The sequence below is a fragment of the Malus domestica genome, chromosome 10, assembly GCF_042453785.1.
Source record: "Malus domestica chromosome 10, GDT2T_hap1".
NCBI lineage: Eukaryota > Viridiplantae > Streptophyta > Magnoliopsida > Rosales > Rosaceae > Malus > Malus domestica.
This window is the reverse complement of record NC_091670.1, coordinates 27,708,123-27,773,316: the sequence shown is the minus strand read 5'-3', so window position 1 is coordinate 27,773,316 and position 65,194 is coordinate 27,708,123. Positions and strand designations below refer to the sequence as shown.

The 65,194-nt window shown below is 36.9% G+C and overlaps 6 protein-coding genes across 19 annotated transcripts; 5 read left to right on the top strand and 1 right to left on the bottom strand.

The window, feature by feature from the left end:
- Nucleotides 1-14,576: 14,576 nt before the first annotated feature.
- LOC103445410 (uncharacterized) lies at nt 14,577-20,337 on the top strand. 6 transcript variants are annotated; one of them, XM_070807264.1, is made up of 17 exons: nt 14,577-14,712; nt 14,891-14,992; nt 15,178-15,276; nt 15,371-15,530; nt 15,692-15,830; nt 15,987-16,080; nt 16,455-16,592; nt 16,853-16,953; nt 17,467-17,580; nt 17,673-17,899; nt 18,017-18,075; nt 18,153-18,338; nt 18,440-18,563; nt 18,660-18,718; nt 19,397-19,542; nt 19,631-19,801; nt 19,883-20,337. In XM_070807264.1, the coding sequence occupies exons 1-17, from the start codon at nt 14,652-14,654 to the stop codon at nt 20,186-20,188; spliced, it is 2,286 nt and encodes a 761-aa protein (XP_070663365.1). In that variant the 5' UTR covers nt 14,577-14,651; the 3' UTR covers nt 20,189-20,337. The 6 variants fall into 6 exon arrangements, with proteins under 6 accessions (XP_070663365.1, XP_028965743.2, XP_008382640.3 ...); XM_029109910.2 differs by having other exon boundaries at nt 17,649-17,899; XM_008384418.4 differs by having other exon boundaries at nt 14,891-15,011; nt 15,188-15,276.
- A 1,155-nt stretch (nt 20,338-21,492) lies between these two features.
- On the top strand, nt 21,493-24,102 carry LOC103445409 (probable serine/threonine-protein kinase PBL26). 2 transcript variants are annotated; one of them, XM_070807310.1, is made up of 5 exons: nt 21,493-21,644; nt 21,854-22,112; nt 22,350-22,754; nt 22,869-23,260; nt 23,515-24,102. In XM_070807310.1, exons 2-5 carry the CDS (start codon nt 21,968-21,970, stop codon nt 23,899-23,901), a joined length of 1,329 nt encoding a protein of 442 aa, XP_070663411.1. In that variant the 5' UTR covers nt 21,493-21,644; nt 21,854-21,967; the 3' UTR covers nt 23,902-24,102. The 2 variants fall into 2 exon arrangements, with proteins under 2 accessions (XP_070663411.1, XP_008382639.3); XM_008384417.3 differs by having other exon boundaries at nt 21,493-22,112.
- Nucleotides 24,103-29,974: 5,872 nt separating this feature from the next.
- LOC114824501 (uncharacterized transporter C405.03c-like) lies at nt 29,975-32,310 on the top strand. 5 transcript variants are annotated; one of them, XR_011572192.1, is made up of 5 exons: nt 29,975-30,077; nt 30,358-31,048; nt 31,149-31,572; nt 31,771-32,197; nt 32,255-32,310. XR_011572192.1 is itself a non-coding variant. In XM_008384415.4 (4 exons), exons 2-4 carry the CDS (start codon nt 30,512-30,514, stop codon nt 32,085-32,087), a joined length of 1,278 nt encoding a protein of 425 aa, XP_008382637.1. In that variant the 5' UTR covers nt 29,975-30,077; nt 30,358-30,511; the 3' UTR covers nt 32,088-32,310. The 5 variants fall into 5 exon arrangements, 3 of the variants coding, with proteins under 3 accessions (XP_008382637.1, XP_028965741.1, XP_028965740.1); XR_011572193.1 differs by having other exon boundaries at nt 30,017-30,077; nt 30,469-31,048; XM_008384415.4 differs by having other exon boundaries at nt 31,771-32,310.
- Nucleotides 32,311-32,600: 290 nt separating this feature from the next.
- Nucleotides 32,601-35,030, bottom strand: LOC103412173 (uncharacterized). 2 transcript variants are annotated; one of them, XM_008350768.4, is made up of 5 exons: nt 34,903-35,030; nt 34,131-34,218; nt 33,926-34,023; nt 33,506-33,822; nt 32,601-33,290 (listed from the first exon to the last, which is right to left on the bottom strand). In XM_008350768.4, exons 2-5 carry the CDS (start codon nt 34,137-34,139, stop codon nt 32,899-32,901), a joined length of 816 nt encoding a protein of 271 aa, XP_008348990.3. In that variant the 5' UTR covers nt 34,140-34,218; nt 34,903-35,030; the 3' UTR covers nt 32,601-32,898. The 2 variants fall into 2 exon arrangements, with proteins under 2 accessions (XP_008348990.3, XP_070661960.1); XM_070805859.1 differs by lacking the exon at nt 34,903-35,030 and adding an exon at nt 34,753-34,896.
- An 18,770-nt stretch (nt 35,031-53,800) lies between these two features.
- LOC103445406 (transcriptional corepressor LEUNIG_HOMOLOG-like) lies at nt 53,801-60,041 on the top strand. Of its 3 annotated transcripts, none has more exons than XM_070805748.1 (19): nt 53,801-53,934; nt 54,041-54,125; nt 54,449-54,539; nt 54,700-54,797; nt 55,054-55,163; nt 55,273-55,559; nt 55,661-55,736; nt 55,866-55,977; nt 56,080-56,129; nt 56,218-56,484; nt 57,020-57,091; nt 57,345-57,560; nt 57,809-57,950; nt 58,036-58,145; nt 58,504-58,653; nt 58,857-59,012; nt 59,109-59,225; nt 59,348-59,545; nt 59,683-60,041. In XM_070805748.1, the coding sequence occupies exons 3-19, from the start codon at nt 54,508-54,510 to the stop codon at nt 59,824-59,826; spliced, it is 2,337 nt and encodes a 778-aa protein (XP_070661849.1). In that variant the 5' UTR covers nt 53,801-53,934; nt 54,041-54,125; nt 54,449-54,507; the 3' UTR covers nt 59,827-60,041. The 3 variants fall into 3 exon arrangements, with proteins under 3 accessions (XP_070661849.1, XP_028965738.2, XP_028965739.2); XM_029109905.2 differs by having other exon boundaries at nt 53,818-53,929; XM_029109906.2 differs by having other exon boundaries at nt 53,818-53,929; nt 55,040-55,163.
- Nucleotides 60,042-60,490: 449 nt separating this feature from the next.
- LOC103445407 (E3 ubiquitin-protein ligase PRT1-like) lies at nt 60,491-64,219 on the top strand. The gene is made up of 7 exons (XM_008384414.4): nt 60,491-60,822; nt 60,938-60,966; nt 61,089-61,268; nt 61,626-61,967; nt 62,064-62,267; nt 62,872-62,966; nt 63,539-64,219. Exons 1-7 carry the CDS (start codon nt 60,728-60,730, stop codon nt 63,926-63,928), a joined length of 1,335 nt encoding a protein of 444 aa, XP_008382636.3. The 5' UTR covers nt 60,491-60,727; the 3' UTR covers nt 63,929-64,219.
- The last annotated feature ends 975 nt before the right edge of the window (nt 64,220-65,194 follow it).

Sequence of the window (65,194 nt, the reverse complement as noted above, 5' to 3'; positions counted from 1 at the left end):
ATTGAATGGAGAGCCTACACCACTTACTGAGGCTACTCCTACGGCGTCCCAGGTGCCTTTATCATCGACGCCATCAATGTCGGTTCAGCCGCTCAATGCACGGCAGCCTCATCAGTGCCGCTACAAGCCGAAGCCTTCTGATCACACTTCCTTGGCATCCAAGCTTGAGGGTGGGGCCTCCCAGCCAAGTAGTTTTTTCTAATTGTCACTACGTTGTATATTTTTTTTCATTTGAAAACTATTATTTTTATGATTGTGAAAATTTGCTGGATTGTGAAACGGGTGCCTCCTCTTCCAGATTGACCACAGGAGACGTCAATGCCCTGAAGGAGAAAGTGACAACCCTAAAAGGTCAGCTTACGGCCCAGGGCGAGCAGATGAGAGCCCAGGGTAAGCAAATAAGTATTATTGTACGGGCCTTACAGATGTCCGACCTCCAAATCCGGATGCCAACACCTGATCTTGCTCCACCTTTGACCTCCCAGCCACTTTGACAAGCCGATACCCAGTAGCCTAATATATTAAACTTAGAAGACTACTTGTTGTAGTTTTTTTTCTTTTTTTGTTCGAACATCTTGTATGTACATTTTCATATATTTTATAATTAAATACTTTTTTTATTAATTATTGTTTAGAATTTAATTACAATATTTATTAAAAATTAAACAAAAATTATTTTTGCCAAAAAAAAAACCAAGAGTTTGCGCGACGAAGAAGTAACATGCATCGCGCAAAAACACTTTGCGCGACATAGGGACCTACGTCGTGCAAAGAAGTGCGACAAAGGACCTACGTTGCGCAAAGTGTTTTTTGTACTAGTGCAGTGTGTTAATCAACCTCCATTGTAGGTACAACCGATTTTAGTCTATGGCCTCATCCCTCAAATCTTTGCCTACGCCTGCAATTTCCGCATAGAGATCCTCCAAGCCCAGAGCACAGTGTTCCCTAATGCGTACGTCTCAACGGTGCACTTGTGGTTCACATTGTGTTAAGTTGGGTGGTAGTTTACAAATGATGCTGAGTGTTTCTTGGTGAATTGTACAATTTTTGTACATTCTTTTCTTTGGGTACATTCTCTTTCAAGGTGCAAACACACACACAGAGGTTTTAGCATTGATTAGGGCAATATTTATGCGTGTATATTATTTTCCTTCAGTACATTCTTTGTATTTTTTTAATAGTTTGTTGAGCCAAATTTAGTGGGTACATTCTTTTACTTGTGTTTTAAATGTACCCATGAGTTTTTTCTCTTATCCCTTTTTATTTGGGTATGTACATTGTTGTGTTCATGCAGGAGTACATTTTTGTTGTTGTCAAGTTCATGGGTACATGCAATATTAATTTACTTTGGGTACATTATTTCGCTTGACACTACTCAGTAAAATTTGCAAAACTTTGTGCACAATTGTTTGTTGTGTACATTGTTATTAGTCTCATAATCCTTGAGATTTTTACCATTTATAATCCAATAATTATGGGATTTTAAATTGCATAAATGGTGAGATTTGTTAAATACAATTTTAAGTTAAAAGAAAAAATAACTGACATAAAATATATCAATGCTAATATGCTGATGTGTGCAAAGTCAAAGGACTTTGATCCAAATATAAAAATCAATAAGGTTTCAGTTAAAAAATATTGGTGACTCAGGACCGCATCCAAAGTATCTATATTTTTATTCTTACATCTATTTTTCTGGAACTTTACTCTAAATGTCATCTGGTCACAAATGAAGAAACTATTGGTTAGGGATACGAAACTTCCTTTGATGCCTGTGGTGTGGACCTAGTATGTATGTAGAGAGAGCTAGGTGGTTTTACGTATTGTATGATAGTTTCGTTTGATGTTTGTTTTTTCATTGGAAAAATAGTCCCAATTGTTCACCAAGACGTCATTTATTTCAGGTAGCTTTGTACCAATGGTTGTATCAAAATCTTGAGGCAGTTGCATCAATGTATGAGGATCGATTTGATTTATGGACGTTTCAGAGCCAACTCATTAAGGAATCAGACGATAGCTAGACCGGGAATTATAGTTGGTGGAAGTGGCTTACCCGGAAAAGAACTGACACTGCATCATCAACATTATTACATCAGGTTGTGATATGTCAATTCTCTATGCATGTAAAGCGAACAAAAGAATTAAGGGCCCTTACAGGGTGGTATGCTCTTTCCCCTTGCCTCACATTTTTTTTCTCATCTTTTGCATTTACCTGCTCTAATCCTGAAATAAATGAATATGGATGAGTTTTTGTCTGTTGCAGGAGGTATTACTTCAGCCTATTCCTCGAGTTATTTGACATCAGCATGCCGTTGATTAGAGCAGTTGTTGATAACGTCAGCAAGGGTTACTTGTTTTTTCTAAAATGCTTGATTGGAAGGTCATTAGGACTCGTCTATACCGGAATTAGACAGTCTCTACGATGGAAGTGATACACCGGTATTCCCTTCCATTGTTCATTGCAATTTGCCCTTTTTGATAGGGAAGAGTTGGTTAGAAGAAATTGAAGAATGTAAATCAAATCTCTCAGATTCAAAAATTCATTTATAGTTGGGCCATTTGAGGCATTCCTTGTACCCCATTGGTTAACAATCTGAGAATTACAATGAATTTAAATTTTGGCATAAGTTTTGGCGTCTCTCATTCAATCTATCTTTCTAGTATCGAGCGGCGGAATGACTATCATACTGAAGAAGTACTCTTTCGGGTTTGTCTCACCGTATTCCATATATGTCATAAAATATTATGTCTAAGTTCTAATACTGGATTTCGAAATTTTTTGCACTGTGTGTTTGTTTGTTTGCTACCCCACTCGTAAGGGTGGGACTCCCCTACTAACCCGAGGGGCTTAGGGCGTGCTTAATGAAGAAAAAGGTGGGAAACAAGAATTTGAGAAAATGACTGGCATATAATGATTTTACTTTGCAGAAGATCACAAAAGCAAAAGTTTATTTCAACAGAAGATAATCCTTCATCCTTGTGTCGTGTTAGACCCTACCATCTTACATCCTAATCCTTCTTTATGCTAAGAAACTTCTTCTTAGACGCTAATCAATTCATTGTGTCCACTCCTTTATATAAAGCATGGTTTCCCACTTTTAGACTTTACCTTTTAACTTACCAAATTATGAAGAGCAAACATTATTGGGCAAATTAGATACTTGCACCAAAATTATGCATAAGTTTAACAACTCAATCATTCAAAGCCATGCAATTGTTGGCTTTGAGTTATACAACGCTCAATTGCAAACAGATGCGTGACAGTATCTCATTTTTTTATGTGTGTGAGTCACACTGAGACACCATCGACATACGAACGAGCCACTGATATAGCATTTTCCTTATTGGATTGAGGTCTAAGAAAAGAAATTTTTGTGCAGCGCACTGCCCGACCAAGACTTTCTCTCCTCTTAAAAGTATACATAACCTGGCCACATTCATTGAGAAGCCCTGGCGGACATGACGGGCAGAGAAATGGAAGAACATAACAAAAGAGGAGAAAAAGTTATGATTAAAGGGTTGAGGAAGCATCACTATCAAAACAAAACGGTAAGAATTTATTTTGTACAACACTATATTTATACAAAGTTAATAAAAGATTCGTGTTAACTCACAAAATGAGTTAGACATAATAAATTAGTTTTAAATTCGTCATTCATTGAAATCAAAGCTAAGAACTCCTACTTGCAGTTAAAAATAAACATCATTAGATCATAATAACACCTTATGTTTTTGCTGAAAATTTGAAGTTAAAAACTCTCACTTACATTTACAAATGAATATCTCTTAATCATACAACGGAGCAAACACCTTTTCTTAGCCATGATTAGACAATTATAAAGAAAATCGTTTGGTTATTATTTGTGTGTAATTCTGTGGACCACACTGCTTTTGGCCACTTTTTTCTAACCTTTAATGCGTGGTTGTCTGGTGAAAACAACCTTACACTAGGCTAATCAGACTAATTGGAACTATAGTTTACTGTACCTATTTGACGTTGATTACGAATCTTGATGCGCAAGTGATCTAATCAAGAAGAAGAAAACTCGAAGAAATATATTTCCAGTTCTACCGACACGCTGACGATCTGTGATCATTGATCAATGTTGATAATTTTATTATGCGTTTACAAACTACTTGATTTTAACAAATATGCGCATGAGTAAATTTTGAGAATTAAGTCGTTACAACGTAAAGAGAGGAGCAAGATTCACTCTCCCAACTTTAATATCTAAATTTTTTGCTTCATATGACTGTAGATTACCAGGGCCATCTTTCATTTTGGAGGCCTGTGGTAAAATTTATAAAAATGCCCATCTTTCAAATAGTTTTTAAAAAGAGTAGGACAGTGTATTTATGCTATAAAGCAATGACTTAAATCAAACAAACTTTAGGACTCAATAATTATAAGTTTGCAAGTACCATTAAATAATGTAAAAAAGAGTATAAGCATAACCTTCATTAAATAATCACAAGAAGATCAATCTTAAACAACCAAACAAGAAAAAAAATTCAAAAACTCAAACTTTAAAGTTGCACTTGAATATATAGCCTTATTATATAATAAAACTGAAGAAAAAAAAAATCTTTTTAGGAAGTTTCATTGGCACACTAAATATCTTATTGTGCACTCTAAATTTTTATATTTAGAAGGAAAGATATTTACACTTATAACGAATACACAATGAGATTTAAAATGCTAATACAAGTATTATTTTAATATATATAACATTATTACATATGAATATTAAATGACAAAAATCTTTAGCGCCTTTCAAATTTGAGGCTACGTGCGATTATACATTTCCCTCCATCAAAAGCTGCCTCTGTAAATTACAAATAACACAGCTACTTTTTCATTTTCGTATTTTAATTCGTTGTTTACTTGAAGAATTATTTCACCACTAGAATTAAACATTATTCAAAGGGAAAGATGGATAACCTTTCATCTTTTTGAATAAAATAGATAAGATTACCCATCAAAAGACAAAACATATAATCTTATTATGAGATATTGAAGTTAATTATTTGCATGGAGACGAGCAATGCAACCCATACAAGTAAAACGGCCACCCATATCATACTTTCTTCTTCTCCTTCCTTCCATATTTGACCAATCTTTCTGCTTATAAAAACCTGAGCAGATTTGACTATAATTGTTTGACTGTGATGATCCAAAAGTTAAAGGCATCAAATTATCTATATATAAGGTTGGCAGGAAACTGAATCAAAAGGAAACAATAAGCCATTCAGTGCAGAAAATTACAAAGTAGCTACATGTCAGTGGCACACATAATGTATTTATTTATACAATTAAAGGTGATAATAATGGGGTAGCCCCATACCTAGAATTACATGTGCAGGAACTGTTTGGGAGGCATAAAGTGTAAATGAATAGCTTCTGCATGCCTTCAAATTAAAGATGAATTGACCAAACACTATTTGGTTATTGAGTAGCAAGGTTAATGTTTATGTATATATAAAAGAAAGTTAAAGTGCTAATTAGTTAGTAATTTAATATGGTGCTAACTACTCGTTAAATTTACTACATATTATTTCTCATAATTTGCAATCATCTTTAAGGTTGTGATATGATTAAAAGCGTCCCAACAAAAATTCATAAGAATTGGAAGCCCTTCAGTTAATTATCTAACCATGACCTAATAAATATATGATCACAATGTTGCCAAAAAACAATGAAATGTTTACAATAATAATTACTGAAAATATGACCTTAGCCCCTGAAATTTAATTTTCTCCACATAAAACCCGTCATAAGTTTTTTACTCAAATAAAACCCATTAACTAGATTCCACATCAGCAAATTCATTAATTATATATGACTTTACACATTTAAAAAATTTTGATGCCCAAAATACCCCTATTTGAATGTTTGATGTACACAATTAGTTCCATATAGATTGTAAGGGAGAATTAATGATTTTACAAAAATAATAAATAATAAATTGATTGCCTAATATATAATAACAACAAAACATGCTTAATATATGTAATAATACATGCTTAGTTAAGTCAACAAATTATATTTTAAATATAAATGTAGGCAAATTATTTCACACACATATATATAACAAAATAAAAATAAAAATAAAAATGCTTGGTATACGTAAAAATTCATGCAAAATAATTTACATACAAAAAATGTTATTTGATTCAGTGCACCTACTATTCAAATTTTAAAATGTTAGATTGCTTAAAAAAAGCAAAATAATTTCCCCACTATATGTAAAAAACATGCAAAATAATTTACCTACATAATAAAGCAAACCAAATGTATGCAAAATAATGTACCTACATAAAAAAATATTATTATTTTATTCAATACTATTTTACTTATTATTTTGTACATATAATAATAAAATGTGCCCAATATATATGATGATACATACAAAATAATATACCTACAAAATATATGTTATTTGCTCATCATAAATTTACATATGGGTTGATTAATTAGTATAATATGTTTGATCATATATGTAGTATTGTACATACATACGTATATATATATAGAGCTTGTGGTAGTACTAGATGCATTTGAACGTATATATGTGTGTGTGTGTGTGTGTGTGTGTGTGTTAGGGGTAATAATATGCAATAAATTATTTGTTCATTGTAATTAAGGTGAGTAATAATATTTATTGATTTATTTTGAATGTTGTGGTACAAGTTGTAAATATTTTGTATTAATAGGTCAATTACTTTCATACATGGCAATCACTTTTAAATTTGGGTTTTATTTGAACGTTTATAATTAGGTGGGTTTTTATATAGGAAATAAGAGTTACATGGGTCTATATCTAAAGAACCCTAATAATTAAAGAGCTAAACAATTTTTCATTTGAGTAAATTTTTACAACAATAATCTATGAATTATGACCTATAAACTGAACAGTTCGGATCATTAATTAGATTACTTTGTACAGCGAGCCAAAACAAGTAGTTAGTATCATTTTAAGTTACTCTTTTCTAACTTGTTAAAGCAATTCCACCCCTAAAGACTTTGCGCCAGCACCCAACTCATTTATCCACTCAAGTGAACAGTAATAGACCAAAGCATCTCCACCCCTAACAAAAAATAGCCCAGCCAATTTTATTAAAATATAATTATATAAAATAATAAAAAATAATTCTTTATTTTTAATTTCTGAGTTTAATTTTTTTTGGGGGGGGGGGAACGTGGACCGTTGATCTGTGATCGAATGGTCCAGTTTAAAAGTGAAATTCAATTTTTTTTACCGTTGGAAATCCAATGGTCTAGAATAACTAGCAGGTTGGAAATCCAACGGCAGAAATTGGACCACGTCGCCCACCCGGGGGAGATGTTAGTGCGCCTGCGCCGTTGGGCCCCGCCTCTAATTTTGTTGTCTGCTACTTGCGCCCATGTACGCGTGTAGGACACGAGCCAAGTACAACAACACAAATGGCCCAATCCCAAGGTCTGTCAAAAATGGGCTGGTCTGGAGACCAGCTTGGGTTGGGTGCCAGGCAAACACATGGGATGGAATGGATTGGCTGAGTCTCAGCCTATTTTTTCCACTGGGTGCTATCCTCTTTTTGCTCCGGTGGAACTGCTCTTAAGGCTCGAAGATTCACAAAAAGTGGCACTGATCAAATTCTTTGGCAGATAATAAGCAACTCGTACACCATTAATGGGTTCAAGGTTTAGCTAAACTTCTAAAGTCTTCAGCTCCAAACGCAGCCCTAGGGCTTGAAAAAATTATTACAAAACACACAAAATTTCCGACCATTAATATTCTCAATTTTCACACATTTTTTTCTTTATTAAAAGAAAAGAACACACACTTATATAGCGTCTTCTACTTGCCTTGATTTCCATGTTTGAAAATGTATTAGTGATTGATTCAGTTGAATTATTGGAAATCTGAACCAAATTGGGTACATCAATTATTCATGTTGGTTCATTGCATATATATGTTCGTTGCATATGAACTAATTCATATATACTAAACACACTCAACCGATAACATGTCAGCTTCCATACAACCAGTCAAGTCAAGTGGCCCAAACTGATCAAACGCCATGCATGCACGGTCGGTAGGGTTTCTGTTCTGACATTAGACACGACCCATATTGCTAATCTGATTGAATAGATGACCTTACAACTGGTTTTATAGACATTGGGGTACAGCTATTCATGTAAAGTTGGAACAATTAAGTTAGATAGATATATGCTGTGTGTGCTCTAATAAAAGGTGATCTCAAGCCAACAAGTCTCTTCGCTTTGTGAGGATTGAAAGGATGAACGTCTATCGTACGCAACTTTATTTTTGCTTTGCAAAATCCACGACTCGAACCCATGACCTTTTATGCTTTGATATAAACCCTAATTCCCTATAATAGTGACGTTAAAATGACGCCATATAAATTTTCACCTACAATTAGTTGATTGGGAAATACTGGGATATATCCAACATGTTAATTTTTTGCATATTTCGTGATATGTGATTCATTACGTGTCATGTGGTGTTTGAGAAAGAAATGATGAAGATATATCTTGTTTTACATGAGTTTGGCACCAATTTACCATTGAATTGTTTGACATTAATTTATCCACACTGCATTTGCATGTCAATAGTAACATATGTAAGTGGGACAAGAATTATGATCATATAGGAAGCAATTAAAATATGCTTTCTAAAGTTATTCCTTACACAAAGGAGTGGTTATCTTGGACATTCACTTCCCACCTAAATATTGGAATTTAATTATTTGACTATTAAGTAGCGGCGAGGAAATAAAGGAGGAAAATAAAGTATCAGATACATAAAGTTTGTAAGTATTCAAATCATGCAGACAATACAAATACATATTCTAACGGGTTAACTATAATTTGCTTCAGCATGTGATTTGTTTAGGTCACATCTATACAATGCATCAATTTGGATGTGACTGATGCTATATATTTCCATGCGATTGTCTCAGTCTTCCTGTGGATATATCCCTAATTAAACGGTAGAATCTGCGTTAATTGTTAATCTTTGTAACTCGTGCAATTTTTTCTGCCAGAAAAGGAAGAAAATGATTGTGATTATGCATATTCATAATTCCTTGGGTCGACTTCTTGATAATATTATTATGATTAACGACTTTTTATGATGAAGGACTTTCTTAATATTACCAAGAAAAAGCAACAATGTTTACTCAAAAAAGAAAACACGCACTAATTATTTTTCCATTGACAAAACCTGTTAAGGGCAACCAATGCACAAAACGATATTAGCTAGATTAGGGTTAAGAGCTTACCTCAATTTGTTGACATTTCGAGCAAATAATAGTAGTGTGTGATACTGGTTTTGGTTTGCTGCTAGCCCTAGATTTACTATCATACCTAGCTCAAAGAAAATATATATTTGTATATGCAGGCTGTATTGTCTTTGTCTCTTTGAGATTCTGAAATCAATTTTTGCAGATTTATGGCTGTTAACTTACATCACCCGAATTCTAAAACAAATTTTTGAAAGGTCCACTCAATTGACTTCTGCCTTTTGGTCCCAGATGTCATGGAACCATATACACACGAACACAGCACATGGCCTCTACGCACATTTTTTGAATGATGTTTATTCTTCAATATTTTTTCAAATTTATTTACATATTTTTGCAGACGTAGACTATTTGTCCCCTGTGACATTAGCATGATATTAACCAGAAGTGTTTTCTTCGTGAATGTGTTACCTTATTCTTACCAAAATGAAGGAATTATTTATGTTATCAGTTTTGCTTTTCTTTGCTTAAGAAATAGGAACAAGCTGAAACTTGACCTTGTATTGATAAGGTGGGTGAGGAGTTTGTATCGACAGTATTCAATCAGTCTTTGTTGATGCCGCATTATGTTTAGAAAAGTAGCTTTTGTCATTTTCATCAGATAGTTTTCTTTACCCTTTTGATTCCCGTTTCAATTATACAAGCGATATATTAGGTGAGAAAACAGAACACAATAACTCAAGAAGCAAAAGTTACTCTTTTCTAGTACTAATACATATGTTTATGAAGAAAGTTACATGACTCGGCAGTTTAACAACCTACATGCATATAAGTCGTTGAAAATTAAGAAGAAGATCTCTTATTGATTGTGTTTTAATTCAGTCACAAACACCAAATACATATATTTGCTATGAATCACATATATATTTGGGATAACTACTCCATCATTGCCGGAGACATGTGATAGTTATAGTCAAACAAATCAACCCATGATTCACTCAATCAATCCCACAAATCTCTCCAGCTTCCCAAACAACAATGTACTGATATACATATATACATATTGATTTATATATATGTATGTACCCATATATGGAATTTCCAACATAACCTTAACGTACCATCCCTCTCTTGAACGTGTTACCGAGGTCGTGGGGACCCATGCATCACCCATCATGGGAGACATCACATACAATGTGTCCTTGGCCTCTTTCAGTAATCACTATCATAATATTATATAAAATAATCCATATATATATATATTATATATATATATATATATTATGTATGTATATATTATACACACACACACAGAAATATATGACTCATGACTCACGACTTATGAGAGAAGCAGCACTATTTTCATATGATAGAGAATACGATGCTTTGCTTTCCATGTGCTTTTTCCTATTTTGTTTCCAGACCAGACCAAAAAAATTTCTATACAAACCCACCCTCAGCTCAAAAAGGCTTTGCTCACTCTCTTAACATTCAAATTCAAATATATAAAAAAGTACGATATTCATTATTATTATTATGAAACGAGACAACATGTAAGTGAGAGGATATGATGTATTATCAATAGTATTAATTAAGAAAAAATATGTACAATAATACATTCAAATGTGTGTTTTTAATTCTCTTAACATAGTTATAAACTCACGTGATTAATTTGATTTTCAAATTGATATATCATCTATTCTTGGCAATTTAATATCCATTAGTTAACTTTCGTGAATTTGTTTACCAATTTTTGGAGGCTATGAATTTATATAGGGCAAATCAAGAATATTAGAGTGTACATATTACGCAAGAATGGAAGGGAAAGTGAATAAATTCTCTCCATGAAAAGAAAAAAAACGCAAAGAACAAAATCAGTATATTTTTCTTTTCTTAGGGTTCGCCAAGTCAAAGAAAGATTTTTTGAGGAACCGGCCAAACAAGAAAAAGCCACCACCTCCCTCTCTCCTTTCTCTGTGGTCATTGCCTTTTTCCTTTCCTCTTTAATATTTCATTTATTTGTGCATTTGAGTACCAAAATTGTCCTCGTTTCATTACATTTTACAAGGGCGTTTTGGTTAATTCATCACCCCGTTTCAGTACCATAATTTCATATTTACTTGGCTCTATTTTTTAATTTAATATCACAGCTTTATCTTCCACTTATATTATAACATTCTCATATATACAAATGTGTATCGAATTTCAAAACCTACTTTATATTGTTCACTTTTGCTGAAGCTTCTCTTCTCCTCTTTCTCCCTTGTCCCTCTCCCCTCTCTTTCTCTCTTTCTGATCATCATCACTTTCCCTCTGTCTCTCTCTCTCTAGATCTCTCTCTCTCTTCCCTTATTCTTAGCTAGCCTTGGTGCTGGTCTATGGATATTGAACCCTTGTGGGCTATTGGGGGGTGGTTTCTTCTTCCAAATTGCATGGCAGCTGCACCTAAAACATCACCATCACCGTCGTCATCACCATCCATCTCTGAATTCCCCACCAAAGTAAACCCTAATTTGCTTCTCTTTCTTGCCCTAGTTTTTTTCATTTTTCTTCTTCTTGTCAGTCCATCATCAATGGCCTCCTCCTCCTCCACATCACCAATCACAAGCAAAAGGCTTCTCTCCGAGCCCTCATCAAAGTCTACCACAAATTTCCACCCAAAAAACACCCAAAACCCAACAACTACGTCGTCGTCTTCAAATCCGAGTGCCAGAAGAGATTTTGGAGCTGAAGCTCATGAAGTTCCCAGCGGACCAAACCCTATATCAAACTAGCTGCAGAGATGGTGAAGGTAGAGAGAAGAAAAGGATCGTAACGGCAACAGTTATTATGGTTTGTCATCTTTGTGGTTATTGTTTTAAAACTGCTTTGGCCCGCAGTGATGAATGAGGTTTGTTACCTTTAAATTGTTGTTATCGTCATCCGTATTAATTAGCATTACCTTTTCTTTTATTATTTTCCTCCTTTTTTTGCTTTTGTATTGGGGTTAGAAATGTATAGCAAGAGTACACTTTGGTTATAATTAATATTTCATATTATGTAATTTCCATCTATTTGTTTCATATGTAGATGATAATGGTATGATTTTGGGTGGTGGTATAGATTATAAATGGGATTGTTCCTTTTGCTCTGATTAATTATAATAAAATTATGAAATGCTTTAATGTTGATGGTGAAATTCGGTTTTAGTTTTTTTTTTTTTTTTTTTGGATCAAAATTCGGTTTTGGTTTGTTCATATATATTGTCAATAGATTTATGAAAACTCTAATTTACTTTTAGTCGAATTGGTAATAATGATTCCCAACTCTGTAAATTATTTTGATAAAACAGCTATCGTTTTACTTTTATTAAATTAAAAAAAGAAAAAGAACTCTGTAAACTTTTTGATAAGTTTACATGGTACCCCTTCAAATTGAAGAAAGAAATGCATACACTTTATATATTTTGGAAAAAGAAGGAAGAAGAAAATCAGATGTATCATTTGGGTTTATTGCATGGAATGGTAGTGATTCTTTAAAGCTGAAAAAAAGGGGGTAGATAATACGCTGAGAAATCTGAGATGAAAAGGGAGGGAAGCAGTGGTGTCAGATCTCTCTGTGACAAATGCAGTAGTGGAAGCGCTGGAGGTAGGGGAGGACCTTTTGTTTTGCCTGCTGAGAAATTTAAATTATTTGATCGACTTTTTGGAATTTGGCTTTTGTCTTCTCAAACACAAAATTCGAGAAAGCTGATTCCAACTAAGCAACCAAAACTAAAGTCATGATTTTGATAAATGATCACAGTATCATTGCCTGTTGCTGAATAAGCTGCTCCCAATCATAGGCTTTATCATTCTGCGTTTGAAAATTGATTTTCTAAAAATATAATTAATTTCAGAATTTTCTTGTATGCTCAGGTATATCGGCGGAAGAGCATACAAAAATATTCACAAAATCTCTCAAGTTAGAGAGATTTTTTTAGTGTGATTGGCATATACTATGTGTCATTATACAAATGATGAGATATGTATGTTAAAAAGTTAATAACTTAAAAAATAAAATTTCACACCACTTACATAAAAACATGTGGTGTATCACCCCGTGTTTCCGTCACAATAAAAAATTTCTCCTTAAGTTGAATGAGAGAGAGGTCTTATTGGATGGGAACTGATTATTTTAAATTTTAATGATATTACGTTGTTTTCAAATTCACATTACGGTGTAGAGGTTATATTATCATTGTGTATCACCAAAAAATGTAACGTTAAATCTGTCAATTTAATTAAAAAAAAAGAAGGTCATTGTTAGTATTGTCATCAAATTAACAACTTGCAAGCCCAAAAAAGGTGGCGCCATTTTATCTTATAAGGCCTCAATGTACGTGTTAAGAATGATACCATACATTATATATTGTAATTGTTTTTGCCAATTTTCCAATTTAGAAATTTCAACAAAATATGTACATTAAACTAAAACTGACACAAAAATCATCAAAGACAGAGTGCCATATGAACTTTAAAACGAAGTCTTGAGCTATTTCTTTTTCCAAATTAATGTTTGTTTTGTAGTTTATACTTTGGAAAGCCAACTACAGAACTTTTTTACTTTAATCTCAGTCAAAGACACAAAAAAAGAGATCTGTCACAGTTAAAAAATTGCATGCTTATGGTTTCATGATTAAAGGGTAGGAAGTGGGAAACACCTTCAAATTTATTACAAAATGTACATCCTCAAGTTGAACCATTTCAATCTTTGAAATCACACGTTTATTTATCTTTCAATATTTCAATTAAAAGTTCTTGAGGAGACAACAAGGGATAGATTCTTAAGTCTCATTGGTACGAGGATGGGAAGATTGTCACATTGGGAGGGTTAAGAAACATCGCCAGTAGTTTTAAGGTAGAACCTCATATTTCTTCATGGCGCCAAAATAAGTTTGTATACATGTTAAACCTAACGAGCACATGTGGTTTTCGCCACCTAGTTAATATTGTCTATATGTTAAGCTTAATAGTTCGTCATACGTGATAGGACATATGAAGATTGAAGATGTGAAAATTGTCTCACGTCAGAAAGTTAAGAAACTTTATCAGAGTTATAAAGAGTTGGACTATTCTTCTATCTCTCGCATTACACGACAAATTACAGATTCACTGATTCACATATGAAAGAAAAAGACACATTGAAGAAACAAAAGTAGAAAAAGTTTACCCTACATTATGAACTTTTTTTTCATCTGATTAAAATATTTGGGCCAAATGGGAATTTTTTGGGTCTGGTCCTAAAGGCCCAATCCAATGCCTAAAACCCTCAAAAGGGCTAAACCCTAAGCCCAAAAGATTAAAACCCCGCCGTCGGCCGTTGACGTCAAACCAAAACCCCAAAGCCAAGGGCCAGAGAAACCACATGCTTCCGTTAGAAAAATGGCTCTCAGATATCGGCGTTTCAGAGAAATCTCACGAATATTGCCGCGAATTCACTCCGGTAAGCTTCACCCTCCATAGATATAAACTGAACTCAAAGTTTCTATAATCTCAAATGTATAATTCAATTTTGGCATGAAAGAAATCACTTTAACCTGCAATTTGTTGAAATTAGGAAGTAGAAGTCCCGTATTGTTAATTTGAGTTTAAAGTTTGAATCTTTGATGTGTTGGGTGCAGGTGATCATCTTCTACAATGTAGATTGGTTACCAAGTTATCGGCTTTGTCCATAATTCCACAGTCATACGCTCTGGAAAGAATTGATAAGGGGATTTCACAATGTGGGTTTCGTGCTCAGCGGTAATTGTACCGATAATTTTAAGTAAAATTTCACCTGTAGTTTTGTGATATAATCATACTGTTTGCTCAGTGTTCAATTGTTGCTTGGCTCGAAATTTTAGTTTGTAAGTTTCGCTTCGTTTTTTTTTTTTTTTTGGGTAATCGAGCTTTGCCTTCTGATTGACAGTCTCTTTCAGGCTATCAACCACGTCAAAAGTATCACACGAGCGTACCGGTGAACTTGATCTTTTGTCCTTCATTAAATCCACATTAAATGTGCTCGAAGGTACTCAATTGCTTCTTTGTAAAGAAATGCTTTTGCAAATGTCAGTTTCTTAATCTTTTTTATGTTCTTATTTAGTTTTTTTATTAATGTACAGGTCCTTGCCATTGTTGGTTGAATAGGACCAAGGGAGGCAAAGATTCCTTTAAAAGAGATGGAACTTTCTTGGTTCTTGCTGGACGGTTTCTTGAAACTTCTTTAACAACTAGTTCCGAAGCTGCTATCATGTTAGAAAAAATGAAGTCACTTCAACAGAGGTAAAAGAAACAAAATGTCGTATTTGTTTCTTTCCACATAGAGAATTAGAAGAAATATGTTGTTATTCTGTAGATGTTTGTTTTCTCTGCTTAAAATTGGATGATTTGGGCGAGCGGGTAGTCATTCTAAAGGTCTTTTCTTTATGTGTATTCTATTGTAGGTTTCCTCGTCTCCACATTATCGGCTTTGTGTCAGGTGGGTCGATTCACTCAGCTGCTGATCGAAGCCATGTAATCCAATATACACTGACGGAATACATAACATTTCCTATTATATTGTCGAACAAGAACTTCACTGAGGTGAGGTAAAGATCCTTGGTTTGTCTTGTGAAAAGACCGACACAAACAAATCTTTTATATCCATAACTATGTACACATTCATTGGCTTGTTTATGGTTCTAAACATTGTTTCTTACATGCATTATGTTTTTATTAGTTTTCTTTTAATGTATTTAGATGGCAAACGGGGCATGCTGCATTTTGTTTAAAGGTTTTAAAAGTCCAGTGGTTTACCATGAGAAGGACATGGATCTCAAAGTTCTTAGTAAAGGTATGCAAGTATCCCTTCCTGTGCTAAAAGTTTGTTTGGGATAATATGTTTCCTCTGATACGTGTTGATGGCTTTATATTGTCGATTTGTCATGCAATTTTTTGTTGCTTAAAATTCCAGTTGAACTTCAAAACAACCCAGGGTACTTCCTGCTTTCAACATCTTTCTTTTCTACTTTGGCTCTTAAGCATCTCTTTTCTACTGCATCTGGACTGGACACCAAATATGTTGTTTATTATTATTTTTAGTATGTCGTTCGACTGAATGCATACAGTTTCAAGAGTTTTATTGTGGAACACCTTCTTTTATTTAATATAGTGACTCATTTTTTTACATATACATATTCCATGATACATGTTAATGCCCTTGTGCAGCTGTTGAGGACTTGCTTGTGCAAGATGATAGGAGTTCCAAGTCGCTTACTAACTTGAAAAGCACTTGGGCGAAGCAACCTGAGATCATTAAGGAACCATATGCTGATTCTTTAAGGAATTTTCTCTTCCACTTCCCAGGTATAGGCTCCCTATGCATCACTGACCTGCTCCATTATAATAGCATCTGCGTTGTAGGATATTGCGGAGCTGCGTTCTGCGAAAGACTCAAAGTATTTTCATTCCTTTTAAAGTAGCTATAATTTACTTAGACTGATACATGTCATATGACTAGTGAAGTTCAGTCGAAATAGTAAACATTCTTTCGAAATACACAAAAATAAAGAAAATGTTTCCTGAACCCAAGTTTTAAGCGTTTCTTTTATTCTTCTCCATTACAGGCTGCATCTCTGCAGATGAAAGTGGGAACCGCCTCTTCCTTTCTGACAGCAATCATCATCGGATTATTGTATTTGATGGAAATGGGCATATTCTGGACTGTGTATGTATAATAAATGATATGTGGACTGTTCTTCTAAATTTTATAGTAACCATCAATTTATACACAGTACACAGACAGGATCAAAAAATTTAACACTCACTTAGATAATGATCTGAGCAATTCAGTAATCAGTTATTGGCAGCTCAATATTCTTATTAGCAGAGATTTGATGATTTTGTAGTACATATATGTTTATCAGGATTTTGTGTACATGACTTGCTCACTTTATATATGTCAACTCTGAATTAAGCATAATCAATGATGATTATAAATTTCTGATATCTGAAAAGGAGAAAAGTAGTTTCCCTTGTCCACATGGGCAGGGCTTCTTTGGGATTCATCTTTGTTTTTTAAAAAATTGGCCTTACCGAGTTATTCTGGGAAAGTTGATGTGTTTCCATGTAGATGTTAAATTTAATCTTAGTAATTGTCTTTGTTATTGTAGTTTTCTTGAATTTTTAAAGATAAAAAGAAGAAAATTCAAGTTTGGATTTTCATTCTTTGTGTGTCCAGATTGGTTCCTCCCCAGGTTTTGAGGATGGAAACTTTGAATCTTCCAAGTTGGCACGCCCTGCAGCTTCATTTTATGTTGCCGCTGAGGATTGCCTATATTTTGTTGATTCAGAGGTATGTATTGACTTGTAAGTTATAATGTGATTTATGCAGCTATATTGCATACTTATGTAACTAACCAGTTTGCATGTGGGGTCTCTACTAAGAATCATGCCATCAGGAAAGCTGATATGGAGAGCCGGGTTCTGGAAACCATCTATCCAGTGGGAGACACTACTAAGAAGAGTAATCAATTTTGGACCTGGATCACAACCAAGCTAGGTTTGAAACGCAATGCCCATACAAGGACTGAAGGATTTGATTTACAATCATTGATGTATCCTTGGCATCTGATGAAATCTATTGATGACAGTCTTGTTGTTATGAACCGAAGGTAAAACCGCCACATCAATTGTCATAGTTTCTTAATCAATAAATCCTGGGTCACTTGCCTTTTATTTTTTTAACTTTTAATATGGGCATTGGTGCGATTAATTAATTTGAATGGCAGCTTTGATACTCTATGGATCCTAAATTTGGCCTCAGGAGAGATAAAAGAAGTCGTCAGAGGTTTGCTTTTTCCTTTTTGCTTCTTTCTAGTTTATTTAAATTACATTTAACGGAGTCTAACATCAGGACTTGAAAAGGGTTCCTGAAGATTTTGGAGGTCTGTGGACCGCAGATCATGGAGAAAGTAGCGCTGTTGAAACAGATGCCACATGATTGGTTGCAAGAGCAGACCAAGGTTGTTTGTTCACCAGAGCTGCTCCCATATGCTGGCCTATTATCTTCATTTACCACCTTGCAGAATCACGTAATCCTTTGTGATATGGGTACCTATTTAACTGGATTTGCATTTCCTCTTCAAAATGAATTTGTTTTGTACTTTGTTTATAATACTCAATTACTCATTTCAACGCATGTAATTTTGAAGTTGGACAGAGGATTTTGAAACTAAGTGAAGAATCTGGAGTATGTTCGACCTTTCAGTTTTCAAATTTTGGAATCCTTGGACTGCCATATTGGTTGCCATCCTCATTGGAGAAAGTATATACTAAGTATGTTACAAACTAGTTTCCTTGTACATCCAATATTCTTTTATCTTTTGTTTCGTGAATTGTTTTCTTACGAAGTCTATGTTTTTCTTCATAAAGTGGAGGTGGAGTTGAGGGAGTGATTGATCATCTTGAATCTTTCAGTTCGTTATTACCAGGTATTTTTCTTAAACTTAAGTATGCTTCTTGTACTCTTAGTTGACATTGTATTTCACTATTTCGTGTGACATGTGAGTTGGTTCTGCCTAGGGATATTGATGATCATTAGCTCATCTCTTGCTAATCTCTCTCTCTCTCTCTCTCTCTCTCTCTCTCTCTCTCTCATCAACTTTATCACATCTAAAGCTTCCAATCTCCACCGATGGCAAGCTTCTTCCCTTCAAATTGTAAAATTGAACTCTTATAAAATAATTGTTCTGTAGTCCGGAAAGAAAAATGAACAAAAACCTCAAATTTATTAGAGGCAAGTTCTCCACGATTGGACGGCGACGACGGCCAACATCAGAGGCAAGGGAAGGGGAGGTCTGAGATTTGGGTCGAGCATCGGTGGGTGTGGGTTGTGTAGGACGAATGTGTGGGAACCGGAGCATTTGAGGTGGTGGACCCATGGTGGTGGATAGGATCGCGGGGGAGGCAGTAGGGGAGGTCGGGTCGCAGAGGGTGGTGGGTAGTGGGGTGGAGTGGTGGTGGTTGTTTTTTTTTCTTTTTCCTTTCCCAGTTGAGTGTTATTTTTTTTTTTAAATATTCTCATGTAGAGTATGCTGTTTCTGTCAACTGTGCAAACATAATATGTTATGTGATTCTTTGATCTGAGAATTCGACTGTCTATGTAACAGGAAGAATTGGGATACAGTTAAATGTGGAGGTCCCTGAGGATACTGAGCTTGTGGAACAGTTACAAGAAGGCTGTATATGGCGCCAGGCAAGAGGAGCTGCTACTGAAGTGTCAAGGGTAGAGGATGTAGGAGGATCTTCCGAGAAGGTTCCTATCTGGAAGAACTTAATTCCTTTTATAGTATTATGTTCCAGTCTTTTAGTAGCTTAGGATTTCATCTCTTTCGAGTTTTCAGGTTGGTGTTGCTCAACAATGGTATGATGAACTGGACAATCTTGCCTTGTCGATATCAGAACCTGATCCAGAGTCAACTGTTGAAGATGAGAGTACGACTAGGGAAACAGGATTTCAGGACGGGAAAGTACACATCAATTGTGTTGTCAATACTAGTCCTGGAACAAGCGAGGTGTGCACATTTAGTTTTCTTCGTATTTGTTTTACGGGCAGTTTTGGTGCCAGTTAAATCTTCACTCTTGTTATCATGCAGGTTATTGTTTACGCAGTGTTGTATTTAAAACTCAAAAGAAAGCAAGAAGTAGCAGAAGATAATCAGGAGAAATATGCAGCAAGAATAGCAGATATTTTAAACTCGGAGAAGAGTGGAAAGCTGGGAAGAGATTCATGCCTTCAGCTCTTGTTAAAATCAAACAGAGATTTGAGAGATGTCATCTTTATGAAACCTCTACATGTCAGGATAAAATTGGATTGCCTTGATCACCCGAAGGCTACTAACTCGAAAGAAATTATTCTAACGGACACCGACGTCGAGGTCAATGTATCGCTTAACTTGTGAGATTCAGAGTCGCTGTCTGCATTATTTCTTCTACTCTTAGAATTTGATTGTGTTGTAATGCTTGTATCCATCATTGTGGTTTATGATTATTTATAGTTTTATTTCCAGTTCCATATAAAGAATGAGAACTGCAAGCTCATGTTTCAGAACTTCCAGTCTCAAACTCGTCGTTACAGGCTTAAAGCGAAAAAAGAAGAACAGTTACACGTTATTGATAGCGAACAACGTCAGACCTCCCTATTCATGGGTGACGCGAAAAGAAAAAATAAAAGGAAAAAAGAAGCATAAATTTTGTTAAGCAATTTTTTGTCTTTAAGGAGCTACCACAAATAGCAGACATTGTCTTAGCCAAGTAACATAGAGCAATGCTCCTATGAATTTAGGTTCGAATTTCTTTCCCACAATTTATTGACCATTACCTTCCATGTTATTGCCTTCCTCGTCAGCGTAACCATCATCGCCTTGATTAGCTTCATCATCATTGTCGTGATTGCTGTCATCGCCACCACCATTGCCATTGTTGTTTTCCCTTCTCTTTTACAACAACCAAAAAAATAATAATAATAATAATTCATTTGATGAATAACCAAGACTTCATTGTTTATTGTTGATTCTAGCAACTGTAAGTTGTGAACCCGTTGTGGCAAAATAATATAATCATCTTGAACTCGAAAGGTGGTTACCCTACCCTCTTCTTTATTGCCATAGACCAACTTCAATTGCACTTCATGGTTATTATTTCTCAAGTATACGGCGCGAGCTGCTGTCACGATACCATTGCTACGACTACTACCCGTCTTAAAGAAGGCGTATAGCATACCAGAAGAAAACAAAATATCAACAAGATTCTTTCCATGTCGCGTCTCCAGGTTTACACAAATCCAATACTATGAAGAAACATATCATCATAATTGAAATTGTTCATTTTCTTATCATTATTTAATTTACCTTCACGTACATGTCATTAGCAAGCTATTTACGTTTTACACTGATAAAAGGGACAAAATCAACTAATTGTTCTTGAATTGCAATAATTAGTAAATAACAATGGCTAAATTGCGACAATTAAAACAAGACCGAAGTGGAAAGATCCCCTAATCAAGATTTAGCCTATATCTATTTTTATCTGTTATATTTAACTGCAGCTTAGAAAGATCCCATATGCTACAACCACCACAAAGAATAATTAAGCTCTCTTTTTTTGGAATTAATAAATTAATTAAGCAGATTTGGTTCCCACGTTTTGCTCTTTAATTAAGACACATTAATTCCGAACCTCATTCTTCTTCTCTACCATGCTCTGCGGAAACACCAAAAGATATGTAATTAACCTATTTTTGGTTTCTTCCTGACCTACACTTTCCCCATTTTTCCGGGAAATCGCAACGACGTTTTTTCTTTTGCATGCCTGGAAGTTTGTTGGTTCTTCCAGTTTCATAATGGTTTCAGTTTTCAGGTAGTTGTTCTAGAGATTCAAACATGGTTGTACTGAAAAAATCTTGTTTTTCTGTTTTATGTTTATAACCCCCTCTTGTCTTCCCATGCATTCCAATTCAATTCATGGCACATTTCTTTTGAGCCTTCTCTGCATTCCACGTTCTCTCCAAATCTATGAAACTTCTTTTTGCTTTCGGGAGATTTTCGTGATCAAATTTTTACCTGCAGTCATCTGCAGTTGATCTCAACATGGCAGGGATCATAAACTGAGATATATTTCATTTGCAAGGAATTTGTTAGGTACGTTTTATATAGATCTCGAGCGATTATATTGCACGTGAAATGAGTTGCTTTTCTTGCTTTTCATCCCATGAAAAGAAAGCATCTAACAAAAGATCAAATAGTGGGAGGAAAGAACAATTGCCTGCCAATCTTTCTCAAGAACACAATGTTCCACCAGCCCGACAGCCTCGGCCTCCTCCAGATGGTAAGTCGCATTTGTTTTTGTTTTTTTTTGTTTTTTTTGCCTTTCTAACGAGTAAAAATTGTGGTAATGTGTAATTGTTTCGTGTGCCGAAATGATTGCCAATTCAGCCTTCCCAGCATTGTTGAAAATTGGATTTTTGCCTTTTGTGTTTTGTATCACAAGTCTTGTTCTTCCGATTTTTTTACCCTTTCGTAGGGAAAATTATTAGTTTTGTAATAATTGGTTATGTATAAGCAGAAGTTCCTAAACCAAAACCTACACCACCAGCTGAGGATCCAGCAGCAAACACCAGTAGTGCCAATAAAGAACCCGTAAACCACAACAACATTGCTGCGCAAACTTTCACATTCCGGGAATTGGCGACAGCAACGAAGAACTTCAGGCAAGAATGTCTCATTGGAGAGGGCGGATTTGGAAGAGTTTACAAGGGAAAACTTGACAAAACAGCACAGGTTGTGGCTGTGAAGCAACTTGACAGGAATGGCTTGCAAGGAAACCGAGAGTTTCTTGTCGAGGTGTTGATGTTGAGCCTCCTACACCACGAACATTTAGTAAATCTTATCGGATATTGCGCGGACGGCGATCAGAGACTTCTTGTGTACGAGTACATGCCCTTGGGATCTGTGGAAGACCATTTGCTAGGTACTATTTTGAAGTGTTTTTGAATTGATTTTCCCCCCATCTTTCATGCTTCTTCCATTTGTATCCGCAAAGGGCTTAAACCCGGCTTCTCATGTTTTGTATCTTGATATTTAGATCTTCCAGAAGACCAGAAGCCACTAGATTGGTTCAAAAGACTGAGAATAGCTCTGGGAGCTGCCAAGGGTCTAGAATACTTGCATGACAAGGCAAATCCGCCTGTTATCTACCGCGATTTAAAGTCTTCCAACATTTTACTTGACGCTGATTTCAATGCAAAACTCTCCGATTTCGGGCTAGCTAAGCTTGGACCTATTGGAGACAAGACTCATGTATCTTCAAGAGTAATGGGAACATATGGTTATTGTGCCCCAGAGTACCAAAGAACAGGACAGCTCACTGTCAAGTCCGATGTCTACAGTTTCGGAGTTGTTTTGTTGGAATTGATCACTGGAAGGAGAGCCATTGACACCACACTAACAACCAGGGAGCAAAATCTAGTTGCTTGGGTAAATATCCCTGCACAGTTTCTTCTTATTCTTATTCAAGGCATGTGCTTTGTGTTGAAGAATCATTGGAAACTTAACAAAATAAAACATAAATGGTTTCACTAGTATAACACCGAGGGCTCACACCTACTAGATTATGCAGGTGGTTGAGCTAGGAACAATATCGTGTTCGACTAATTAATAGTGGACTGCTTGTCCGTCTCTATGAAATCTTTTAACATTTTCTTATAATTTTTTTTTTTTGTATTTAACAGGCACATCCGGTATTCAAGGATCCAAATAGGTATCCAGAACTAGCCGATCCACTTCTTCAAGGTAACTTTCCGATGAGAGCACTAAATCAAGCTGTGGCAATTGCAGCAATGTGCCTCCACGAGGAAGCGCCCGTTCGTCCCTTGATGAGCGATGTGGTTAGTGCCCTTAGTTTCCTCGGGACAGGTCCAGACACTGCTACCTCGCCTATAAGCAGCCTTCCCTCTCCATCACCGGATCAAACAATGTCGGTCGTAAACGAGGACCCTCAGCTTGAAGACAGTGTCACTGAACGCCAACGCGCTGTGGCAGAAGCCATGGAATGGGGTTCGAGTTCAAGACACAATGGAGTGGAAGCATTACGGTGTGGAAGTACCTCTTCATTGTAAAACTACAAGTTGCATACTACGATGTTGTTTCCACAAAGCATTTAATCTCTGTTTTAAAACATGTCTTTATGATTCTTTGCTCATGAATTACACAAAATTTGTTCGAGCAATGTCAGATTTTAACAATGTATCGAGTTGCTACAAAATCGAACAGATCGAATGTGAAGGAAATTATATCAAAGGAGAATTTTTTGTTCTCAACTTATGATCTTCATCCGTTATGGCTTCCAGGATCTATCAAAGATTTATGATTAGTTACTTAGCTAATTAAAAGAGAGAAACCATATATGTCACCGTAGATTTATTTGTAGCACATTTACTTAAGTTCAGTTGCATAGATGGATTCCAAGTCCCCCGAGAGACAGGTTCGCAAATACAGTTCAACAATTAAATGTGGTACATGTAGCATTATTCCGCGACTTGACACGAGTCAACACTTCAACAGCGACATTAACCTTCTTGTTAAGAAGAATTAACCAACTAATTATGGTGAAAACAAATTCCTTTGTAGTTGTAGCTTATGACCTGTAGTTTATGGTTTCAAACACATAAATTAGTTGATAAAGTTACAAACAAAAAACAGTTTTAGATACTTCGTTTACTACTTTCTTTCATGTCTTCTTCCTCTTTCCCTATAATTGAAATACAAGACAAATCATATTAGCCAAAACAAATAACATAAAACGACACCTGTGTAATGTGTAATAACGTTTTAATTTAAAGTAGACAGGAAATTGCTTGGCTGCACACACATGAACGTAAAACCTTCTTCCTCCAAGGGAAGGATCTAAAGTATTATCCAACTAGAAATTAGTGGAACAATAAACTAATGATTTGAGGAGCACTAAACTGTTTTATATCAAACTTATTGTTTGTTTGGTGTTCGTCATGTTTTTTTATACAACAATACATTTTCATTGGGATTTGAGTTAAACTAGAAAATAGATCAACCATAATAATTTGTGTTTGGATTGATGTTTAATATTGGGCTTTACGACGATAGATGCCCAAGAACACAGAAGCAAAGAGGAGATTGGGCTCGGACAAAGCCAGCGGCCCAGGAAGAATTTAAAAACCATTTCAACAAGACATAGGTCATATGCTTATGTGAGAAGTGATGGGAGATAGAGGGCAGCTCACCTGCAAAAATTACTTTTCAAGGGCATGGATAGTAAATAATTGGTGCAAGGGACACCAAAGACAAAAACACTCAACCAATCAATCAAAAGACATCCATAATTTGCTCTCAAACAAGCAAGAAACCAGAAAGCTGCATTTTGTCCAGATTCTGCCATTTTAGTTGTAGATCCCTCATAGAAAGCCATCTTTTATCAATTTTAGAAGCTCTGTCACCTTCCCCTAATATTGTAGTATCGAATCCCCTTAGGAAACCTTTTTTACATTTCATTTTCCAAAGTCCACAAACACCTGTAACACACAAAGAGAAGTGGTTGCAAGAAGTTGAACCTTGCCCGAGTCTCTTTTGTTTGTGTTTATATAAAGTAGATCTATTGTTCAATGCATATTACTTTGTGTTTTTAATCATTTTCAATTGATTTTCATCCAAAGTTATGGTTAATCTAGCTAAGTCAATCAATCTTGTCCCTTTAATCTTAACTGTAATTAAAGGAATGGTTGATAGGGCGGGCCTTGAACTCCCTTTATTTGAACATATGATATCATGTGTTAAAAGTCCTTGTTTACAAGGCAAGAAAAAGAACTTTATACAAACTTAACCCATCTGTGACAATCCATTGATAACCAATAAGTCTAAATAACTTGTGGCGCAAGTAATCAACTCAATTCACAACTAAACAATAATCTATTATACAAAGATAACAGTGGCATGCTCGAATTCTGGTTAGTTTTGATTGTGAGTCTCAAGGCCTAACAAAGGCCCCACAAAGGCACCATTCAAACTAACTACAAACTTATATTGCATCACACCAAGCAGCAAACCTTGCCCAACAGGCAAGAGCCCCAGAGAGCTGTGTGATGGACCGGTTCTAGCCCGAATAATTTAATATTGAACTCGTCATCCACTTAAGCCACAAAATGAATATGCCATAATAATTTGGTTTGCATTTGTCATTTACTAGAGTCAAATATAAGCCCTACACCTTACAAGTGAAGATCATAAATACCACAAAACCATAAAAGTAAGTGGCCAACATACATAGTTTCATTTTTGTTTAAAAGCTTGTAACTGATGTGAAACTAATGTTCAAGAGAAAGTAGAGTGAGGATGTGGGAAAGAGAAAAGAATTCCTCATGTAATACAAGTTATACAAGGAAATGACCTTCCAGATCTTATAGGATTCCTCGTTTAAGTTTACACAATCATACAAGTTGTAAAACACTATTCATTACACTCCTCATTGAGTGTCTACAATTTATGAAGTGGTCGCATTAAATCTTCATGATTAGGAGATTACAGTTGTTGTCGTTTGTTCTTGTTCGGCATAGGTAATGCATATGCGAATCTCTAGTAAAAATGCAATGTCGATACTTGTCATCTTTAAGATGTATCAAGTAATAGAAATAGCACACAAGGGTATGATCAGCTTGATATAGGTGCCTCATCAAAACCTTGTCAGATTTGTAAAAGCTCAATGGGGAAAAATGCTCCCTATCTAATAAGACATTAAGGCCAAGTGAGTAAAATCCATGATACTATCCCTGAGTTTTCTATAAAACTACCCCTGAGAACTACAGGCATTGCAAATGAGATAGGTCACACAATCCAATACCTTGGTAAACTTCTGGAAGGTAGACATCGAAAGGGAAACCTACGATCCGAACGATCTGTCACGCTTCTAGTTGAAGACAGATGATTGACTAGATGTTGGTGTACCATGTCATCCACACATGGATGGCATGCCCTATCAGAGACGACAAACGATCTTTCAGGGGCGGCACATCTACTAAGAGATGTTAACTTGACGTCCGTTAAGTATGTCTATCCTTGCAAGCTTGTTTGTAGATGGTATACATGATCTCATCACTTTATTTAGAGTAGAGAAATGCGTCTGTATCAACATTCTAAAACCTAGAATACATTGCACGTGCTTATCACTATGTGCAATACGGATATTGACATGAGTATAGTGGGTAACGTCCACGCTAAATCGCATTGTTTACATGAACATTGACGTTCTTATCTCTATACAACAGGAATAATGTCTTATTGAATTGACAATCCAAAATAAGTGGTAAAGAAATCGCTTGCATGAACCTAAAGAGCTAATTCAAAAGAGAATCATAATAAACAAAGATTCACATCCTTCTTTGAGGACCCATAATGATACGTTGTGCTGACGTAGCTTGACACATAAACTGCACACCCAAATGCATATGTATGAAATGTTAGGTCACATCCAGTGACCAACTATAATGCAAAATAAGGTTGGGTGATGATAGGTCTTAGGCAGACCAACATAGCGGCATTGTGTAGCCCTAGGCAAACCCGAAAGCGTGGTGCATTCACCAAGTTCAAGGCGATCAATTGATTAAGTGTTTTATTATCGTTTATGCGAGATTGTTTTCCCGGGAACATGGTGAATGTAATGTTCAATTAAATCCAGAAAACATGCAATACTTATATAAAATAAAAAATAAAAAATAACCTTGGATGTACACTCTTTGGCGTTATCCAGTCTTTCAAACTTCATGGGATTATTAGGGTGGTGAGCCTTTAAGTTAAAATCATCACGAGGTTAGTAGAATGTGTGTGTGGACAAACATGTCACCATTGTATCGATACATCACCTAAAAACCATAAAATATCTAAATGGTCTGCATTTTGGTTGTTTTGGTCCACAATTATTCCCTTGAATTCACTATAAAATAGGGTTCATAATGGTCATTGCTAAGGATGATACAGAAATACAATTTTCCCAATTAGCAAACTTGGCAAAATGTTCTTGTAAGCACAAGATCCTTACTTCATGTAAAGAGATACTTTGTGTAATCAGTGTTCTAAAAAACAGCCTAGACGTTGGGCGGTGGTGACCTGAGACGTTTTCTTGCAAATCAGTTGGAAAAATCGGCTAGGCTCTAGGCGGTGCTAGGTGGCTAGGCGGGTATTTTTTTAATTAAAAAAATCATATCTAAGTCTACTTGCAAATGAAGCTAGTATGGCTCAAGGATGGATTGTGGAGGTGGTGATGAAGAACTTGAGCTTGGTTCGGTAATTGGAGAGACATCGGAGGTAGGTAGTTCCCTAGAGTCTATGGGGGTTCTAAAAATGTTGAAGTAAGGGAACTTCATGAAGAAGATTTTATATCGGATGAGGACACAGAAGAAGAAGAAGGAGATGATGAAGAAGTTAAGTTTGAGTTCGACACGGAGAGAGTCTTGGAGGGATATGGTGAAGAAGAGTTTGATGCCTAGCTTTGTAACTTTGCAAGTATCTTACATTACTATATTTCCTTATTTTCCTCCTATTTTGCATTTTATTTGGTTTTAGATTGTGAACTTGTTGTACATGTGTCATCCTACAATACTCTTCACTATGATTATATGACATATATGCTTAATGTGTTTTTAAATTTTGGACTTGTTGGATACTCTTTTTGCATTTTGTCATTCTTTTATTATCTTATCCATGAATTTCATACAAGTATAATTTTTTGTAAGTGTCATTATGCACTTTGTTTGTACCATACTTGACCAATCCCGAAACTACTGAGCACCAGTCAACGTTATACCGTCAAGGATCCAGAAGAGTTTCCCTCCAACCAGGAGGCCAATCACAGCGTAACACATGTCGATATCATAAGCTAATCATAGCGCGACACGTGTCAACATCAGAAGCCAATCACAACACGATATGTGTCAATGTTAGAATGAAACTAGAAACTCTCTTCTATAAATAGAGATCATTCTCTCACAATATTTCCTAATGTTATTTGAACTAAATCACTTGTACTCACTAAAGGAGAGTTTGAACCTATGTACTTGTGTAAACCCTTCACAATTAATGAGAACTCCTCTACTCCGTGGACGTAGCCAATATGGGTGAACCACGTACATCTTGTGTTTGCTTCCCTGTCCCTATCCATTTACTTACTTATCCACACTAGTGATCAAAGCAATCTAGCGAAGGTCACAAACTTAACACTTTCTATTGTACTAAAGTCCTCGCTGATTTTGCGCATCAACACGCTTATTTATAAGATATACAAGAAATTTACCTAAATTCACCTAGGCTGCTTAGGCGCTAGGCTCCAGCCTGCCGCCCGACTAGCGTTTAGCGTTTTTTAGAATCTTGTATGTAATACGTGGCATCAATGTTCAACCTACGAGTTACAAATGGTCATGCCAAAATAAGAAAGTGATCAAATCATAATAAGAGTGATATGAAAACTAATACTTCCCTTAATTGAAGATAGCTGAATTTTGGGATTATTCTTCTCTAGAACTCCAAGCGTAGCGTCGAAAGCTATTCGTGCTAATAATGTGTTGTGAAACTAAAGTTTGAGATAGTAGAGAGAGGGTGCGACAAAGAGAAGAGAGAAGAGATAAAGGTTTGAGGAATATTCCTTATGCATTGTGCCTTTATTTATACTAATAATAATGGTCTTTACTTGCTTTACAAGTAATACAAATCATACAAGAAAAAAATCTTCCAAATCCTTTAAGATTCCTCCTTTAAGTTTGTACAATCATACTAATTATACAACACTATTTACAACAGTAACCAATTTTATTTGTGCATTCTTCACCATACTGTGGCACTTGGTGCGATGGCAAGTGCCTTCGCCCATGAGCGGTAGGTCTCGGATTCGAGACTTGGGAGCAGCCTCTCCATAAATGGGGGTAAGGCTAGCCGACATTCACCTCTCCCAGACCCTGCGTAAAGCGGGAGCCTTGTGCACTGGGTACGACCTTTTTTTATTCTTCACCATACTGTGGACTGTGGGGCACCATATATTTTCTTTTTCTTCCACTAGCAAACTAAAAAGAAAAATTATTATTTATTTATTTTTCTGTAAAAACTGGTTTGGGTTTGGGCTGAAGGGTAAAAAAGATCATAAAAATTTCAGAAGCTGGGCCTAACTAACTGGGCTGACAAGTACCCGCCAACTTCGTATTACAAAGTTTACTGCAAATCCGAAGACCTCTCTCTCCGTCAAAACGACGAACCTCTGAATCCGATCTGAATCTCATCCCAGGTACATTCCACATCCCCTTCAATACGCTCGATTTTTTTTTCTTTCAATATTTTAATATTTTTTTATTTTTGGTATGCAAATTCATGTTCTTGTTCTTCTGGCTTCAAATCCTCATTAAATTAAATTTTATTAAATGTTCATGTATTGGGATTTGGGTTTGAAATTAATTCAATTGATATCGTAATTGTATCGAAAAGATTGTGTATTGGTGCAGTTTAGTATTATGGTTTTTGCCTTAATTTTGGTGGGTTTTTTTTTATCTTCTTTTTGGTTGTTTCAGGTGAGATTTCGGGTTGTTAGTGGCATGGGAAATTGTTATAATTCTCCAAAAGCACATAAAGTCTAACGTTTTCGGGCTTCGGAAATCGAAAAGCTGATTTTTTTTTTTTAGCAAGATTTGGGAGCTGATTTGATTTGGGATTGGGTGGAAAGACATGAAAAGTGAAGTTGGGAAGTGGGTATTAGGTTTGGTATACATATTTGCTGTTGCATCTATCTGGATAGCTGCCAGTTTCGTAGTACAGTCGGTTGTAGATGCCGGTGTGTCCCCGTTCCTCATCACATACATATGCAATTCTCTGTTTGTGATCTACATTCCCTTGGTTGAAATCGGGCGGTATTTGGAGGATAATTTTGAGGGGTTTTGGATTTGGAGAAGTAGGAAGAGTAGCCCTTTGCAAAGATTAGGAGATTCGGAGCAAATCACTCTCCTTGAGGAGACTGACGGAGTTGTGAAAGCAGATGCGGAAGAGGGGGAAGTGAATCTTGGTGCAGAACCGAAAGTTGTATTGTACGAGCTTGTTGGAACTTCAGCAACTCAAGACAATGGCACTGAAACGGTAGATAAGCAAGTGGATGAAAAAGGGCGTTGGACACGAACTCGAGTGGCTAAAGTTAGCCTGCTGATTTCCCCGTTTTGGTTTTTCGCACAGCTGACTTTCAATTTGTCATTGAAGTATACTACGGTTACGGTAAGCATTTTTAGTGTTGCATGGCACACCCTGCTTCTTAAATTTGTCCATTTGTTTCATGATGTCGGTATGATTGATTTTCTGTGCTTGTTGCGTGCAGTCGAATACAATCTTAAGCAGTTCATCCAGCCTTTTCACCTTTTTGGTCGCCCTAGTATTCTTAGGGGAGAAGTTTACTTTGGTTAAGCTTATTAGCGTTCTTCTTTGCATGGGAGGAACGATAATTGTCAGCCTTGGTGACTCACGAACTGCTCTAAGTGCAATTGCTTCAAACCCTCTCCTCGGCGACATACTTGCTCTTGTCTCGGCGGCCTTCTATTCTGTGTATATTACCCTCATTCGCAAGAAATTACCTGATGAGGATGATGAAAAAAGCGGCCGTGCCAGTATGGCTCAGTTTCTAGGATTTCTAGGGCTTTCCAACCTTCTTATATTTCTTCCGGTTGCCCTTATACTTCATTTCTCCAAGCTGGAGCCGTTTTACATGCTTACCTGGGAGCAGGTCGGTCTCATCGTTGGTAAAGGTGTGTTCTTAACTTATGCTTTACGTTCTTTTGAACTTGGAGTTACCTGTACAGGAGTTTGCTTTGCTTTTTTCTATTTGTCTGTGCATGCATTCTTACGATAGTTGACGTGAGGCGCAGTGATACATACAGATGATGTTGAGTTTTATGCAGTATTTCTCCTGTACTTAATCATTTACATCTTTGTGTTGTGCTTAGGTTTGTTGGATAATGTTCTGAGCGACTACTTATGGGCCAAGGCCGTTCTTCTAACCACCACGACGGTAGCAACGGCCGGTCTGACCATCCAGGTTCCGCTGGCGGCAATTGTTGACTCAATGACTGGCCATGCTCCTCATTTTGCCGATTACCTTGGAGCCGTGGCGGTCATGATCGGATTCGCAGGCATAAACATTCCCGCTGATGCTTTTAACAGACCAAAAGAAGCTATACTTGCGAGAGAGAGTGAAAATATCAGTGCAACCGGTGAAGCTCGCAATTCATCAGGCAGCCCGATTTCAGCTGCCCCTTCATAGCATGCTGAGGTCACTTGCAAAATTCGCTTTGCATTTTGCAAGTGCAAATACGCGCGTTATATTGTACCGTTATTAGAATTTTTTTTTTTTTTGTAAATGCAACTACTATAGTTTTTATTTTTTCGTTATTAGAATTAATTTTTTTTTTGTAAATGCAACTACTATAGTTTTTTTTTTTTTCAATTATCAATTACTGATATAGAAATAACTATTTACCGAGCCATATTACTATTATAAATTACGCAGGCAGATGGAAATCGAGGTTATAGACTGTTGGTTCAAGTGATCAATCAAATCTAAATGATGCACATGCCACCAGTATTATGATCTAATGGTATTTCTCTTTACTTGAAAGTGAGAGATCTTAGGTTCGAATCTCTTGGATAGCAAATTCGATACCAAATTAAACTACCCATTGTATGACTTAATCGAACGGTCTCTCCTCTTAATGTAAAAATATCAATGTACTCCCCAAAAAAAAAAAAAAAAAAAAAAACTAAATGCACATAACGGTTAACTAAAATCATTCAATTCCAAATCACTCACAAATCCAAATGAGGCCTCTTTGAGGACAAGTATGCGGTTCTACAAGTAGTCCTTAAATATTATAAACTATGAAGCTACGGATGAAACGCTACAAGATCATTAATTATTGAACAGAAAATACAAACACCCTATGATCATCGTCTACGGATTCAGCTTCATACAGGTAACATGATCACTTGATTTTATAATGTTCGGAAGCAAATCGAATTGCAGCTTCCAAAAATAATTGCCAAACTCGAACACAACTCTGAAACAACGCAAACCCTTAACCCTGTGACATCGTGGTACCTGCATGACCATATCTCTGCATCACTCTTCTCGTTGCAAGCGCTGCAGCCTCGCTTGCCCGCAGTGTTCCACTTGCCATGATTGCAGCAAACTCAGCAGAGATCTCCTCTTGCACCTTACTTCGAGCATCCCCGAGAGGATCTACAACTCCGTTGGGAGGTTTAACCACACTTCCTGATGCTCCCCGCTCCTCTGACTTGGTGACCTGCTGCGCTCCAGATTTCGATTTGTCACCAGTCTCCTTGTTGGAAGTGCTCAAGGGTTTCGCAGTGTTAGTCATCGTTTGCACCATGGAAGTAGGCCTGAACTGTGGAGCTTGAGGAGCAGCACCACTTCTCAATGTTGCTTCCAGATTCTGTATCATGGGCACTGCAAAACAACGGCAGAGAAAACCCACATTATTGAGTATTTAACCACATGGTTCTCCCATTAACCGCAATCCTTATTTCAATTTAAAGTCATTGTCTGAAATTAAATGGCTTTAATCTAAATTTCAAAGTACAAATACGCAAACATGGAAGACTCTAAATTTACTATCACTAATCAAATAGAGCTCAGTATTAGCAATGGATAAAATAACTTACTAATAAGAGCTCCCATTGGACTGCCCATAACTTCATTAGGAAGCTGCAAAATATAGTCCGGAATGGTTGCACCCACCAAAAACTGAGCAACCTCATTGCTAAAGTTATTGCAATTGTGAGTAAGTAAACTATAGGTTTCCGCAGTATACCGGGGACTGATCTCCTGCAAATACATCTCAAATACATCCTTGGGCACATGTGTGACACCCAAATCTACCACTTTAATTGGTGTCCCATACGGTGTTGACCCAGCAGGAGCATGTTGTATGCCTCCCCCAAAATAGTACTCATTACCATAAACCACCAATCCCGTGTGCCTGCGATTGAAAATTCGCATAGAAGATTTAATTACCTTTACACAAGCCTTGCTGAGAAGAAATTGACGTACTCCTCGTAATTCCAACGAACAAAGAAACTTACCATATGCCCTCGATGGCTTTCCCCAAGAAAGCCGTGGACATTTGCCTAGCTAATCCTTGGCTTAAGTCGTATACATTCAAAATAACCTTGTGAACCTCCTGCAACCAAATTAATACATCAATTCAAGAACTGCATTGGAAACCCAGAAAGGAAGTACACACAATGGAACACTAGACTAAAATACAATAAATATTACAGTACACACCTCTGCCATCTCCGCAGTCCAATATCAAAATGCTCCGTAGACAAAAATGTGGGGTGTTGAACTAATGAAGATCGCGTATCCAATCACACTGAAAAATAACCATTAAAGAAAAATGGTAAGAACCAAAACTTAGATAGACAAATAACAGATTCAGTTTCAACTGCTCAAGCAAACCAAGGAATTTCCTAATCCATTCTCGATTGCCAGAATCGAGTCAAAACGCCCCAATTCCTAAAGTTATGTACGTTGCCAATACAAAATAGAAAAGTAGTACTTCTGGTTTGCTCCTGTGCTTCAACCACCAAAACCAAAAAGCTTACAGATGCACAAAAATACCCGATTTTATACGTTTCTTTGTTCAGCATCATGAACATATATGCCCAATTGCAAAACTAAACCAATAATTGCAGCTACATTGTTAGAATCTACAATAATAACCATCCAAACTATTGAAATCAATTAACAAAAAACCAAAATTAGCCTTATAAAAAAACAACTTTTAAATACTCAAATTCAACAATAATATATAGCAATCAACCTAAAACGTTGGATCACACAGATCAAACAAAAAACCCCCGAAATTCTACACACACAAAAACCCAATATTTCGGCCGCACGCTACCTTTAAAGTTCAAATATTCTACAAATTCTCAACAAAATTGAAATTTTTATAAAGCACATTTGGGAATTCAAATACGACTACGCTACTGAAGGGCTGATGGATTACGATTAGGGTTTCAGTTGGGCTTTTCTAACGAGAGAGAAAGCGTACCTGAGGGTGAAGAAGCCACGAAGAAAAGTTCTCTTTTCTGCGATATGCGCGACCCACAGAGAAGGAACCGGTTGGGATCTGCTGGTTTAAATACTTTCCCAACCAATTGAGACGAGAGTTTGGATTCCGCTCACACCCACTTCTACGACCTTCTAGAACTTACTGACCAATCGTGTTCGGACACGTGGATTGCCATTCAAAGTCCACGCGATCTCTGGAGCACGTTTTTTTTTTTCTCTTCTTATTTTTGGCGCGATCTCCCGCTACCCTCCCGCTGGTCTTTTCCTTGTCTCAAAAAACAATAATAAAAATTAGGCCATCTATTTGTTTTTAGAACTGATATTAACATTTTAAATTTTTCATTTTACATTTTTTATAAGTATATATATATTTTTTTAATTATAAAAAGTTTGAAGTGCAAAATGAGATTTTTAAAGTGTCCATAACAATTTCCTTTTTTTTTCAGGAAATTTAATTTAGGTCCTTCTATTTCTTTATTAGGAAATTTAATTTATAGGTAATAATTTTATATATTTAGACATAAGTTGATGTTTTAATATGAATTTTCAACTAGTATCAACACAAACAAGTTGATCTAAATTACATATTAATAAAACTTTGTTTGTCAACAAAAATACTAATGAAATTACTATTATACCCTTTTATACATAACTAAAAGAAAATATTAGAAAATAAAAAAAGTTGAACATTATAGTAATTTCGCACAAACAAGTTTTTGCTTTTTTTTCTTTTCCTGAACCTCACAGCTATTTCATCATATGAGCACCTGAACTCACACTTTCTATCTCTCTCATTTGCACCCACCCATGTCCACTGTTTTCCCACTTTTACTATCTTCCCCAATCCACTAACTTTTTTACATAAATTTAATTTAATTCTTTTTAAATTTTAAATCACACGGTGTGTATTGCATCTAGTTATTATTAAGGGAGGGAAGTATTCGAAATTATTACAATAATTTAGGAAAAAAAAGAGTTTCGAACCCGGGACATATGGGTAGAAACTCAACACCGCATCTATTAGAATATTGGACCACTTGCACTATTTTCCTTTAAAGAGGGTTATTTTTACATTCCAATAACATTCCTTATATGTATTAATTGTAGGAAAAAGTATCTCAAACATGGTGAGGCTGACCTTTTTAAAATTAAAGTTTGGAAGGGTGCTTTTTCTTCTTGGAGGAGTATTACTCATGGTGTTGAGACTTTACATAAAGGCCTGAAATGGAGAATTGGAAATGGTCAAAATACAAATTCATGGTCTGATATTTGGGTTGGAAATGATACCTTTATTAATTATGTTTTGCCTTCAGTTCATGGCCTTGATCCAAATTTAAAAGTTGCAGACTTCATCGAGAACGGATCTTGGAATGTTGATAAGTTAAGTCTTATGATTCCTCCCCAAGTTATACAGAACATTCTTTGTATTTCGGTTGCTTTGTCCTGTGGTGGCAATGACTCAATGATCTAAGTGGCACCAATAATGAAGAGTTCAGTGTGAAAAGTGGCTATCTTATGAAAACTTCCTAACCAGGAATTTGCTAACAGTTCTTGGGCTTTCATTTGGAAAATCAAGTTGCCTCCTAAAGTTAAATGCTTTCTTTGGATTTTGTCTCATGGTAAGCTGCTGACTAATGAGCAACGTTTTAAAAGACACATGTCTAGCAACACTTTTTGTCAGATTTGTAGTTCTGCAATGGAGAATATGTCACATGTTTTCTCAAGTTGTCATGCTGCTATATGGGTCTGGAGAAATATTTATGTTCCACATCATCTTCATTGGAACCAATTTGATTCCTTCCTTGGTTGTGTGGAGGCAAATTTAAAATGCAATGATCTGCATGAACTTGAGTTACCTTGGAATCTTGTTTTTGCTATAGCCTTATGGTTGATATGGAAGTGGAGGTGTTGTGCTATTTTTATCCTAATTTTATTAAACCTCCTGATCGAAAGAAATGCATCTTTGAGTATTCTACTGAATGGCTCAAAGCTAATGTTAGCATCTCTAGTAAACACAACCGTGTGCAGGTTCTCTTGGCTTGGGTTCCTCCTCCATTTGGGACTTTTAAGTTAAATGTGGATGGTGCTAGGCTTGGTTCTAATGGGGTGATTGGAAGTGGAGGACTAATTAAAGATTGGCACGGTAACTAGATCACTAGCATTGTTGCTAAAAAAGGAGTTGGGGAAGTTCTCCATGCTGAGCTTTGGGCTTTGTTTTATGGGTTGAAGATAACTAAAGCTAGAAATTTCTCCCATCTTATTGTGGAGGCTGATTCTGCTTTGGTAGTCTCTCTCATTCATGGTTCACCTAGCCTTATTAATCCTCATCTATATGGTCTTGTCTCAGAGTGTAGAAGTTTGATCATAGAGAATTGGAGTTGTAATGTGCAACATGTTCATAGAGAGCGTAATTTGCAACTGATGGGTTAGCCAAATTGGGTTTAAATACCGAGATGGAGTTTCAAGAGCTTGCGGAGCCTCCTCCTTGTTTAGTTCAAACTCCTTCGGATGACTGCTCTGGAGTTGCTATAGCTAGATTAGTTGTTTCTTAGTATTTTCTTTTTCTTATTCCTTGTTACCGAAAATAAATCAATTGTATTGCTTGTCCTAAGGCTTTAATATTTAAGTTAGTTTGCAAAAACAAAAAAAAAAAAACAAAAAAACAAAAAAACACCATACCTTGGCAAACAAAAGGTAGCATCGAAAAAAGAAGAGAGTGGAATGTTGGTTTAAATAAAGAGTGATGCTAGACTTATCAATTGTTCTATTTTCTTACGCATTATCATTTTACTCATCATAACAATTTAAAAATTGAAACAATTTTCCCCCGTCACCATATTTCCAAAATACCCCTAATACATTTGATTTTAAAAACCCTAATATATCTTCCAATAATATGAAAATAAGTAAATGCAAATTCAAAATTCAAAAAAACGCAAGAGCCATAAAACATACCAACTCAGAAATGGACAAGGATTGTTTGCCCTCCACTTCCGGTGCCCTGCTCGTGCCCTCATGTTTTGTGTGGTCACGGTTAAGCCACGTCAACATTTTATATTATTTTTTTTAAGATACAATAAGACCAAAATAAATAGTAATATAAAATGTTGACATGGTTTAACCGTGACTACACAAACAGGAGGGCACGGGAAGTGGAGGGCAGACAATCCTTGTCCCTTATAAATATCATAATCCTATCAAATATTTGACCCAAAAGCTACCATCCATCAATAAAAATAAAGGAATCTTTTACAAACCTGATCGCATAAAACCTACGTCAAATATCTTTGTTACTTGCATGAAGGTACCTTCTAAACCTCTCTTGGTTTGTCGTTCTCTCTGAGTAGTCATGTTTATATGTTTTTTTTTGTATTGGAGCAACGATGATTGCTTGAGGAAGTCATGCACCACTCTTATGATTTTAATTATGTTGGAATTTTTTAGATCTATGGGTTTGGGGCCCATTTTAACAACACTGATAGTCTTAACTTGGTAGTTACCACATGTCCATTTTATCACAAAATGCCTTAGTATTAGTTAGAGTGGGGTAATCATATTTAAAGTCATTATTTTTTACTTCCCCTACGGATGTGGGATAGCTAACAAATTAGGAGGGTGTAGTCAAATTAGTATTTCGTAGGATTTTAATAGTTAGGGATAGTCAATCATGATTCTGAAAGAGGATTTTAAAAGACTTTAAAATCATGGTATAGTCAAATTAGGATTTAAGAGGATTTTAAAGAAGACGTCCAAATCTAAGGATAGTCGATTAAGATTTTAAAAAAGTCCACACAATTCTAGGGGTAGTGAGAATACCAAAGATTTGCTAGGATTTTAATGGGAGAGGGATTTTGATGGATTTGAGGATGGTGGTATAAATACCAAATGCCATCAAGAATCCAACCATTACCCCTCTGATTTCTTTTTGTGTTACCGTCTTCCACCAGAGACACAATTGGGTTTGCTTTCTCCTTCTTTCTTCTATTTGTAGACCAATCTTTCATCGAATTAGGGTTTGTTTTCTTCGGAGCTCGTTTTGGGATGTATTTTTTCTAAAGGTCTTTTTAGAAAAGTTGCATATATTCACAACCTGAGTGTGTTCTTACCCTCTTGATTTTTCAGTTCACTCCTTCTTCACAGTTTCTACTTTGATTATTCTTTTGGAATATGTTTGTTTTGTTTACCAAGACAATCTTTTTCTTTAATAGGAGAGAAAACTTGAATTTTTTGGGGTGTAGAAAAAAATTGAATTTACCAAAACTGTAACAATTTTTGGATGGGTTAGACGCATGCAATTGAAAAATTATTGGGTTTTTTTGTTTGGATTTGATTCAATTCATGTATTTGCCAATTATGTTTGTTTTTGTTTGATTAGAAAATGGAAAGACATTGTTTTGGGGGAATTCCCTTTACTGGTTTGGTGAGTTAGGGTTACACAAATTTGACCTGCAGTTTGTTTGATTAAATGCTTCAAAGAAGTATTTGAGGAATCAGTTGGGTTTTTTTAACCCTCTTTTTTGTCTAATGAAGTTCATGTTTGACACGCCCTAACCTAGAAATTCTAATGATACCTGGATGGCACATGTTGGCTGACACTCGACAGTGACGAAAACCATAAATATATAAATACGCACGAATATAAGAGAACCTGTAATTCAAAAGTCAAATAACAAATAACGATGATTATGAATATACAAATGCTAGGAGACAATAATAAGATTCTGAATTAAACATGAGTGCAACGAAAGGTCCAACGATCATAAATCCGAAACAAAAGATGTACAAATATGCCCAGAGCACACAACTACATAGAAGTACGAATGAAGGTAAGAAATCAAATTACAATTATCATAAAGAATCATACACAAGTGGAAGGTCGTTAAGTCACTGGTATGGAAATGCCTCGATGCTTGTGTCGTATTCCTTGTCACTATGTCCTGAGGGGGCGCAAAAACAAAAGGTGAGTGGACCATAATTTATACTAATACTAATAATAATCAAAACCTGAATTCTTTCTGAACATAATAACCTCATATTTTGAAAAAGTATAATGTACTACATATAGGTTTTTCTAAAACTCTAGCATGCAGGAAATGTTCATAGCTGTAAAATCATCTCTAAAAATGATATCGAAATGCCCGAAGGCAAAACCCAAAAATCTCATAACTCAAATCAATGATCAAATCAACTAGGGGTATCCCGAAGGTATAACCTGTCCATCACCTGAAGGTGAAGTTGTACGACACTGGGTTACGCCAATGAAGAGACATGGTAAGCCCTATCACCCGAAGGTGAAGTTGTACGACTCTAGGTTACGCCAAAGAAGAAGTATATCTATATATAGCATAACACACCGACACTGGTTTCACTAGGGAAGCTGGGGGTATAACATAAGTATCCTCAACTGTGTCATATGGCCATAGACTACATACCTGTGTTGTGTGTATGTACTATATGATAACTCACTAGATAATCAATGAAAACATAACTCAAAAACTCATGCCAAAACACCGGAGCTCAAAAGCTAAAAACCTCGTCAAATAAATCCATGCTAATTCATATTCGTAAATCCACTGAATTTCATACGTATAAAACTAATAGTTCATAACCTTTAGAAAAATGTAAATTGAATAATCATAAATAAGGAAATCCATAAAGCAAAATATAAGACATGTTCAAATCATGAAATATGAAATGCATGCTAGACCAATAGTTATAAAATATTCAATTTGAGAAGGGGTCCACTCACAAATACTCCGTTCTTGGGGAGCCACTCGAACTAAGGAGGATTGGATTACTTCCAACCGATGCACCTATACACAAATAGAGATTATTTAATAAAATGCTACTAAAACGATAGAATTTAAGAAAACGGACAACAAATTTGGATTCAGCACGTCGAAAAACCTAAGAAGGGACCTCAGGTTCACCCATACACCCCACAAGGTGACTGCCCGGAAGGCCCTACACCGCCGTACTCGCTGAGATGGGTCATAAAAAAAGTCGTCGATGCCGCTGTCACAGTACCTCCAACACGCACCGGCCATAGCTACGCCCACACGCGGCCCACGCGCTAACCGTGGCAATTGGGTTCAGACTCGGGTCGGGTTATATATGGGCTTGGATCTGATGGGTTAGACCGGGTTAGGGTTATTGGGTCAAGGCTTTGGGTCGGGTTTAAAGATTTGGGCTTGGGCTAGGGTTAGCGGATTGGGCTTGGGTTAATGAGTTAATAAATTAGGCCGGATGACAGGTTTGATTTGGGTCTAGTTTGGGTTGCGGGTCGGGTTGACTCGATTAGGCTCGCAGGTCACCAGACCCAACGAATGAGAAAGTCGAATTATGAGGATTTTCGTCGAGAAATTTCTCCAGCTTCGATTTGGGGTCAAATCTCCATCATCTCCAGTGATTTTCAAACCAAAGTGAAGCTAAGGAATAGGAGAACAAGAATTTACCAATTTTGGGACTGAACACGGTCGGAGCTGGTCGAAAATTGGCTCGCAAGCTGTCAGGTTCGCTGGAAAAAAAATGGGGATTCGAAGAACACAAGCATGCATGAATAAATAATCCAAAACTCAACCCTAACTCATCAAAGACACAAGAAACATTTAAATATTTCAATATTGAACTAGGAAACCTCACTTATTTTCACGATATAGCTCAATGTTCTCGGATGTTAATGGCAAAGCAACACAAGGTGCCTTGATGATGCATGCAAAACCACCAGTGGATTCCCCGCGTCTTAGAAAGCTCAAATATATGAATTTGAGGTTCGATTAGTTGGGGAAAAGAGAAATTGTGAGAGCTAAAGCTCTCGATGCTAAAGGAAGTGTTTTGCAAAGATGGTGAGGAAGAATTATGAGAGAGATGAGAGAGTGTGTTCTCAAGAGGTGGGGTAGTCACGGGAGAAGGGAAAACAATGGGTCGGTTTTGGGTTGGTGGGTTGCATAGCCCAAAGGTTTAGGCCGGATATAAAAACCCAACATAAGGGTATAATCGTAATTGTACACTTATTTTTAGAACGGATTGTAATAGAGTTGGTTTTAATTGCTTTTTGTATAATATTTGTAATGTTGTGGCAATTTTTGACATGAATTTGATGTTGCTTAGATTTTGGGTTGATATGTATGGAAAATGATCTGGCGATGATCTTTTTCTTAGAGATATAGGGGATCCTGTGATCATGTCCGTTCATCATACATCGTGTGGTTAGTTTTTGTTAGGTACTATTTAAATTTTAAATTTCAAATGATTTCTGACAGCACGATGTACGATTAACGGACACGATCACGGGATCCTCAGGAAAATGATCCGGTGAGGATCCTTTTCCAGTATGTATAACTTATAATTTGAAATGGTGAAAGAACAAATTGGGAAGAAATGTATTAGCCCCTTATAACATTGATAAAAATTCATGAAAGAAGTCTACACAAATCTTAAGAAATCCATAGAAATCTATAATAGAAATCTATATAAATATACAAAAATCTGTATAGACTTGCAGAATCTATTAAAATCCCTTGAAATCTGTCACTTAAAAAATATCTATTAAATTTCTCTGAAATCCAAATTGAGTACACCCCCAGTCTATTAATAAATTCTTCACACCCAAATTCTTTTGAGTCTCTTCTTCCTAAATTTAAAGATGGGAAGTTGGGATTGTATTGCCATCATCGAAATTGAATGCGATCTTTGTTGATGTGCAAAATCAATTTAGAAAATTCACAAGACCCAACATTTTACCAATATGTGCAACAACAAACATATAAACATAAACATTTCTCCTTTCACAAGATCCCTATTATATATCATATACCAGTATTTGTATACAATTTCAAATATATCATAAAGAAAAGCACAATTAATTTCATATATGATACAAGCTTGGAAGAACTACTCCTCCACATACATATTTAAAACAAATACAGTCAGGAAACATGGAATATTGTGCTAAAGATGGATGGCAATGTTGTGCTAAGGCATGAAAGACCACCACCTCTTGGTCCTGTGACCTCCCCTGATGCAATTTCCAGCAGCACCCCCATCAAAACCCAGAACCAAAACCCACGGCCTCAACGCCTCCAACCCCTTCGGACCATAACCTCCTACTTCCAACTACACCTACACCTTCAAGGCACTTTCAGATCACCTGACCTTTACCTGACTCATCACCCTTAGAGCAACTCCACCCATAGAGCCCTCCCCCCTGGCAATCCACTATTGAATCCACCATTTTGAACAGTAACTGCCTTTAATGAATAGTAACTGCCATTAATGAACAATAATTGCCATTTGCATCTCCACCCTTGGAGCCATTCCCCCTGGCAATAGGCAATAAAATATTAGTTTTTTTTGTTTGTTTAAATAATACAAAATAAAATTATTTGTAATTTCGGATAAGATTTTTTAAATCGTTCTCGTTGCGCCACGTGTCATTTTATAAAAAAAACAATTATTTAGTGATGGATTTCGATAAGATTTTTATCCAATGTCATCGTGCCACGTGTCGTTATCTTTTGAGAAAGATAGTCATTTTGTGGAAAAAAAATTGGATTGAAACTTTGAGAGAAAGATAGGAATTTGATTGAAAGTAGTTGAGAAAATATGAAATTGTGGTGTAAGGTAGATGGAGAAGAAGTGGTATTTATAGAAAAGTAAAAACAATTTTTTAAAATTGTTTTTCAGATTTTTTGACAATTTTTTTCGGATTTTTTACAATTTTTTTTAAATTTTTATTCAAATAATTAATCTCTGCTGTTGGATTTTAAAAAATTTGAATTCCAACACTCCAGATTGTGCCACGTGTCATAACGGTAACTTTTCTTAATTTTAAAACTATTATTATTTTTTTTAATTTATAAAGCAGACTAATATCAACCGTTGATCTTAGATCGAACGGTTGATATAAAATCAGTTTTTTTTTATTACCGTTGCAAATCGGACGGCTCGTATTAAAGAGCCGTTGGGATCGAACGGACCGTGGGAAGCCAAGTGGCTTCCCAACGGTAACTGGCGCGCGGGCCACTTGCCTGAAATCCTGTCGGGCAACGCGCCCCCACTCGCGAGTGAGGGGCACACGCCTGACACAAAAAAAATAAAAAAAATAGCCCGAACCCAGGCCTGACGTCATGGGCCTCGGGCCACAGGCCTGTCAATTACCCACCCCCTCTCACTCGGGCTCCCACCCTCACTCGGGCTCTCCATGGCTGGAGAAGAACCAACCGGCCCTCAGACCCTTTCCTGCAGCCCGTCCCCCCAGCAAAGAGCATGGCTGGAGTTGCTCTTAAAGCTGATTTGGTATTGCTGTGCTTTGAAAAAAAACTGCGCTGAGATGATAAACGGTTGTGAAATAAAGCTGTAGAATGTTCGATAAATTTTTTTGTAAAAATACTTTTGAAAAAAAAAAACAGTATTATAATATTTGATAAATTTTTATGTAAAACATATGTGAAAAAAACCAAATTTTTTAAAGCTGGATTTTGCAACTTCTTGTTTTTGACATTTTTTAATCCAAAATGGTAAAAAAAAAATGAAGCTGAATGTATACCAAACACAAAAAAGAAGCTCCCAACTTTTTTTTATACCAACTTTTTTTTTTAAATTATCTCAATACCAAACCAAACCAGACCTTATTATACCCACAAACCGAACCCCACTGCAATTTTCAACGCCACATACTTTAAACCTTCATCCACCAGCTGCAACTTTCAATCCAAAACCCACTGCTCCTCCGTAACCTTCAACGCCACAGCAACCTTGAACTTCCCCACTCCCTCTGCAACCCCGCGACTTATCCCCCCACACCTACAGCTGCTTCACCTTCAACCTACAGCTGCAAACCATGACCCACCCTCATCGAATTTCTCAAACCTCAGCTAGGTCTTGGAAATTAAAAAAAATATATATATATATGATAGAATAGAGATATTGGTGTATAAGATGTTGCCACTTGTAATTAGATTAGAGAAGAAGTTAGTTAAGGAAGTTAGCTGTGTAAGTGTAAGACTATAAATACCTCAACACTGTATTACTTGGAAGTTAAGAAATATATCAGAGATATTCATCTTCTCTCTAAGTTCTTTCTCTCTCTCTCTCTCTCTCTCTAAGTCTGTTACATTCTTAGTCTTCCTTACTGTATAATATTGATCATAGTTAACATGGTATCAATCGCCATTGTTGCCTGCGCATAATCTTCGATCCTCTGCTTCCGCTCCGATTGAAGGTGTATTCGTTCTTCTTGATTTGTGTTTTTTCTGATCTCTGATTCTCTTCGTCTTCCTCTAATTTGGATTTCTAGGGTTTCTTGGGTGGTCGTGATCTTTCTTCGATCATCTTTTCTGCTTCCTTCCGTCTTGCATATCAACTGTTTGCTATTATTCCTCTGAGAGTTTTTCAGACGAAATTTCAATGGTGACTGCAACGCAACTTCAAATTGTGCAATCTCTGATTACTGCTTTAATCTCCACAATCTCGACTTCGGTTAATGTCAAATTGGATGACTCCAATTATCTCAATTGGAATTTTCAGATACAACTTTTGTTGGAAGCAATGGTATTATGGGGTTTGTTGATGGCTCGCACCCTTGTCCACTTCAATTTGCAGTTTCTCCTACTGACTCTGGCTCTTGTACTTCTGCTGAATCTGATGCATTTGTGGTGTGGAAAATGCATGACCGGGCTATAATGCAATTGATCACAGCCACTTTGTCTCCTGTTGCGTTGTCTTGTGCTATTGGTAGTAAGAGTTCTCAGGATCTTTGGATTCGTCTGAAAGAACAGTTCTCTACAGTGTCTAAGACTAGCATTTTTCAAATGAAGTCAAATCTTCAGACGATAAAGAAAGGGTCTGATTCGGTGTCTCAGTATCTTCATAGAATTAAAGAGGCTAGAGATTACTTATCTGCTGCTGGGGTTTATTTTGCGGATGAGGATATAGTTATTCTTGCTCTCAATGGGTTACCTTCTGAATATAACATTTTTCGCTGTGTTATTCGGGGTCGTGAGAATGTGATCTCTCTTAAGGAGTTTCGATCTCAGTTGCTTGCTGAAGAGGTCATTGTCGAAACTTCCACAACTGCACCTTTTATCACTGCCATGGTTGCTAATAATGTCTCTCATTCTGGCAAGAATCACTCACCTAATCTTGCATCTGGGCAGTCTCAATTCTTTTCTGGAGGTTACAAGCAGTTTAATGGGAATAAAAACAAAGGGAAAGGCAAGTTTCATCAAGGGGCTCGGTTCTATTCACCCAAACAGTATACTCAAACTCATGTGCTCCCTACACCAAGTCCAGGAATACTTGGTCAATCACCAGTACCATATTTTGGTCATCCAAGTGCACCATTGCTGCCTACTTGTCAAATGTGTAATGTTGAAGGACACACTGCTCCATATTGCCAGTCTAAACCTCCTGATAAAGCTCCATGTCAAATATGTGGCAAGCACAATCACAGCACATGGTACTGTTTTTTCAATGACAAGGGTCCTAATTTTGGTGGTCCTACCCGACAGTTCTATCCTTCTCAAGTGCACCCATCCACATATGGTGCTCCAAGCTATAATGCTCCATTTCAGCATTCATCAATGCAATCTCAACATTTTCATCCTCATCAACAATCTCCACAAGCATTACATACTGTGATGACTCAGTCACCATCTTCACCGTCTCCTTCTTATTCCGATCCTCAAGTGTGGATCACTGACTCTGGAGCCACTAATCACATGACTGCCGATCTCAGTAACCTCTCTTTGGCATCGCCATATCCTACATCTGAGACCATTCAAACTGCCAATGGTGAAGGTTTGCCTGTGTCTCATATTGGTAGCACAGTTCTCAATGTTTCCAAACTGAATTCTGTGCATCCGATTAAGCTCAATTATGTGCTTTATGTTCTGAAATTGACACACAACTTGTTATTTGTGCATCGAATCTGTTTAGATAATAACTGCTGGCTAATTTTTGATGCTTTATGCTTCTGGATTCAGGACAAGGCCACAGGGAGGATCATTTACAAGGGAAAATGCAGTAATGGCCTCTATCCCATCCCTTGTCTTTCTGCTACATCTCATTCTACACATTCAGCTCCATTTCCAGCTAAAGCATTCCTTGGTCAGCATGTTCATTCTACAACCTGGCATAACAGACTAGGTCACCCATCTAATAACATTGGTTCTTTGATGCTAAAGCAAGCTAATATTCCTTGTTCCAAGTCTTCATTACCTGTAATGTGCTCTAGCTGTTTGGAGGGCAAGTTTTGTAAACTTCCCTTTTCCCTAAGTACCAATAAGTCTGTAAAACCTTTTGCTGTTATTCATAGTGATCTTTGGGGTCCAGCTCATTCTATTTCCATTGATGGTTACAGATATTATGTGACCTTTATCGATGAATATACAAGACATTGTTGGCTGTTTCCTTTGATCAACAAATCTGATGTATTTGCTACTTTTGTTGCATTTTATTCATTTGTTCTTACTCAGTTTTCAACTGCTATTCAAACCTTACAGAGTGATGGAGGGGGTGAGTATGTTAGTAAGGCTTTTCAGTCCTTTCTTCTTGATAAGGGAATTACTCATCAACTTTCTTGCCCACATACACCCGAGCAAAATGGTCTAGCCGAGCGAAAGCATAGGCATGTTATTGAAACTACTGTGACCCTATTACAAACAGCTAGGTTACCTGCTAGTTTTTGGTCGTATGCTTGTCAAACAGCTGTCTACCTCATTAATCGAATGCCCTCTTCTGTGCTAGGACATAAATCTCCTTTTGAACTTTTGTTTGGTCATCTTCCTGTTATCTCTCATCTCCGAATTTTCGGGTGTGCATGTTATCCTTTGTTAAAGCCTTATAATTCTACTAAATTACAAGCCAAGACCACCAAGTGTATTTTTCTGGGTTATGCTACCAAATATAAAGGGTATATATGTTATGAGGTTTCTAAACAGCGAGTTTATATTTCGAGACATGTTGTGTTTGATGAGGATCAATTTCCTTACACAACTTTGTTGGTCCACTCTACAAACTCATATAACTCTTCTTCAGTTCCTACTTTCACACTTCCCGCACCTGTGATTTCTAATGACAATGTTGTGTTACCTATGTCTCATTCATCATTTCGATCACCATCATCTCATACCAATCCTGCCTCCTCATCCTCACCTGTTCCTTCTCCCATATCCATCTCTCATATTCCTTCTTCACCCCTATCTGTTCCATCCATTACTGGTTCTTCCACTTCTCATTCTCTAGTCCATGTCCCTGTGGCACTTGTCCCTGGTTCTGATGCTTCTCCAGCAGTGTCCTTTGGTCCTGATACTTTGCAAGTGGTGTTGGAGGTTCCACCCCTCAATTTGCATCCTATGCAAACTCGGAGCAAAAGTGGTATTATCAAGACCAAAGCTTTATTAGCTACTATTCAGGAGTCTGACTGCACTGATTTGTCCCTTATTGAACCAACTTCTTATAAAACAGCAATGAAGGATCCTACTTGGTTGAAAGCTATGCAAGAGGAGATCAGTGCTTTACATAAACAAGGTACTTGGAGTTTGGTGGTATTACCTTCTACAAAGAACTTGGTCGGTTGCAAATGGATATTCAAGATCAAGAAACATTCTGATGGCACTATTGCTCGCCATAAAGCTCGGCTTGTTGCTAAAGGGTTTAGTCAAGAACCGGGTCTTGATTATGGGGAAACCTTCAGTCCTGTGGTTAAACCTACCACGGTTCGCCTAGTATTGGCTTTGGCAGCTCAATTTCATTGGCCCCTTAGGCAACTAGATGTCAAGAATGCCTTTTTACATGGCATTTTGGATGAAGAGGTGTATATGACCCAGCCTCCTGGTTTTGATGATGTCACTACTTCTCACCTTGTTTGCAAGTTGCACAAGTCCCTATATGGACTTAAGCAAGCCCCTCGAGCTTGGAATGACCGATTTACCAAGTTCTTGCCTCTTTTGGGTTTTCAACACACTTATTCTGACTCCTCTCTGTTTGTCAAGACAGTTGACTCTGGTATTGTCATCTTGCTGCTTTATGTGGACGATATTATTATCACAGGGAATGCAGATGCAGCTATGCAACAGGTTATTAGTGCTTTAACCAAGGAATTTGATATCAAGGATCTGGGGGATCTGCATTTCTTTCTGAGCATTCAAATCTCTCGCACTGCATATGGCTTATGTTTGTCTCAATCCAAATATATTTTGGATCTCCTTACTAAAACTGAGATGCTTGAGTCCAAGTCATGTGAGACTCCCTGTTTGCCCTATAACCGGCTTCTCAAAGATGATGGTGCTCCTTATACCAATCCAACGTTGTACAGGAGTGTAGTCGGTGCATTGCAGTACCTCACCTTTACAAGGCCAGATATAGCATTTTCTGTCCATCAAGTATGTCAATTCATGCAACAGCCTATGATTGCTCATTTCACTGCTGTCAAACGCATTTTGAGGTACTTAAAGGGTACCATTCATCATGGCCTCACTTATTCACAAGGACCACTGCAATTAAAAGCCTTTAGTGATGCTGATTGGGCAGGTGACCCTAATGATAGGCGTTCTACCACTGGCATGGCTGTGTTTTTAGGAAACAATCCTATATCCTGGTCTTCAAAGAAACAATTGACAGTTTCTCGCTCATCCACAGAGGCTGAATATCGAGTCTTGTCCTCTACTTCCGCTGAATTAGACTGGATTCAGCAACTGTTAGTCTTTCTGCAGGTTCCTCTTACATCACCTCCGGTTTTATTTTGTGATAATTTGTCCACCATTGCTTTGGCTTTTAATCCGGTTCAACATCAACGTACTAAGCACATAGAGGTTGATGTTCATTTTGTGCGAGAACGCGTTGCCAAAAAACAACTTTCTGTTCAGTTTGTGTCCTCTAAAGAGCAATTTGCTGATATTTTGACTAAAGGGTTGAGTTCTCCTCTGTTTCGTACTCACTGTACCAACCTCATGCTTCGAGCATCGAATCATGTGTTTGCGGGGGGATGATAGAATAGAGATATTGGTGTATAAGATGTTGCCACTTGTAATTAGATTAGAGAAGAAGTTAGTTAAGGAAGTTAGCTGTGTAAGTGTAAGACTATAAATACCTCAACACTGTATTACTTGGAAGTTAAGAAATATATCAGAGATATTCATCTTCTCTCTAAGTTCTTTCTCTCTCTCTCTCTCTCTAAGTCTGTTACATTCTTAGTCTTCCTTACTGTATAATATTGATCATAGTTAACAATATATATATCAGGAAGAGTGAAGGAACGCTAGGAGGAGGAGAGGGGGAGCTGCGCGGAAAAGTTGGACAAGCTGGGAAGAGAGCACGGGACAGGTTGCTGTGCAATTAGGTACGCAGACGGGACGGGACGGAATGGGACGGGACTGGACGAAACAGGATGGGATGGAATAGATGATGTAAATATTGAAAAAGATAAGGAGAAATTTTGTCATAAATTTGTGTTCCACAGATGTGGAACGGGTCGTTCCAGGGGGAAGAGGTGCAATGAAAAATCAGCCAAATTTCGTCCCATGGGACAACCCGTTCCACAGTTTTTAGGCGCACCAAACGTGGAACGAAACGGCTCATCCCATTCCGTCCAGTCTCGTCCCACGTACCAAACGGTACCTTAGGGTTCGGATTTCAAAAAAAATCGGGGAGAAATATTGAGCCGGTCTTAGGCCAGGCCTCGGGCCGTTTCAAACAAAGGCTGAAAGGCTGGGCCACTCTTCGCTGGGCTCAAAGGCTTGGCAACTAAACAAAAACAGAAACAAAAAAAACGAAGAAGAAAAATGACACTGGGCCTCCCCTTTTCTTGGGCCCACAAAACAAAGCAATAGCTTCAGGCTGCACAAGAATTTTGGGCTTCTAACATAAAAGGAAAAACGTTGGGCTTCTAGCATAAAAGAAAATTTTGGGCATGTGTGAAGCTCAAACTAGTTTGAAATATTTTTCGGATAAGACATATATGAATGTCTGTGATATAAAAATAAGGCTTCACTATTTTGATAAATTGGCAATAAGTAAGGCACCTCTTTCGGCAATTCTCCTCGTCCATAGATTTGGGGGACTCCTATATATGCTACTACACCTTGGTACTCAGAAGTTTTGTGGTTACTTAGTAACTTGGATTTGTCAAGTCCCAAATCGAAAAGCTTTCCTCACTCGGGAACTTAGGGGAGCACTGTTTGTACCATATTTGACCAATCTCGAAACTACCAAACCCCAATCAACGTCATACCTTCAAGGACTCACTGAGGGGTTCATGTTGAGGCACCCCTGCCGAAGCATAAGAGTTTCCCTCCAACCAAGAGGTCAATCACAGCACGATACATGTCAATATCAGAATAAAACTCATCGAGTCCCACATCGACCACAGACAAAAGCTAAAGACTCTCCTCAACTATAAAAGAGACCATTCTCCTACAATTAATGGCTAATGTCATTATTGTACTTAAACTAGTCATTATAACCCAATGATAATATGCTTAAATCCATGTATTTGTGTAAACCCTTCACTATTAATGAGAACTCCTCTGCTCCATAGACATAGCCAGACTTAGGGCGAACCACGTACATCATGTGTTTGCTTCCCCATCTGTACCTCTTTACCCGTCATCATCCCTAGGTGACCGGAGCAACTAAGCGAAGGTCACAAACTTGACACTTTACGTTGATCCAAAGTTTTCACTGATTTTGTGCATCAACAATCTTAATATTTGATCATTAGTTTGAGAAGATAGAAAATAAAGAGGGGGGTAGAGGAGGGTTGGCTGGTGGTGAAAGAGAATGGGTCGTCGCCGGTGAGGTGGCTTGTTGGAGGGAGTAGCAGTCGAAATTCGGTCTACGTATTAGTTTTTTCTTTTTCTATTTTGTCATACATTTGTTGTTTATTTTTATTTTTTTATGTTTGTTTAGGTTTTTAAAAGTTATTTTGAAGGAGGTTAAATTGGGTAATGGAAAATTTAATTTAGAGTGGGTGAAAAGGGGGAGAATATCAACATTCTAAATAAATAAATTACCTTTTATTTTTCTTGAATGTCTTTTTTTTTCATCTTCATTAAAGGAAAAAAAAAAGCATTTACTCAAATAATTAAGGGAATTTTAACGAAAAGTTTCTGGTACTGTTCACTTTAATGAAAAACCACATTTTTACACTAAAAAGTCAATCCTGGTACTATTCACTTTACCCTTTATTTTGTCCTTATCGTTAAAACTCAAAGTTTTTAAGTCATTTTCATTAGTTTTCCTAATAATTAATGCTGATGTTATTGGCCTTCAACCATTTTTTAGGTGAGGTATTGTCACTTTCTTTTACATGTTTTATAGAAGTGGTAACGGGAGAGAGAAGACCGAAACCTCATATGCGACAAATTTTTTATGTACTCGAAACACAAGTTAATACATTATGTGTCCTAGTACATGTGGAGATAATATATATTCAAGGTCCTTTCACTCTGACTCTATAGTGTACCTACTTGTGTTCGGAATAAACTGAAATGTTTTTTCTCAAATTCAAATAAGATTGCTCATAACTAAGCTACAAGCTCCTTACACTGTCATTTTCCTTTTTGTTGAAAAACTAGTCATCAACTAATTTGTTGAGTATTTAGCAATAAACCTTCAATTTAAGCCCAAAATTTATCCGAAAGTCCACGGTTTGGGGTCTAAGTTGACAATAAGCTAATTTCTATTGGTGTTTTTAGCTTATGCTTTTTTTTTTTAAATTTTAAATTTTAATTCTTTTTTACAAATTTCACTTTTTATTTATTTGTTTTTATTTGAAACTATGTCATGTTTTGTTATGTAATGGTAGGCAGTTTCTTATCAAGGTATTAATGCAATGCATGAAGGAGAATCGCACAATAGTAGTTAGAGGAGACTGAAATGTCTCTGCGAGTTTTCTTGGTACCCATACTAGTTGGTCCTCTCTTTCTTAAATTTTTTTTAATGCAATGCGCAATCGTTTAAAAAGAATGTTCCCCATAATGGTTGGGCACAACTGTCTGTTTATATCTCAAATTACACACGCTACTCACATCACAAATTACTACAACAGATTCGTTCCTAATTTCAAAACAAAAAACCGCAACATAATAAAATTAAGCCACGCTATTTAAATGTCAAATAGTCTACAAGATTTTTCTTTTTAAATATCTAAAGTCATTCAGCTTTTGAATAAAATGAACCACAACCAGACAGCCTAATAAAACTTGTCGCCCAACCATAATTCATTAACCATCGACCAAACACTTCCACTAAACCTATGTTGTTATAGAGTCTTGTTCATCAAAGTTACATTCAACCACCACTTAATCACATTGTTGATCAAATTAATTGAGCTTATATTCTTAATCTTAGATATTAAGGTGAGATCCATATGATCAATCATCAAACAAAGGATGAATGAAAAAAAAGAAGAAAAAAATAGAAGATGAATGGATGTGTGGCACAAAGGATCAATGGATATTTTTTAGTACAAATCATTTCCGGATCTAAAAAGATTGAGCTTAAGGATCAAATAATCCGAACCGCTAAAATTTGATTCAACAGGTACAATTATTATAAGTTTTAGAAAAACCTCATATTTGTAACCATTGAATCAAATTTCAACCGTTCAGATCATTTGATCTTTAAACTTAGTTTTTTAAGAACAGAAGAAGATGATCTGTACTTGGATATTTTTAAGGAAAAATTGTTACGCGTATTATTCATTAATGAGTGGGTCCCACAATCGACCAATCCCAAAAAGGCCGATGTGGAAACGCACTAAACCATACATCACTTTAACACCGAAGTCCGAACCAAATACCGAACCTCACATCCCTCACACGACAAACTTACGCAAACTCTATACCGAGCCTGAGATGCGGCTCCGAACCTAAAAACCTTCCTCTGTTAATATCTTCGTTCGGCGATTCCTTCTCCTCTTTTCTCTTTCACTGTTACACTCTGAGAACAAGAGTGCATTATTTTATCGGGAAAATTTTTCACACCGTTTGAACTCGATTGAGCGCGTAAGGTCTCAGATCACTCACGCTGTGCGAAATTCCAATTTGTTTGGAGGATTTTTTGAAATGGTCTTAGACTGAACTCAGCTGAATTTTTTTTGTGGTTTTGTTTTTCAGTTTTGGTTGATTCAGTTCGCGTTAGGGTTTATGAGGTGGAGATCTCGCGGAATGGTGCTGTAGGATTTGATCGGTTGGTTCACTGGTATGGTTTTTAGCTGAATGGCGCTGTAGGAATTCTGTGATTTTTTTTTTTTTTGGTTTTTGAGTTTTTGCTCTGTTTGGTTGCTCGGGAAATCCAGGACAATGGAGGGAGAAAATTCATGGAGTTGTGCATTATATGATTTTGTTTTAGTTACTTAAAAAAGTTCAATGTAATTCATATAGATGATAATTGAGCTAATGATGGTGAAATACTCATAGTAACGGTTGAATTCCTTTTTTTTTTTTTTTTTGCCATTTAAATTTAAATTTAATTGAATTTACTTTATGAGGGGATCTGAAGCTATGGGTGATGTATAATTGCAGACAAAGCAGTGATTTTGCTGGTGATTTCTTTGTTTGCACCTACTTAATAAAGGTAAAACATGGCGCAGAGTAATTGGGAAGCCGATAAGATGTAAGTATTTGCATTCATCATTTTTGCTTTCAATCTGCATGTAATTTTTTTTCTATATTGGTATTTTCTTTTTGTTGGGTGTTGTTGCTTTCGTTTTACTGCCATATGTTGATCATTGGTTCGATATTTACCCAATTGTTGATTTTGTTGTATGCTTCAGGCTTGATGTTTATATTCATGATTATTTGTTGAAAAGAAAATTGCTTGCTTCTGCAAATGCGTTTATGACGGAAGGGAAGGTTGCTACGGATCCAGTAGGTAATGTTGCCAACTTTTAATTCATTCGCAATGCACTTGCTGATTATGTTTTAGAAGATTCTGCTTAGTATGCATTTGCACAACAACATTTTGTATCATTGTTTATGCCCAAATCGTTCACTGGGATGACATATTTTGATAGTATGTAAGTTCTTTTTTTTTTTTTTTTTTTTTTTTAAGATTTTGTTGCGAATAGTGTCAGTATATGTGTTGAGAACTTCTGGAGAGTAAACCTGTTTTAGATTTGAATATGCAGCAATTGATGCACCAGGAGGATTCCTCTTTGAATGGTGGTCTGTCTTTTGGGACATATTCATTGCAAGGACAAATGAGAAGCATTCGGAGGCTGCTGCAGCTTACATTGAGGTTCCTTTATTTTGCGTCGTATTTAGATTTTGTCATTTTAGAAATATCTTTTCAGGAAAAGAAGAAATGTATTTCTTTCTGAATATGCCTTCATGAAATGATGGCACAGCAAGTTAAGGCAAGGGAGCAACAACAGCTACAAATGCAGCAGCTGCAGCTATTGCAGCAGCGCAGTGCCCAGTTACAGCGCAGGGATCCTAATCATCCTGCCCTTGGTGGTGCTATAAATGCTATAAATTCTGAGGGAGTCATGGGGCAACCGTCAGCCAGTGTGCTAGCCATGAAAATGTATGAAGATCGTATGAAACACCCTCACCCGATGGATTCAGAGGCATCCCCAACGCTCATTGATGCCAGTAGAATGGCCCTGCTCAAATCAGCTGCAAATCCACAAGGGTACCTTCTCCTTAGTTTTTGCATGTATTTGAGCTTTATTTTTTATCATTTCTTTCCTGGCTAGAATGGGTCATTCATCTGTTTAGTTCTCGTTGATTCAGCCAGTTGGTACAAGGCAATTCTGGGAACATGCCTGCTGGTTTTCAGCAAATTCAAGCCCGAACTCCTTTAACCACTGTAACTACTCAGAGTCTCAGACTATTACTTTTACTATTCATGCGTTTCTTTGTTCAAATTTATTAGTTTCTTTGCCTCTTCTTTTCTAGCATACTGAGCAATTAGTATGTCAACTTGTGGAGATTGTAGGACATCAAAACCGAAGTTAGCTTAGGTACACCTCAGAAAAGTTTGCCTATGGATCCTTCATCAATTTATGGACAAGCAATTTTACAGTCAAAATCTGGACTGAGCAGTGCAGGTGACAACACTTGACCTTATCATTGTCAGATACGGCCCTACAGTTAAATATGATCTATATGCTCAGACATTTCACATATGAATGCTTCCTTTCTTCCTTCAGGATTGAATCAAGGTATTACAGGTCTTCCCTTGAAGGGTTGGCCTCTAACTGTAAGTAATATATGGCTTTCTCTTCTTGGTTGTTTTTTCTATCAAGTGTGGATTTAACTCTTAGTTGCAAAACTACTCCATAATACAGGGAATCGACCAATTACGACCAAATTTGGGTGTACAAATGCAGAAGCCAAATCTTCAGACCCAAAATCAGCTCCTTTTGGCATCTCAACAACAGCAAGTTTTGGCACAAGCTCAGGCACAAAATAACCTTCGTAATTCCACAAATTACGGAGATATGGATCCTCGCAGATTTTCTGGACTGCCTAGGGGTAACTTGAATGCAAAAGATGGTCAATCTACCAGAAATGATGGATCTATGTCCTCTCCAGTTTTATCAAGTTCACCAAAGGTAACCTTTCTCATGTATCTGATGAGGATTAGGATTCATGGTAGGCACACACTTAGACAGAAAGAGTTGAAAATTTGTTATTACACTGTTTTTCATAAATATGCTAATCTTTACCTTTCTAATTTTAGCATGTGGCGTTTTTGTTCTACAGTGATTAAGAACTTAAGTATTCTACATGCATGTTATGCTTGCCCAAATCAAACTTCAGGGGCTTAAAGTAGGGAATTGTATGATAATCACTCCTTTTTGTTTTTTCCCTTTCATTTTAAACCTTGAAAGACAAAGAGTGTACATGATCCATTTGTGAATGCTGGGTTTCTATAGTTTAGGATGCTGGTAAATCTATTATCGTTAATGCTCCTTCTCCATTTTCTGCTAATTTGTCCTTTCGGCTTTTAATGAGTTTCCCTGGTTTGATCAGTCATCGTTTCATGTGATTTCTGAGTTTGTCCATAGATATTTTCTGTTTCCATAAACTTACATCTTTTGAAAGGTTTTGATTTTCGTTTTCTGAGGCTTTGTTGGTGTTCAACAGATAAAAATGGCTCAGATGCAGCACCCTTCCTCTCAACAACATGAACAATTGCCACAGCAGCAACTGCAACAGGTTGTGCATAGTTGTGCTAACTTAAACTTTGTACTCTTTCTGTATGTCCTTGGTTAGGGATCCAATCTTGGGCAAGGGCACTTTTTTTTTGTCATATTTACGAGTTAATTATGAAACATTAGATACTTCAGAGAACCAAATTTTGGACAACAATGATATGATTCCTTCTACAATCTTACGCCTTTTGAATTAGGGCCTGATGAACTACTGCTTTGGATAAGCTGATCAACATTTGTTGATGTTTTTCCTGCAGAATAACAGAAAAAGGAAACAACACTCTTCCTCCGGACCTGCCAACAGCACTGGCACAGGAAACACTGTTGGCCCTTCACCTAGTTCGCCAGCATCAACTCACACGCCTGGTGATGGAATTAACACAGCAAATAGTATGCAGCATGTTAACAGCATGCCAAAAAGCTTGATGATGTATCCAGAAGGAACAGGACTTCCTTCGTCTTCCAATTTACTGGTATACTGACTTTAAATTTAGATGTGAAGAGTACTTGAGCTGCCATTCTAATTATAAGTTTATCAAGGTTTCCCAAAAGCTTAATGTTGTCAGTAAACTTTGCCAAAAGCTTGGTTCGATTGTTGAGGAATCACTTATCATCAATGTGTTTTGAGTATCAAATTATATTGATATCTCATGGATGCTGAAACGGAGAAAGTGGAAAAGCCAGAGCGACTCTTCTTCTAATAGCATCATTTTCTGTGCAGGATGACATTGACCGATTTGGAGACGTTGGTTCGCTAGAAGATAATGTGGAATCGTTTTTGTCAAATGATGGGGGAGACGGGAGGGATCTGTATGGGACATTAAAGAAGAGTCCTAAACAGCACCATAAAGATTCCTCTAAAGGTAACTTGAGGTTTACACATTGTATTCAGGGAGTTGGTCAAGTTTCTTCACTCTACCTAAGCTGTGGCCGCATTATCCCATTCAGGTTTTACTTTTGGTGAAGTTGGCTGCATACGGACCAGAAACAGCAAAGTTACTTGCTGTCACTTTTCTTCGGATGGGAAGTTGCTGGCAAGTGCAGGACATGACAAAAAGGTATGTACATTGTATAATAAGACATGCAAATGATATATGATATTTGGCACATTATCAGAATGTGTGTACGCGCTTGCGCGCACATGCTTGCTCACGTGAAAAATATATCTACTGGATTTGACAGTTCTTTCTAGTTTCTATCAAGGTCAAAAAGTCTGTTCCACGTGTGTTTTTGCCCACACACGCTCGCTCACATGAAAAATATATGTACTGGATTTGACAGTTCTTACTAGTTTCCATCAAGGTCAAAATGGCTGTTCGCACGTGTTTTAATGATTTATATGCGTGTACTGAAAAGGTACGATTGAGATTGGAGCTTGAAGGAATGAGAATAATTAACATTTGTCATTTGGACCAGGTTGTCCTCTGGAACATGGATACTCTGCAGACTGAGAGTACTCCCGAAGAACACAAGTTAGTTATCACAGATGTTCGGTTTAGACCAAATTCATCTCAACTGGCAACAGCTTCTTTTGACAAATCTGTACGATTGTGGGATGCAGCCAATGTAATTGTCTTTACTCTCTTCTATGTATGGTCTGGGCTGATGCAACAGGGGTGTACAGGGTACCTCAATACATTAATAATTTCAAGATTCTTTTTATTCTTTTGTAACTTTAGTCGTGAGAAACCTTGTTTTACAGGCTACATAGTTTGTGAGTGCACTTTCATTGTACTAGTGTTGTTGACTTATTAATCTTATTGTGGCAGCCAAACTATTGTTTACAAGCATATACGGGGCACAACTCACCTATTATGTCCCTTGACTTCCACCCAAAGAAGACTGATTTATTTTGTTTCTGTGATCATGACAATGAAATTCGGTACTGGAATATCAACCCATTCTCTTGTACTCGTAGTTCGAAGGTTTGTAATCTTCTGTTATTTTCTTCCAAGTTAAGCGTTTTGTGATTTGTACGAAAGCTATACTCACTTGAAAATTATCTTCATCATTTGGGGCAGGGAGGTACTGCACAAGTGAGGTTTCAGCCAAAAACTGGACAACTACTGGCAGCAGCCTCAGATAAATTAGTTTCCATCTTTGATGTCGAAACTGACAGACAAATGCACTCGTTCCAGGTACCATGTCTATAAATATGGGATTGAATAACTGAGGACCTGATTAATGCTAATCTGTTGCTTTAGGAACAAGTCATTAGGTATAATTAGTTATATGTTTAAATCATCGTCCTCAATCGCAGGGGCACTCTGACGTTGTAAACTTCATTTGTTGGAATGCAAATGGAGATTATCTGGCTTCTGTCAGTCAGAACTTGGTGAAGATTTGGTCGTTAGTTTCGGGAGATTGTATTCAGGAGCTCGGCTCTAACGGCAACCAGTTTCATTCGTGTGTTTTTCACCCAAGTTATTCAACTCTCTTGGTCATCGGAGGAATCTCGGTAAATTTTTAACCTCTTCTAGCAATAGCTTCATTCATAAACGAAAAAAAGTAGCTTAAGATGATATTCGTAGTAACTGCATTGACAATGGTAACCCACGATTAATGCTAATATCCGCTTTCATGCTTGTGAGCTAGTCTTTGGAGCTGTGGAACATGGCTGAGAACAAGAGCATGACAATTGCGGCACACGAGAATATAATCTCGGCTCTGGCGCAGTCACCTGACACTGGAATGGTTGCGTCGGCAAGCCACGACACCACCGTCAAGTTATGGAAGTGAATCGAAGCTTAAAATCCTCGGAGAGGCTTCTGTGCAGAAATCTGGAGGGGAGACTGACTCAGAGTCGCAGATATGTAGAGTTGAATGTGCAGTGTTTGAAGTGTAGCATTTGTAGTAAATAGATATACCAGGGTTTTCCAAGTAATAATATTATATGGTAATTAGATGATCCTAATTAAACCTTGACAAATAATGTAGGAGTACGTTTTTTACTATCGATGGGTTTAGCTCTTATCTGTTAATTTGGGCACGTTGTCTTTTCGAATGATTAAAAGTGTTTTTAGAAAAAATGTTTATGAAATCAATTAGTAGTAAAAATGCAAGTTAATTTTAAAAAAACATTTCTTTTTTAAAGAAATACATAAATAGTGCTTTTTGTAGTAGGCATTTCAATTGCTTTCAAAACCTAAAAGGATTTTTTATAAAAACGTTTTCAGTCATTTAAAAATACTTATCAAATAGCTATTAATATTTAATATAATCTATTAATTACACAAATCTTGAAATTCAAATTCATTTAAAAATAAGATAGTAAGCGAAAATGCTTCATTCGTCATCGATTGTGATTTTTTTTTAGTATGGTTCAGAGGATTAAATATCTTGAAACTTGTTGGCGTTAGGTTATTGGTTAAGGATTCAACGATCAAGATCCAACCATCACAACCCCGTGTTTAAATTACAAAACGGAATTTACATCCCAACCCCTGTCCAACGCCATTGAAAATATAAAAGTATAGCCGGCATTCCGTGGGCAATCAATTAGCCATCGCTTGAATATGCGTCTTCGATGTGACGTTCAGCAGATATAAGCAGCTCATAAAAATCTGTGTATGCAAACCCTCATCACTCTCTCTGTATAACTCTAGGTCCAGCTATCCCCAAAATCTCTGTACTGCTTCCAATGGACGAATCCGATCACCGAATGATGGAAATCGCGGACGGCGGCGTTCAACCGGAGGAGGAAATCTCCGACTCCTTCCTCTGCTGCGTTTGCCTGTAAGTTTCCCGAATCCACTGTCTCCGATTTCCAATCAATTCGTCTCCCGAATTGCGATTGAGAAACTTGTAGAATCTTAGCTAATGCTGGGCGTTTTTGTTTCCAATGGGGCAGGGATCTTCTGCACAAACCTATAGTGCTCTGTAAGTCTGTTTGGCTTTAATTACATCCACATAGTTTTGATTATTTGATTAGATATTTTGTTGTAATTATTGTCTTATTAATGTTAATTAGAAATTATCGGTTTTTGTTGTGGGGCCTGCAGCTTGTGGGCACATTTCGTGTTTCTGGTGTGTGCATAGATCAATGAGCAGTGAGCGCCAATCTTATTGTCCGCTTTGTAGGCATCCGTATAATCACTTTCCGACGATCTGTCAAATGCTTCATTTTTTGCTGCTCAAGAAGTATCCTGTTGCCTATAGGAGAAGGGAATTGCAAATTCTCGGTATATATGCTCGCTTTTGTATTTTTATCTTTGAGTAAACTGAATATTATCTTGTTGTTTGTGTTAGTTTCATTAGTGATGACAGTTATTCATATCGAAACCTATCTGTTGTGATTAGTGATTGTATTTCTGTCTGTGGTCGGTATAAAAGCATTGCTTGCAAATAAAAAACATGTCTCAGTTCGTAGCTTGCTCTTATCCTGTTAGTTAGCATTTAGCATTCATAAATATCATGTCACTGCTTGAGGGATTTCTTCTGTAGTTGGTTGTTGAAAGTTATTATATAGATTTGATTTTGCTCTGGTCAGTTTTTGTATCATTCTGATTGCTTTTATTGTTGCCATGTGCATGTCGCAGAGGAAGAGAAGAAACTTGGCTTCTTCTCACCGCAGTTTGATACACATTCAAGCAGCTCTGAAGCTAATCAATGCTCCAATGTTCTGGCCAATTCTGCTTGCAGAAGATGTTGTGAAAATGTGAAGAAAATTGAGTCCAGCCCACGTATTGAGAATAGTACAGATGTTCCTAAGGAAGCCCATTGTGGTGTTTGTGAGGGAATTGGGAATGTTGCTGACGAAGAAAATAATTCCCTGTTAAATATGGATTGTGGGAGTCGGATCCGATTTTCAGTTGCTGATGTGCTATGTGCCGCATGCGAGCAACTATTGTTTCATCCTGTGGTTCTTAATTGTGGCCATGGTATGAATGCTCAAGTTATTGAACGATATGCTATCAGGTTTCAGTCCCATATTGGTGTGCTATTATTCTAATATTCATTTTTTTTTCATAATACAGTATATTGTGAAAGTTGTATTGTCAATCCGGATGAACAGATGCTTACATGTAAAGTTTGTCAAAGTTGTCACCCGTCAGGATTTCCAAAAGTTTGTTTGGAGCTTGGCCGCTTTCTGGAGGAGCAATTTCCTAAAGAATATGCCCTGAGAAGAGATGCTGTGCAGTTTAAACAAGCAGATCTCAAGCATGAGAACCCAGCTGCCTGTATGTTCGGTCTATCTTGGTGTTAAGTGTGTTGATATCGATTCACTCATTGGTTATGCATGGTTAGAAAATAGATGAAGGAGAGATTATATGATTTCCCAGTATTACTTAGGCATCCTAGGGTTGGAATTGCATCAAGAAATGCAAAAAATATATAGCCGTATGAATAACCTTTCCAAAACTCATTTGCTACCCAATTTAATAGTATTTCCTAATTTACGTAGGTTGCTTTGTTTCTTGAATGGTTATCCTCAATCTTTTCACTGAAGCTAAATTGAAAACAACTAAGTATGATTTAGAAAAGCTTCTTGCCTGATGAGTCAGAATTCCTTTGAACCAACAAGCAATGATACAGTAAGGGCTTCAAACTTGCTTAATCAAGGCTTGTAATTATCAAATACCGCAGAAACTAATGCCTTTTTCTCTCCTTTGCCCTAGTATGAACCATAGAATGTTTATCCATTCTACACACAAATTGTACCTTGTATGATGTTGCTGATGTATAGCCTAAGGTTGAGCTTACATGCCGTGCTGATTTACTGCTATGATGTGAATCTTGCATATCTTATATTTTGGCAGTGATATTGTTCGTGTGTACTCGCAGGTACAACAAAAGATGGTAACAAAGGAGAGAAGTTATCATGGTGGTCTGACCCTAACTCAAAGATTCACCCAGGATGTGGTTGTGATTCTTGTGGGGTAAATTTCTGACACCTTTCCTTTACCTGCAAATTGATGCTGTGATTTTGGTGACATGGCATCCGTGCATGATCATTACTCTAAAGAATTATCTTTGGCGACAACTTTCAAGGGTTTGAGGAGATGAACTGTGAATATTTTAGCAATAATTTAGTATTTTGGACTAGATGTTGATACATGCCGAAAGCCTAAAACATGTGTGGGCAAAATATTCCCACTGTAGACTTTAACTTTGACATTGCGACAGTATATACTCCAATGATCAGGACCAGAAACTATATATGCCACTTTGTTCTTGGTAAGCCCTAGTATATACACAAAGTATAGGTCCAATATTTCTGAAAGTATATGAAAATTGTGCATGTTTGTTGGATTCATGATGCTTAAACATTTGCTACGCCTTTGCCAGACTTCATTGTAGATGATACCACTTCACTGCCTGTTGTGTTTGCATCCTTTGATTTTAGGTCATGTTTGTGCTCTACGTTAGTGTTAAAGGTCGTTGAGTGACATCTATTGCTAATCAGTTTGATGTTATCTGAGAATCTCAACATCTTGGTTTTGGTTTGCAGATGTATCCAATCATTGGCGATAGATACCAATGCATAGACTGTACCGAGAAAATGGGATTCGACCTTTGCAGCCATTGTTATAATACAAGGTCCAAGCTTCCAGGTCGCTTCAATCAACAGCATACACCAGAACACAGGCTTGAGCATGTACGCATAGAAACGATTCGTAATCAGTTAAAACTAGTGACAGGACGCTTAGATGATCGTTCTCTTGCTCTTCTCATCAGTAATATTACTTCACAAGCTTCATCAGAAGGACTCATTTCTGCCGCCTTATCTACCGTGGCTCGGGAGGAGGCCGAGAGTAGATTAGCTGCCCAGGCTGCCGTCACTAATACTGGAGATGAACAAGATGATTCCCAACCCACTCTTTCATTTGAAAACCAGTAACGCTGCTTCTTGAGCGCAGCTTTTATATATGTTTTCTTAAAATTCAGGTTCCTGGAAGTCATGTTGAGCCCAGACCTGGTTAGTTTTCTTCTCTAATTGCATTTGTCGCCGGTGTGGTGAGGCCGAATGCCTCCTAATGTTGGAAATGCTTTGCTTCTTCCGCAAGTTAAATTTCGGTTTAGGGTTCATATCAAGGACTATGATGATTGTACGTAATTGAAACTTTGGTTGCTCTAGGAGTATTCCTTCATATATCATTACTAGTGTATAATGTATGTTTACAAAATAACACTTCTTAGTCTACATTGTACAAATGAATTATTATTTTATTCTATTGTTAACGACAAGCACAAAGAAGCCGATGAAAACACAAAAGGAAAAATTTAGGCAAAATGCTAAATAAATTTAGATATGAACTGATCAAGTCTTTATTCATAGATTATTCTTGTAAAAAGTCAGTTGAATCAAAAATCGTTTGGTCTTTTGATTATTATTATTATGTACATTTTACTGTTTATCGACAATATTGTTTGTTTATTTTTTAGGTCAGATAACTAAACGGATTTTGATCTAGGTGAATTGTTGGATGAGTAATATTTTAATGATGAACTAAGAAACAATAGGTTAATATTATGTGGAATTTTGTAAGATGAGTCCATACGAATTGTTATCGGTTAGCATTATATTAAGTCAGTAACTGATTATCGCTCGAGTGTTTATATATACATTATGGGTTTGTTGGTGGGCTGGATGAGATTTGGTTTTGGAGATAGGATTGGATTGGCATGGATGAGTTACATAACCCATCATATTTTCGCTTATTTTGGACTTATTGCCAATCCAGTTCGTGTTACAATTTTTCTCACCAAATAGTAGCTAGGCTACAAGTCTAATTTAATTGGAAATAACTAAAGAAAATTAACTGCACGATGCATGATAAACGGATGTGATTGGAGGATCATCGGAATCCTCATAAAGATGATCCAACGAGGATCCTCTCCTCATTTAGACCTCTAAAGAAATTAAAATATCGAAAAATAACTGAACCAAAAAGAGAGAGAGAAGGCCTGTAAAGCTTGAAAGAATGGTTTAAATGTTAACCGACGGAGCCCATAGGAAATAGACGAGAGCCGTATAAACCAAAAACCCGTGAGACGGAAGAGGTGATTGGGAGAGAGGGAACCGAAGCCGCTGGGTGTCAGTGCCTGATTGCTCTCCGGACTGTCACCTGCTTCCTCGTAAACCGCGATTTACGCAAGCGGTGAT

Bases quoted from the DNA above. Each gene is read 5' to 3' on its own strand.
- LOC103445410 (XM_029109909.2), top strand. From the start codon at position 14,652: ATGGCTCTCAGATATCGGCGTTTCAGAGAAATCTCACGAATATTGCCG. The intron at 14,713-14,890 runs GTAAGCTTCACC...TGTTGGGTGCAG, and splicing joins ATTGCCGCGAATTCACTCCG to GTGATCATCTTCTACAATGT. The intron at 17,581-17,648 runs GTATGTATTGAC...GTAACTAACCAG, and splicing joins TATATTTTGTTGATTCAGAG to TTTGCATGTGGGGTCTCTAC.
- LOC103445406 (XM_070805748.1), top strand. From the start codon at position 54,508: ATGGCGCAGAGTAATTGGGAAGCCGATAAGAT. The intron at 54,540-54,699 runs GTAAGTATTTGC...TGTATGCTTCAG, and splicing joins AATTGGGAAGCCGATAAGAT to GCTTGATGTTTATATTCATG. The intron at 57,092-57,344 runs GTTGTGCATAGT...TTTTTCCTGCAG, and splicing joins CACAGCAGCAACTGCAACAG to AATAACAGAAAAAGGAAACA.
- LOC103412173 (XM_008350768.4), bottom strand. The intron at 33,823-33,925 runs GTAAGTTTCTTT...TTTCAATCGCAG, and splicing joins AAAGCCATCGAGGGCATATG to GCACACGGGATTGGTGGTTT. The intron at 33,291-33,505 runs GTAAGTTATTTT...GTTGTTTTGCAG, and splicing joins TCCAATGGGAGCTCTTATTA to TGCCCATGATACAGAATCTG.
- LOC103445409 (XM_070807310.1), top strand. From the start codon at position 21,968: ATGAGTTGCTTTTCTTGCTTTTCATCCCATGAAAAGAAAGCATCTAAC. The intron at 22,113-22,349 runs GTAAGTCGCATT...ATGTATAAGCAG, and splicing joins GCCTCGGCCTCCTCCAGATG to AAGTTCCTAAACCAAAACCT. The intron at 23,261-23,514 runs GTAAATATCCCT...TGTATTTAACAG, and splicing joins AGCAAAATCTAGTTGCTTGG to GCACATCCGGTATTCAAGGA.
- LOC114824501 (XM_008384415.4), top strand. From the start codon at position 30,512: ATGAAAAGTGAAGTTGGGAAGTGGGTATTAGGTTTGGTATACATATTT. The intron at 31,049-31,148 runs GTAAGCATTTTT...TGTTGCGTGCAG, and splicing joins TGAAGTATACTACGGTTACG to TCGAATACAATCTTAAGCAG. The intron at 31,573-31,770 runs GTGTGTTCTTAA...TGTTGTGCTTAG, and splicing joins CGGTCTCATCGTTGGTAAAG to GTTTGTTGGATAATGTTCTG.
- LOC103445407 (XM_008384414.4), top strand. From the start codon at position 60,728: ATGGACGAATCCGATCACCGAATGATGGAAATCGCGGACGGCGGCGTT. The intron at 60,967-61,088 runs GTAAGTCTGTTT...TGGGGCCTGCAG, and splicing joins GCACAAACCTATAGTGCTCT to CTTGTGGGCACATTTCGTGT. The intron at 62,967-63,538 runs GTAAATTTCTGA...TTTGGTTTGCAG, and splicing joins GTGGTTGTGATTCTTGTGGG to ATGTATCCAATCATTGGCGA.